Raw genomic sequence first — 72,089 nt, 5'->3', positions numbered from 1 at the left:
TGTGTGTGTGTGTGTGTGTGTGTGTGTGTGTGTGTGTGTGTGTGTGTGTGTGTGTGTGTGTGCGTGCGTGCGTGCGTGCGTGCGTGCGTGCGTGCGTGCGTGTGGCCCAGGTCTACCTCTGAGCCATATACACAGTAGATATACCCTGCAGGGGGCTCCGGCACAACACCTCCCCCCCCATGGCAACGCCAACAGACTGGGTACGGCGGTGACGCACGGCGGCCCTCCCCGGCACCTTCCACGGAATATTCATGCATTATTCCATTAATAATGTGACACATTATAAAAGCTCTTAGTCCAGACACAGACCCCCGTCGGCATTATAATGTGAGCCATGGCGGCAGAGCATGTCAACAAACACATGAAACGCAGGGTTGAGTTAAGGGCATCTTATGATATAATTCCAAAATGACTATCATGCCGGAAATTGAATACTTTTATACTTATATATATATAATGTAGCATGACATTTAAGTATAAAAGTACAAATTCAATTTCCGGCAAAATATTCTGTTTGGTATGTGCATGCTATTGTAAATGTATGCATTCGATTTGACACTATTGTGAGTGCAACTATTCCTGGATGGTGCCAGACAGTTGTCAGGCAACACCCTGCTCTTCGAGTTGAACTCTGGACCTACTGGCCCCTAATCTCATTTCCTATTTACTTCTGTTCCACATCAGTAAAAAGTGAAGGATTGTGTTTTTGGTGGCAGGGGAAGGAGCGGAGAGATCAGAAGCACTAAATCATAGTTTCCACCGAACCTGGGGCCGGACCTGAATGCTATCTTGCTCGCTGACGTCAGGCTCCAGGTTTCCGATGGCACTTGTAAATAACAGCTTTTCTTTAAGAAAAGAAGCACACAGTTGACACAAGGCACAGGGGGTTTGTTGTTGTTGATGTATGTCATATTTTATACTGTGAGTGGAATACAGAGGAGGCAAACTGAGACGATCTGTTTGTGTTGTCCCTTTGTAGCTCAGTCGGTAAAGCGGCATGGCCTTGCACTCTTTGGGGATTAGTGGTTCGATACCCGCTCGTGTCTCCCATGTTAAGAGAAAAGTATGCACTTCAGTCGTATGCATTTATTTATTTACAAAACTTCAGAGAGAAAACACCAAATAGCAAATATTATTATCTTACTTCTCGCTTGCTGCCTACTTATCAAGGTGGTAGTTAGTAAGTTAGTCACTCAGTGAAGGTCATACAATTAGTTTTGTTAGTCAGACTTCCTCTACCAAGCAGTGGCAAACTACAGTCTGGGGAGTGGGAGATTGTTTTGTGCCATTTCTCTATTGATATTGAAGCACTCTGTGAATCACGCAGATTGATTCAAAGATCTTTGTGACGGGGAAACAGCCGTCCCTACCCTGTGAGACCGTCAGCTGTGACGGCTCTCAGAGGGGCTGTTTTTCCGGGGGGACATGTGATGATGGAGGGCTGACCTTTGTAAGTGGCTTATTGTAAACGACGCCTTGTTACGTACGCGCAGAGGAGCTCATCAGTCACAAGATGCAGCGGCGGAGGTTTAGTCACAGAAGGGCTCTTGTGTTGGCCTCTATTGTGCTGTTTATTTGAAGCACTGTGAAAGAGGATTACATACAGGATATTCAAATGCTGTAATCCCATCTGCTAAAGGCGGGTAAAGCTATGAAGGAACTTTCATTCAATTAATCCAACTGGATGAAAAAACGTTAATTACACCTTTGCACAAATTGCCACGAGAAGAGTGCAGAGTGTCTTCTGTGATCCTTGCAGACGCCGGGCATCACACGGCAGACAGACATGAAACACACTCAGGATGCACAGCCTTCACAGGCCTGCGGTGTGCTCCTCGTGGGAAACAGCGAGAACCGCAAAGCCCTACATGCAAGCCTCAATGCTAATCCCAGTCGCTTGTGATCCGCCGACGCCATCCCTCGGTCAAATCCCCTCTCCTCCGTCAGATCTCCAGCGCCCCGTCGCGGTAATGCTGCCGAGACAGGGGGGTGCCAGAACCTTCCTGTCGTTCTCCCCGTCGCAGACAGGAAGCCACTGCTCTTTGGCTTTGCTGCTTGGGATGAATAAAGCCGGCGACGTTAGTGACGTCGAGGAGCACGCTGATCAAATAGTTCATGGAGGGACCCGACTGCTCATCTCTAACCCGAGGGAGGTGACAAAGCTCGGGTTTCAAAGAACTCACCTCGTGTATGCCGCAAGAATCGATTTTAATCTAAGGGAGTTCAAAGAAAGTGAGTTCAAGTGAGCTGTGGTCCATTTACACAGGGGTGAGTGATATGTGGGCTTGGAGCCAAAACACATACAAGTAGGCAATCAGATATCCTTAATCGTTATTCAACATTAAGTGTATTGTACATTATATTATAGACACAAGGCACCGACCTGTGTTGGTTTGAAGTTGCTCCTAATTGCAGTCTGTCTAGATTACTATACCGAACACAACATTCAATACTCAACTATATGAAGGCCAACAGTCAGTTTACAGGCTCCCTTACAAAACAGAATCTCATCAGGAAGGAAAGCCAGGTTCCACGTGCATGTCTCAAGTGAAGCGAGAAATGCTTGTGTGCTAGACCAGTGTGTTTGTGTGTGCGTGGCAAAAGCTGCAAGTCACCATTCAGAGGAGTGTCTGCTCCCTCTAGGGGAGCCGATGAGAGAAGTCTTCAGAGGAGAGTAAATTAAAACCGGAAGCTTCTTCCGAGCTTGTCTCATTTGCAGGGAGAGAGGGAGATAGGGAGGGAGGGAGAGAGGGAGGGCGGGAAGGAGAGGGAGAGAGGGAGAGAGCGAAAACAAATCACCATCTTTATTCGATTACTGCAGTGTTTCCGCTCTACCTGCGACGGGGATAAAAGGTTCTCTTCTCCATCTAGTTAGTGTCCTGCGTTAGTCCTAGTACCTGGTATCGCATCTAGTAATTAAGTTACATGCATTCCACTCATTAGAGGGGTGGATTTCATCACGTGCTGCAGCCAAGTAAACGCATCTATAGATTTGCACACAACTGCAAGAGGCATGCACCATGACAGCCGGCACCTGGCCCTGCAATCATGCAAGGTTCCTACAACACTGTCAGGCTCTCGGGGGTTTGTGATGTGATGAAAGAATACGTTCGCATCCTGCTGCAGTCATGAATGGAGGGTTGGCTGAGGTTGAGGTCTGCAAGGAGAAAGAGGATTGTCTAAACCTACCAAGGCACTTCCTGTGGCCATGAAAGCCTTCACTGAATTACAATTGAAGAAAATATGTAATTTTCCTAGGTGTCGGGCTGTTCAGCCCGACGTCTAAGTGGTGGGGGTGAGCCGGTACTTTAGTGATTACTGTAGGTGTTAATTTCCAGTGGTTTTCATCTCATTGACGTCAGCAAATGTGAAATGTGAAATATATAAATAAATAAATAGCCCTGATGCATCTCAGACCCTTTTCATTCCATTTCTCAGATCCAGATAAGCTATGCGCACCCACACTCACACACATAAACATGCAAAAGAAATGACAGCGAGAGGGGATGATTGCTTTTATTCAAACTTGTTGGCAATTGAATGACAGCACTTTTAACAGTGGGTTATATCACACGTCAGTGACCATCAAGGAGGAAACAGGCTAGACTGGTGAAGAGGATAAGAGAGACAGACAGACAGACAGACAGACAGACAGACAGACAGACAGACAGACAGACAGACAGACAGACAGACAGACAGACAGACAGACAGACAGACAGACAGACAGACAGACAGACAGACAGACAGACAGACAGACAGACAGACAGACAGACAGACAGACAGACAGACAGACAGACAGACAGACAGACAGGCAGAGAGACAGAGAGACAGAGAGACAGACAGAGAGAGAGAGAGAGATGCAGCTGTGTGTGATGGAGGAACACAATACAACTAGCATAAGCATGGATGGAGAGAAGAGAACAGCATCACAAAGAGCAGGCCATCAGGAGATGTGTTTGTGTGTACGATTCATTCACTCTCATGGGATGAAATTATCCCATGGGATAAAATTCAATCCAGCAGCGATTGCTGATTAATACCATTGACCGCTTACTAGCACCTGCATTATGTAACATGTTTGACTGCACCTTTGATCAAAATCACTGAAAACGATGCATGAAAACGCTCATCCCTATGCTAAGGGAAAAGAAGAAGCCACTCGCAGTCCTTCTGCTGAGTTTTTAGACATTCTCTTTTTGCTATGTCCTAAGACACTCTCCTTCTTCTCTCTTCTCTTTTTGCTGTGTACTAAGACACTCTCCTTCTCTTTCTCCTCTCTTTTTGCTGTGTACTAAGACACTCTCCTTCTCTTTCTCCTCTCTTTTTGCTGTGTACTAAGACATTCTTGCTTATTCTCTCCTCTTTTTCTTAATATTTTCAGAATTTGCCGATCACCAAATCAATGCCAACAAAGGTTTTGCTTCAGCCTGCTGTGCATCTATTGCAAGCCATTTGTGTTAGGACTGAGATGCTTCACAGCACCACATCAGTCCCTCTCCATCATCTGTGCTCTTAAAACAAAAAACAGCTGATGATATTATTAGATGCAAGAAATTGTTGCTTGATCATTGCACAATCATTCATTGCATAATGTCAACTGACAAAACAAACCACAAACCACCAAAAACACCCTGTTTGGAGAGGCAAAGGCCTGCCTCGCACACTACAGCAACCGGCGTCTCACGAGGAACCCTGATTATTCACTACAACAAAAGTCTTCCTCTCCTGCCTGCAGGAGCCAGAGGAGAACATTAGCAGAGGGTGTGATGCAGTCGTTTTACTGTAGTGACGATTGCGGTCTTAAATGATCCGCGACACTCCGTGTTCCTCCCAGGGGTTGAATGTACCGTGTGTCACAATGATCATCTTTAACGGCTTTAATCGAGTTCTGACTCAACCGCGGTCCCAGCCTAGGCTGCAGCCATACGCACACCCAACAGTGGGAGCCAATAGGAAGCCGGCAAAGCATCCCTCTGCTCTGCTCCCCCCTCCCACTGAACGGAACAATTAACACTAATTACGTTATTGTTGTTGTTTTAATATGGTCGAACTGACAAGGCTCCCCCACCCTCCCCCCCTCTCTGTCACACTCCCCACTGAAGACAAACATTCAAGTTCTGCAGACTGATTCTGACTCATCCCACTCAATATTTGGAGAACATTTTTTGATTAGAAAGAGAGATGCGAGAGAGAGAGAGAGAGATAGTGGGTAGTAGAGTCTTAATATGTATTTCTTTTGGCGTGAGTCACCTGGTATATGAAAGGGAAGTCGAAAAGAATGCTGGCGACAGAAGCAAGTAAAGGATCTAGTGTAGTTTAAACATGGGCCTGGGCGATATGAAAAATCCATATCATTATTTTCATACAAACAAACAATGGCACGATATGACAATATAGGAATTTTATACTCATGGCCAAACATCTTGAACTTTAAGTGGAAATCTCAAAGATATCCGTTTCATTCTCTTTGGCGGCAATTGCAGACATAAAAACTGTATGCCGCTACACACACGGGTTGAAGAGAGAGACTGTTGCAGTGGCTCAGCCACTCCCTCTCTGGCGGAACCAGCACTGCTGGGTGATGGAAAACGCATTGCTTACGCATTGTGACTTGGATCAGTTGGTCATTAATGTCGCCACCAAGTTAATCAATACTGTAAATGCAAGGGCTTTCATCAATGGGCCATAGTCTCAATCATCATTGCGTTGCCTCATTCGCCGATCAATTGTCCCTGAACTGACCATTATTTCAATAAAATCGTTGACGATACTCCAGATTGCCGCTTTAACCATTCAAAAGGAGACTAAAGGAGAGGTGATATGAATCACTGAATCAATTCCCCACCCGCGTCATGACTGCATCGCGTTTACATATCCGCTTCTTGTCTGCGTTGCTCCCCGTCCTTATGTCACCATGAAAGACCACCGGAAGTTCCCCCTCCCACCCCTCCCCTGCGTCTCTGATCAGACCTGTGATCAGTGGTCACCATAGAAGCCCCTTTGGTTTTCAGCTTCCCATTGAGCGGCTGCCTGAGTCATCCCTTCTCTGTACCTGCGAAATGAAATCTTTGGACTGCAGCCCGCACAGCTCTGCAGGTGTGAACACAAACTAGCGATTCCTGCTTTTGCTGTTGTTGTTGTCAACCATTCCCCCCCCCCAACCCCCCCCCCCCCCCCAACATTCACTGTGTTGGGCGTGGCGGTGAAAGCTGAAAAAGGGTCAGGGGTCAATCAGACACAAACAATGGACTTTGAGATCAGCACGGTGAATAATACGATTAAATGTCTGGTAGCCCCGGTGGACGAGAAACACTTGAGAGCGATACAGAACCTTGATGCTCTGCACTGTCAGGTCAAGGAAAACACAGCCTGCACAGATCCCCTGCTCCATCCATTGTGCAGCATAGAACTTATCTGGTTTCTTCGAACGCTGCCAACCCCTACAGACTGCAGGAGCCTCATAAACACTCATACCAAAGACTATCTGCAGGCATGTTCACGTTACGCAAATGTGCACACACACACACACACACACACACACACACACACACACACACACACACACACACACACACACACACACACACACACACACACACACACACACACACACACACAAACAGTCCTGCAGGCATGTGGTGACCCCCACACACACACACACAGACATTGGAACACACAAAAACACAAATACGAGCTCACACACACAAAACAAACACAAACACAGACATAAACACACACACATATACAGAACGTTGTATCCGTCCTTCACATTCAGAATAATGATTGTCACATGAGAGCTCACTGTTAATTGCCTTCTATTGTATTAGCAGAGTTGGCCTGCGTTTAGACGCAGAGAGCTCCTCGCTTCATCAACACGCCGCAGGAACACTATGCTGTGAGACATGTTGTCAGGGTAACGGCTAGCCAGACCCCATAGGAGGGGTGGAGGAGAGGAGGGGGGGGTCACTGCTCACGTTGCCGTAGTAATGCCATTGATGTACTTGATGTACTATTCAGTAATGCTGCTTAACATATTACATGTAGAATGAATGGAGTTTCTAGATCTCCATGACCAGTGATAAGGCCTTGACCTGCAAATATCACATGTTTGCTCAGAGATTTTTGATTGAAAGCCATTGTGCTATAGTAGACGATGGTTAGTAGCACTATTCATATTTGCATTGGGAAATGTGTCTTGCTAAGATGAATGCAGAAGCCAGCTTCGCTACACATTGTGTATGCTTCACTGCACAGTGTGTATGCTTCACTCCACAGTGTGTATGCTTCACTGCACTTGTCACTTCACACACTTTTGTTCAAACTACGATGCATACATTTCAATGTAAAATGCATCATTTTCTTTATAATGTCTGGCCCTAGCAGCTACCTAATCTTGGTTGTGTAATACCATGCTCTAAGAATTGAGATAGAAAACACTTGTTTAGAGTTCACATTGAATCGACACATCAACCAGTGGCTGTTATACATAACATGTACACAACCCCGGCTGACAAGTGTTTAATTCTTTCAATGACAAGTTGATTGGCTTGCAAGTAAATAGACCACAACATTGTTCCTAGTCCTTGTAATTAGAAGGAACGTTATCAATACAGAGCGATTAAACCAGACCTTCGTTTGTGCATGGGAGCGTGTCTTTGTCTGTTTGAGTCATACAATATGGCGGTACATTACAGGAATACAAACCAAAAACTTTCTTTTTCTGTACATTCACTGCCTTGCTGAAGAATTTATGATTCAAATTGCGTAAAAGTGTGACCACTAGCTGGACTGGACGCTAACTGAACATTACTTTTTAATGCATTGTTATATCCTGTCTGCATCTGGTTTCTTTATGATTGTGTAATGTATTGTGCTGTGTGTGTTGTCTCCTCTACTTTGTATTTTATCTATTTATTTGCTGTCTCTTCTGTTTGCACATTTTATGTTTATTTTATTAGGGACTACGGATGCAAATTAGCAGCCCTGCATAAAGCGCTGCTCCCTTCTCCTGCGCGTGAGTGTGTGGCACGTCTCTCGACTCTTAACACGTGTCACCGCTCTCAGGTCACATCATAACGAGCGGGACCTTTCCTTCCATCGCCTTATGAAGCGTTTCCGTTGCCGTCGGCCAGCCACTCCACTGAAGATGCAGTGCGGTGACCGAGTCACATCCTCACACCAAGGCTCGTCTCCAAAGTGCAACAGGTGTGTGATTAGCCAGCAGCCAAAAAGAGGAAATGGGCTCGGCTGCTGCTTAATTTCTGGTTAGGCCGGTTAGGGTGAGAAGTCGGGGTCTCCGCGGTGCGACCTCCGTCAAGGCATGTGAGCCGAGCATCCGCCTCACTGCAGAGTGTGGAATACCAATCGCACTATTAATGCTCACCGTGCAGACGGAAGTCGGCTGCCCTTAAGGGGAGCGCGGAGGGCGGGGGGAAGAGGGAGAGAGCAAATTGAATGGCCCGGCCTTGGTGCAGGCCGTCTCTCTCTCCCTCTCTCCCTCTCTCCCTCTCTCCCTCCCCCCCTCTCTCTCCCTCTCCCTCTCCCTCTCCCTCTCTCTCTCTCCCTCTCTCCCTCTCTCCCTCTCTCCCTCTCTCCCTCTCTCCCTCCCCCCCTCTCTCTCCCTCTCCCTCTCCCTCTCCCTCTCTCTCTCTCTCTCTCTCTCTCTCTCTCTCTCTCTCTCTCTCTCTCTCTCTCTCTCTCTCTCTCTCTCTCTCTCTCTCCTCATCTCCCCTCTCTCTCTCCCCTCTCTCTCTCTCCCCCTCTCTCTCTCCCCCCCTCTCTATCTCTCTCTCTGATCAAGAGATCATGGAAGAAATATAAAGAGAGAGACCCAGAACAGGGGAGAAAGTCAAAGAGAGAAATCAAACCGCAGGCTCTTCCAATGGACAATGTTGAATCCAATACGTTTCCCTCCCTTTCTCCACTCTATTAGCACCGTGATAGGCGATGCCTGACTCCATCCTCTCTACTATTTAGCCTGGTTAAATGTATCAAAAAAAACGTTGCAAACTGGAGGAAGATGGAGGAATGTCAGATATATGTTGCAGAGAGGAAATTCAACCGAATGCACAGAATGCATGCTATCATGTTTTGATTTTCAAAAAGCAGACAATCAGTGACAAGCATCTGTTACATCTTTTTCAAAAGCCCTACATTTTATCAGCGATAACTTCCCTGCTGAGCAGCTGGAGTCACTGTTACCGACGTGTGATTCATCTTTCATACGCATTCATTGGCTTTCATCTCATCTAATAGACAATTAAGAAATGCTGCGAGACAGAGCATGCAATATCCTCCTCTTTATTGGATTCTCGACGGCATGGAGGCACTTCTTTTCGGTAATGGATGCACTGCAGCGACTTCCATCTGAAACACATGCCTGCACTCCCAGTCTACCTCCGGTGCTGTAAGGTGGTGTGTCACTGCATTCTGATGACCCTGTAGCTATGGAAACGCTCTCCTCCGCCTCCCGGGGCCTTCCTTCCCTGTGCGACTGTGTGCAGCACCACTTCAGCAAAAGTGCTGTTCTCAACTTGACTTTCGCAGCATGGCGGATTGCATACATTACAAAAGCCGTCAGTGGGCAAGCAGAGAAAAAAAGGTTGGGCTCAAGCTTCTTTATGGCCTTTGGAGAATTTTCTTTAATGGAAACTCAGATTTCATTCATTGGGTGATCTCACCTGAAGCCTATAATTCCCGCAGTGCCCCTCATTCGGCGCCCTGGAAACAAAGGACTAAGCAGGAGCAATGCAAAGGAGAGTTCGACCACCAGCTGTGAAAAACATGAACATCACCATCATCCCTTGGCCTGAAGCTCTCTCTCTTTCCCTCAGAGAGGGCAGTAATGATTATAATGCTATTCAACTCATGCTCATTTGCAGGTGAAAGACCTGCAAATATATGTGTCTTGCACAGGCTTAAGTCAATATTCCTCGAAAGCAACAAATCAGTGCATAACAGACTTTTTTGCAGCAGGATGTGCATGTTTTGTGGGGAAACTTGGTGGGACCTAGACTGCTAGATGACAACCAACTATATTAAAAACAATACACTCTAATAAAGCTAGAAAAATAGCCTTTTATCCAATAACAATCAGAAGTGAGGCGGAGAAGAATCAAAGAAAAACAATGAATATTGGAGGAAGTACAACCAATCTGCACAAACAGGTTCCTAAAAACAGAGAATAGCTATGGGAATCTGAAGCATTATTTCCTTATTATTTTGTAAGTTGAAAGTGGAGTAGGAGTTGGTTGATCACAGAAAATCTTTATGAAGTACTGAAAGTGAAAAAGAAGTGTGCAACTAATAGATACATTAATGATACATATTGAAAAATAATAAAATAAAGATCTGAATTAGATGAACGCTTTGTAAAAACAAACAGTTCAAGGCAAATCTCCTGGACTGTTCCCGAGGCAATGAATGTATTTTCTGACGGAGCTGGGGAGGGGGGCTGGGGTGGAGGGGGATACAAATTTGCAAGGAACATGTTCTTCGCAATAGCAGGTCATGCATCTGGATATTTTCGTCCCTCATCCGGACATTCTCACCCTGAGATCCATTTTGGTGGAGGAACCTAACAAGGTTATGGTGCCCCATGAATATTGGTACATCTAAATGTAGCATTGACTCATCACGGTTGCCTCAATCTAGCTGCGTTTGGTAAAAAGGACAAAATGTCACATGGAGCAATATCCCTGAGCGTGACCATTGCCGAGCCACAAGGTGACGGAGTTCTGATTGAATATACCCTCGATATCGTGCGACGGAAGCCAGACCAAGGTTACACTGAAAGTCGGATGCAGCTGTTTCATTTTACCTCCCTTCGGTTATATATAGAGTTACTACGTTGCACCCCCAAATAGACGCTATTGTCGTGACATTGGCACCACAAATGTACGTTCATTAGCACCATCTGTTTCGGAATGGGCTACCGAGTAGCCCCACCATCGCAGCCGTGCTCTGCATTTAAAGACAAGGCTCAAATTTGTCTCTGCATGACAATTATCTACTACAATTAGCCCTAAGGCTGGGAGCTCGGTTACCAGCCACTCTGGTCTTTTCTTAAAGCCGATTATGACACTGCACACATTCTTCCGCCTCACAAGGACGCCCCTTGATGTAGGACGAACACCCCGTCGGTGTCATGGGAGGGCTATTTGGGGTCTTTTTGCTGCACCAATTGGAGCCTTCCAAAAACAACCTTTTATTCATGACCTTGCCACACGCAGCAGCTGGTGACACAAACACACACACACACACAACTACACGTACATCCGATGAGTTCGGTGAGCCATTCACTGTGTGCACTGTGGAACATGGGACACAGGGCCGCAGAGCCTGAGCGGCCCCAAAGACCACGGCACGATCTCCTGGAGACGATGAGGCTACATGTGGTTATCTAAAGCTCTTTGGTTTATTAACATACCCCTTGCACTCTACGACCACTGCTTCACTCGTTCCACAGCCAACCGGATGCCTTTGAGAAAAGAACGCAAAAGGAGTTGACCTTGTGTTTATATTGTAACATCCTCGGCATGAATGAGGTTCCTGGCCAGACGGGAGGGGGGAGAGCAATGTCATTGGAAGATAGAAAGGGTTGAGTCACGCCTTATTGTCCCGCAGCTTCCTTTTCAATTCGCAAACCAGGACTGTGTGCACACCACACTAGTACAGAAAAGATCTCCAGGGTGAGGGCTCAAGCAGAGCGATGATGCTCAACGGTGGGGCGCATCACACTTGCGATCCACTTGCGTCATCGGGATACAGGAGGTGAGTCACTCCCGGACACCTGATGCGGTTACAGGTGAAACATTGTGCTCGGAACACCTGAAGGTATTCCCCTTTAGTAGAATAGAATATTGCAAATAAACTGAATGTCTCCTTTGAGAGACTGAGAGCCCAGGAATTCAGCCTTGCAGAGCTGTTGTGAAAAGTTTCTCCCTTCGTAGTTTCTTTTTTGTGAATGAAAAATCGGTTTTAGCAGAAAACCTGCAAAACTTTCGTGACGTCATCATCCCTCTCTCTCACTCTCCCCTCCCTCCGTCTCGAAGGAAATCCGTTTATGGAGCTCAGGCGGACAGGAAGCTTGTTACCATGGGGACGCAGTGTTTCCCCTCCATGCATCCAGCAGTGGCGCAGCACTGCCGCCGGATCACTGGTGCCACTTCATCAGACATAACAAAAAACGAAAAGTGTATGATAATATTTGAGGGGGAATTTGCTCTTGTATGGCAGTGTGCACTAAAGGTAGGAAGCACAAAGAGAAAAGGTAACGCAAGGGATATAATGATAGACAGTAGCCTACATATTCGAATGAGTAGGACAGAAGCAACAGTGTTATAAATTGCTATAAATTGCAGACTGAATACTGTCTTGTGTGAACATAAATGCTTACAAAAACGGAACTTGCACATAAACACATTGCAAGTCACACACACACACACACACACACACCTCAGCACCACTGCCAGAAAGTCTAAGAGGTAACACTGGGGTGTCGTTGTTTTTAAAGGAGTTGAATAGGGCACGGATCAATTTGTTGCAGGAATACTTCAGTGAATCAATCTACACATGATGTTATAATAATCCATGCGTGCCAGACTCAATGCATGTATGATGCAATGCAACATACAGACTACAATGAACAAATTGACCACTTTAACTCTTGCATGCAAGTTAAGTTACATAGGGGTGTGGTTGTAAAAATGTAGCTTTTAAGAACAAATGAACACACTTTTTATATTCACGGCAAAGAAGACATTATGCGTGCAGCAATCACATATATGAAAATGTTTCATTCTTATTCAATCATTTACATTTAAATCCTCCTTATTTATGTTGAGTAGGTTAGTTCTTTAGTTAGGAATGAGCTTTTCTGAATGCATGCTGCCACCTAGTGCATGCTACATGCTACTTCAGGTTGTTGCAAGGACCAAACCTTGACAAACTTGACTCTGGATTAAAAATGATGTGTACCTTTAACATGTCTAGTTTGAGGTCTGAAATAAAGGGAAGGGTCATATATCCTTTATTATAAATATATACTGTATATACTCCCTAACTTTAATTTATTCAGCCACACTGATGTCTCACACATCAAATGTATTCTGAATTGGCTTATGTCCAAGATGTTGATTGCGTGTGTGATGATGATACATTTGTGACTATTATTTATGCGTTCACATCATTAAAAAATGGCCAAAATAAATAAATATGTTTCAAAATAATATGTCTTAATGAGATATTTTCTCATCCAAATGTACATTATTTGATGCCACGTCAAAGAAAATAATTGAACTATCAGAGACACAGCTTATTTGAGATGTCTTTGACTCATATTTTCCGCGGTTGTACACCCAGAACCCAGAAAACAAATACAGAAAGCCAAGCTGCCGAGACCTTTGTCTCCATCATTCAAAGACGAAAATAGCAAATGAACATCAACAAAGTCCAGATTTTCCACGTAGCAAAAGGAAAGCTTAAAAAGGTTTTTACTCTGACATCAATCACTGTTTATTGGGCCCCCTTTTATTTATGTCCCACTTCTGTTAGTGTGCCCTAGCTTAGGGCACACTAACAAATAGACACTAGCTTGTCTATTTGTCCTCGCAGGCCTGATACATCTAAACATACAACCTTGCTCTGAGGCAATTTGATGCTTTGACACAAATACCCAGAAGATGATGGTTGCTTCCAGTCAAAATAACCAATTAGCCCTGAAAGGCGGTTTTGCTGTTCTGAAAAATAGAGACAGGGAAATGTTGTGAGCAACAGAATGTTGACTTTGTCTCCCAGTACTCATGCCTATAAAGGCTAATTGTCCAATTTCAACCCCTTTTGTGTTCAAGCTGTGAACTGGAGCTAAATAAGCTACTTCCGTCACCGCATGATGCCGGTGAGTTTCTCGCCGGATGCAGTTCCGTGCCGTGACGTTCACACTCAGGAGTTCTGTGAAAAGCAGCCATCAACACCAATGCATGATGTGTGATAGCCTAGGTAAATTCTGTTTTCAGATATTTTTTCCTTCCTTTCATTAAGTGCCCCATTACCACTGGGCCTAAGTCAAACGGAACACTGAAAGACCACTGAGGACCAACCATCTGTGTGTGTGTGTGTGTGTGTGTGTGTGTGTGTGTGTGTGTGTGTGTGTGTGTGTGTGTGTGTGTGTGTGTGTGTGTGTGTGTGTGTGTGTGTGTGTGTGTGTGTGTGTGTGTGGGGGGTACTAATGACAATACCTCATTAGTATCAGCCAACCTATGCATCTCTCTTCAGTTTGCCTCAATGGTACGTTAACAGTTCTGATCTAAGCAATGTTCTTTGTCTGCACATCGACCCTCACATCAGACACATGTTGGTACTCACATGCGGGGCTGCCATGACTTCAGCAACAGTCACAGACTGCGGCACTTCAGTGCATCGACATGTTCAAGGGATTTCCTTCTCATCTCGCCTCCTTGTCTACGTTGCACACAAATACAAACAAGCAGATCGGGCTGTGATGAAACCACAGCCATCAACGACTCTTGAGACTAGTCGTTGACTAATCTCAGGAATAAGACTTAAGATGAACGTGTGAAGTCTGATGGCAGATGACCTTAAAGATGGGTGAACAGGGCATTTCCCCTTCTTTCACCTCATATTTTTTTCGACCAATCATATTGCTTGAGGTGAGGCATGAAAATGTAAGCATGTAATTGACAAAGACGGACTCGGCCAGCAGTAGTAAACTGCAAAAAAGTGTATAAAAATCCTCTTATGAAGGCATTATATCAACTAATCCACTTCACGGAGAGTATCTCTGTAATAAAACAGGAAACAACCCGTTACCTGCCCGTCACCCCCCAGAAGTTCTGCTTTAACATAGTAGGACGGCTGGATCCAGATAAGTTTTAAAAACCGATGTTTGAATTATGGCCATATATCCTGATCATTAAGAAAATGAAAATACGAACACAGAAACAAAAGAAAATGCAAGAAAATGCCTCTCTTGCAAAACAAGCCTTTTAGTCATCAGATAGCAACGTTTCACAGGCCTTCTGAATAGACATTTAGATCATATCTGTCTGCCAAACCAGAATGGAGGAAGTCGATGAAGCCACAGCCATCGTCGGAAATACTAACGTGTGAAGAATGCAGCAAGCTAATATAACAGATCCGCACAGTGGGAGAAGGAAATTAACAACATGTGGTTAACGCTAATGCAGTGTGGTTAGAGGTGGGACATGGAGACCCATATCAGTTTGAAAGCTAGCGTTTTCTGTCAAAAGTCCCCAGGGAGGCAGCGATTGGGGGGGAAAAAGAGAGGCCGTGAGAGAGAGATGAGAGAGAGAGAGATAGTGAGAAGAGAGAGAGAGAGAGAGAGAGAGAGAGAGAGAGAGAGAGAGAGAGAGAGAGATTGGTCAGATACAATATATCATGTTCTGCAACAACTACCAAAGTGTTTATTTGGCCTGAAAGAAGGAAAAGAGCAGACTTGGCTGCAGGCTTATAGAAAACATTTCAGTTGAATGATACTGAAATAATAATATTAGAATCACAGGCCTTTATGAGACCTTCCAAACTTTTTCAAGGATTTTTAACGCCAGAAAGATATTTAAGTATTGTCCAACACTGATTAAAGAAATATGGCTGCACGATGCCTTATAATAATAATAAAAAAAGGCCATCGTAGAAGAAAGCGTACCCAGCTCTGAATTGACAAACCATACTGCCACCAAATGGGATAGCCGCTAAATGTTATTCTATGAATTAAATTTCATCTATGGAAAACGTTGAAAGCCACTGCTTAAAATAAAACTCCTGAAGATGGAGATCTCGTTCCAGCAAAGGATTTGTTTGAAACACTGCATAAATATGCAGTGTTAAAAACAAAACAAGGTAAAAATCCGATAGCCAGGCTAACATTAAATGGCCAACAAACCGGTAATCTAAGCTTAGTAATAAAAGCATTAAATAATAATTTACGAATATATAAAATGTATATCGAAAAAATACAAAAAAATGTTGATAACGTGGAGCCTGTCTGAACGTACTCGACGATCAGCTGTTCGACGCTTGCGTGACGTCATTTCCGGACTCGATTGCCCCATCTCTTTCTACTTATAGCTTACAAGACGACGGGCAAACATGGACAAGACGACGAGTCAATGTCAAAATACTGTCTGACAACGCGTCCGCCCCCTTTCCCCAACCAAATATAACCGTTGTTCTGGGTTGAGGTAAGCGGATGTGCATGTTATGGACCGTAACCGTTTGTTATCGATTTACCTCGGGTTAGCCGAGTTGGCTAACAACTTTTGCTGTAGCAGTTATAAGCTGTCAAGGTAGGATGCTTACTTCATGCCTGCTGATCTAGAGGTGTTATGTCTGGCTTAAGCGAGGATGTCTCCTTAAAACGCCTCACGTTTTCTGGTTGCAGACGTTTGCATATTAATGCATATTCTACAGGTCAACGGTATCTCTCTGTATGCACACTTCCATGCATAGTTGTAGTCTAGCGAACCTAAACGTGAATACCTTAAGTGACCCTAGACGCAGCCTTATCTTAATAATTTAGTAATTTAGTTGTTGTCTTGTTCCTCTATCCACCAGGCCTATCATCGCGGTCTCCACTCACTGGTGACATATTTTTGGGGGGCTCCATTGGGATAGATCCGCCTGGGACGGTGGGACACGGATTTATTTTTGGTCGTCTTCGCACAAGAGGGAAACAGTAATGGACACCTAAGATTCATATTTAATCTGAAGACGAATGGTTTTGCCAAATGGATCCAGGTGTTGCAGACATCCCGGTGATTCTTGTCATCAAGGCACCGAACCAGAAGTACACCGACCAGAGAATTAATTGTTTCGAGAACTGGACAGTGGAGAAGCTGAAAGCCCACCTCACTGATGTTTATCCCAGTAAACCTGTGAGTATTCAATGTCCGATCATTTTTTTGTTTACATGAGACCATAGGACCTTTAACCCATTATTGCCAGAGTATAGTCATTTTATGTTGCTCTGTTAAGAAGTGGAAAGGACTGTATCTGTATGTTTTACAGATTAGCGTATTACAACATATTTACAGATTCTCGTTTACATTTCAAGAAATGTGGTCATATATCTATGGTTGATTTTAATATTCTTCTGGGGAAGTAGGAGTGTAGGAGTGTCCCTTAACCACTGCATTACCTTTACGAACCTTCAATCGTTAATAATCGATAATTAAACATTGGTGACATGGAAGCACAGACAAGCTTTAAGGAATTACAGTATGTCCTTCCATCATACATGGTAGCTTTTATGATCAAACTCTTATTTTATTTAAATGCTAGGCCAGAATTTGCAGGTTAGCCTAAACAAATATTTTGGAATGCATCAGTTAATTGATGCAGCCAAGAAATGATTGGCTTCCTCCATTGCCCTGGCCTATGAAAAGCCAGGTGCTTTAGGATAGCATTAAGCGTTCTCTACAGCGAACCCTGATTCGTTTTTTTGTTACCAAATTGGGACTGTTATGACTGCTTTTCTGAATAGGAAGGAAAGGTGCTTGATATGTAAAGCGTCCCAGTCATCCTTTTGTAGCACGGCTGCCGCTCTGCCGTGTTTCTTCTCTAAATTGTATTTATCTAAAGCAATTGCGACCCGTCCCAGCAAGGCTCACATGTTGCATCATAAGCTTTTTTGATCAAACATCCTTTTATTTCTATGACCGGTCACTTCATTCCGAAAACTCTCTATGTAAAGTCATGTTCATCATAACCCAACCATCCCCCATTCACAACACCCCTTTATGCAGGAAAAACTACAAATAAATAAAAGCTAAAACAATTTGGGAAAGGAAATGCATGTCGTCAAGGGATACGCAGAAGTAAAGCCATGATATAAGCCAAACTTCTTTCTAGAAAAGCTACAATTACGATAAGCGCCTGCTTAAGTTAGTAATAGACATTTGAAGACATTAATGTGCAAGTTTCATCTGAATTGCTGATTTTTCCATTTTTCTTTATTGTATCGTTCTGTGATATTTTATTAGAGCTCAAAAGACCAAAGGCTGGTGTATTCTGGGAAGCTCCTTTTGGATCACCTTACCTTGAAAGATGTCCTGAGAACGGTAGGTCCTGGCTCTATGGTACCTCTTGTATTTTCCCTGTTTCCTTGTAGAAGGAGAATTATAAGGATAGAACGTTTCATGTTTTCCCACTCAAACAGCTACTTTATTGCTTAGTGTTGAAATTATATTATGTGTTCGAAAAACTAAAGGATAGTTGAGACATTAAAACATTTTTTTTAATAAATGCCTGACGGGGAATAAAAGTATAAGCATTGGAATTGCAGGCATTCCACTTTGATTTCCAGACTAGAAGAAGTGCTGTGATTACAACTTTGTTATTTGATGTCACAATCATCGAGTGTCAATCAATCTCCTCCACCCCCCCCCCCCCCCTTTGTTTGCATCATGCGTTATGCAATACGTGGCCCTCCTCTGCTAACGACGCGGGGTCTGTGTCTCACAGCAGGACGAGTACCACATGCTCCATCTGGTGTGTGCGTCCCGCACCCCCCCGCCCTCCCCGAAGGCCCACGGCAGCAGTAATAAGGCCCCGCCGGGCCCCCCCGCCGGCCCCACGGTGCGCTTGCCACTAACTGCTCACCGGTTGCCCTTCATTTCATCATCATCATCATCATCATCATCATCATCATCATCATCATCATCATCAGCCTTCTCATTAGCACCACCACAGCAGGGCTGGGAGGCCATTTAAGCCTATCTTCATGGTCCATTATTATTTAGATTGATCATTTAATCCATCCACTGTTATAAATAGCAAATGCCATCACAGCAAGCATCATCACATGCAAGAAAAACTCAACTAATTTATTTTATTATGATCCGTGGACCGAAATATTGCCATTTAACTACAAAATAATTAGCAATTATTTGTTGTTTATACTTGATGCATCAATGAAACGATAAATCTATTATCGAAATGAGATTCTACCCTATTTATTGTCGATCGATAACCAACTGTTCCATCGATTCATCTTTGCAGCCTAACGCCACAGCACCCCATACTCTTTACTTTCTGTAACCGTTCACATTTTGGTGTGCCCGATTATTGTATTGTGTAAAAAAAAACCTCATGGCTGAAACCCGACACCCGACCCCCTCCCTCCCTTTTTTCCCCAACAGAGTTTTGCTAACCCGTCCACGTCTCAGAGCGGCCAATCGCAGAGCAGCGATGGGGTCCAGCATCGAACGCATGGCCCTTACTACCCCATGCATCCAGCCTTCATGCATGGGTAAACCTTCTTTAAAACACTAAGCCCACGAGTCACTCATGATCCATTATGGGATTGAAGGATTGTTTGTTTCTGTGCTTCTTTGTCTAAACTTAAACTCTGTTTGGCAGTTTACCATGGAACCAGTATTCGCCACAGCCAGTTCCTCCAACCAACCCAACAGAAAGTCCCACGTACAACACCATGACCCTTATGTGGTGGCAGCAGCAATACTTCCGTCAGTACTACATGCACTAGTAAGTACATTCTGTCTTTAAATCAGAATCATACTCATCAGCACTGAGCAGGGCTCAAGACTAACATTTTATAATACTGGTGGCACTTGTGCCACTAACTATTTTGAGTTGGTCGCACCCCTTTTTTCACCACTCCTTTCTCGCGTACCGGACATCCTGTGTACATTCATTTTCAAAGAATCAGTAACTTTAAATACAATGTAAAATGTTTCTACCGCCCACGCCTTGACATCTCTTTCCTCACGTACCGTTAGTACTCTTCCTCCCATAATAAAAGCAACAAAAAAAAAAGCTATGCATACCAATGATAACAGGCTGATCATATCCGGTTAAGATATATTTCTTATCTTTTCTGCTCCCTCATCTTCAGTGCATTTCTTTGCATGCTCTTGAATAGTGCTAGTGCTGAGGTGACATTTCATTGAAACTTTGCAAAATGTACAAACCACCTTATTCGTTTTATGATCATTTGATCAGTGTCTTCATTGGGTCGTGTTTCCAATGAAAGCACTCTCACCGCCGCCGCCGTACAGCCACACTATAAATTCCAGCCCTGCTCAATACCTTGGCTCATCGTTCTTTACCACTCAATATATTGAACACAAAACAAGACCTAAAATCGAAGCTGCCCAACTTGGCGCTCGTGTGGTGTGCAACCAGCCGCTTTACATCAACGCTCTGCTGTAACCGAGTCGGACTCGGACAAAGAGTAGATCTGAAGCCACTTACTTGCTACGAATAGCACTTCTGCGATATTGCAGTTTTGCTTTGTTATTCCAATAAAATGTGTTTGAATCAATTAGAATATATTTTTTATCCGAAGAACCCTATAACATCCACATAATAAATGGTTGCACATGCAACCTTTTTGGTGGCAGTCTTGAACCCTGTTGAGTGGGGGGGGCTTTTATCTTCTTAATCCATGACGAGCCAGACCTACCCAATCGTTATTCATCTGGGCAGGCAGCCCGTGACCTCATGTCTGTCTGGCCCGTCGAACTTGAAGTATGTTCCTGAACTTCCCTGGGCGAGTCCAACCTCCCCTATCTAGGGGGTTTACCGCGAGGTACTCACCGTAGGTCCACAGCCACCACAGCTCTCTCCATGACACGCCGCACCGCCACCTCGTCTCCAGGTGACCAGCCTGTGCTTCGGATCCCGTCGTGCTGCAACCCAAAAGTTCTCTCATGGTAGTCTTCAACAAAACCGTGCGTCCTCTGTATTAATCCTATCAACTCGAGTCTCGCCTGCAGAGAGCCACCGCCAGAAACCCTCAACTGCAGCCTCACTTCCAGAGACTCCCCTGCAGCCTCACTTCCTGAGACTCCCCTGCAGCCTCACCTGTTGCTATTTACCGCTAATGAGTACCTCAACAGCGCCCCCCTCTGTGTGATCTCAGTACTGACCCTAACCATAAGCACCCTAAAGCTAACCCTATTCCTGATATTGTAACAATGACCTTTTAAATTGACCTCCACTCCCTCTTTGCCCTCCCAGTCAGGCGTGGAGCGCTTCAGCGCAGCAGCACTGGCGGAACCAGCCTGCCGGCGCCGCGTGGCCAATGGACGCCTCCCAGCCCCCTCGGGAGTATCGCCACGGCAACAACGTCAACAACAACAACGTGGAGGGGGCCCAGGCGGCCGCGCGTCCGGCTGACGCCCCCAACAACAACAATGAGGAGGAGGAGAACCGCGACTGGCTGGACTGGGTGTACACCATGTCGCGCACCGCCATCCTGATCAGCATCGTGTACTTCTACTCCTCCTTCAGCCGCTTCGTCCTGGTGATGGGCGCCATCCTGGTCCTCAACCTGTGAGTCTGTTCCCCTCCGCCCCCGCTCCAGTGTGTCAGATCACCCTTTGCTGTGTTTTCCTGGGTACCTTTAGTCTTCCTAAACTGTTCCAATGCTTGAAAGGTAGGCCGCTAGGCAATTTCTTGTTTTTGAAGGTATCCAACTGAAAAAGACTATCTGGCTAGCTTTAGCAATGGGTCTGCCTAGCCTTGTATAAGACTCCTGTCATGCTCAGTGAGTACATGGCGGGCAGAGTGCAGGCAGGTAGGTGGATGGACAGGTAAACCAGGCTAATATATATATATATTTAAATTATCCTAAGCATATACAACTCCCAAACCTGTTTTAATCCTAAGCATATACAACTCCCAAACCCGTTTTAATTTGGTTATTAAATCTATGTTTAACATTACATACTTGATTGGACTCCTTGCGCTGTGTCTTTCTTCAAGCCGACTGATGTGTTGCTCCTCCCCGTCCAGGCACCAGGCCGGCTGGTTCCCATTCAACCTGGAGAACGATGCCCAGGCAGGGGAGGACGGGGCCCTGCCGGAGGACAACGCAGACCCCCAGGTAACCCCCCTCTACCACACAACCCCTTGAGCCATACAGAGCACCACACTCTTTAAGACACTGGGGCTTGCATCTGCCAGGGAGGGGAATGCATCCTCACGTATGTGTATATATACCAGGTAAATATTTGCAGGAATACAAGCAAACTAGTTTGTTGGCTTAAATGGTCCCCTATCTTTCTGTGTGCTGGCACTAGATGGTGGATTGGGACGTGGCTTGTAAGGGCTTATCAACATGACCATCGGTGGTTAGAAAAGGGGACTTTAAATATTTGACTTTGATTTTAAATGTAACTTGCGCCTCGCTTTTGGCCTTTATGAGGTGCCTATCCTAACCCAGACAACCATGTCCCCCCTGTTTAGGAGGGAGCGATGGATGACACGCTGGACGACGACGACGACGACCCTGATGAAGATAATGGGGCTGGTGCTGATGATAATGGTGTCGGCGCTGATGATAATACTGGGGTTGGCGGTGATGAGGATAATGATGGTGGAGCTGGTGCAGAAGGAGAAGGAGCGGAGGACACGGATGTTGCCCCCCAGGCCAACTTCCTATCCACCACCTGGTCGTTCATCGTAACATTCTTCATGTCGCTCATCCCCGAGGGCCCGCAGAATGCTGTGAACTGAGGCCCAGGCGGGCCCCTCACCACGGGCGTCTCAACACAGCCAAATGGGACAGGCGAACCTCATCCAGTATTTTCCACTGAACTGTGGCCAAGTCCCTTATTCAAACCACCCTGAAACTCAAGACGAAGTTCAACGCATATGATTCACATGACTGCTACAGTAAAGCTACAACACCTATTCAAGTGTCGGAAAAAATATTCTCTTTTATTTTATTTTTTTTACTTCTAGGAGTGTGAGTTGCCTGTTGGTGTGGTAAAGTGATTGTGTAGTTATATTAATTTCATGTAATAACAGGAACGTCGGCTTTGTGATATTGTCTCTTGGCCATTGAATTTTTCTGTCACACAAAATGTAGATATTGTCTTTGTATGGTATACGATATTTGTAGTTTTATTATAATTATCAGCATTGTCCACATCGTAAACAGACTCTAGACAGTCTGTCCAAAAGAGGCACAGTCCCAAGTTATACTATTCGACTATGCAATTACAGAATTGTGTTATAAAATGCTACCATCCCTGATTTCAGGGATGGATTAAGATGTGCTTTAGTTTTGATGAATAGTTTTCCCCTGTACTTATCTTTTATGAAATGTAGGCCTTTGTATTTTATTCTTAATAGAATGCAGTGGCATTTAATATATTATAATTGTAAGTAGAAAGTAATGACTCCAATATAATGCTACTCGGCATAGCTTGTTGACTACACGTTCAACCAAATGTTCTGAAAGATAAGGTATTTTTGAAAATGAATATCCTCGACACAATGGCGGTGTAATCTTCTGTAACAACATTTGAGGCCTAATTAATTGAATTAAGATGATTACCCATTTGAGGTTAAGCATCACCCAAATGTTCACTGGGTTGATAATCACTGCATCTGTCACCCCTTTCACTCATCTCAATAAATTAATCGAGGCCCTCACGTTACAACGGCTTTATTTGATTGCGTTGACAGGATTGCAGAGTGCCCTTCAGACATCAACGTCGTGACACGCCATCTACACACAAGGTCATGTCTAACTCTCCCTGACAATCATGCACAGTGTAGCAAATCAGACCCTTGACTGACGGGCAGTGGGCTTATGTGAGCACCTTTTGCCTGTAAAGTTTATTTTGAAGTTCTGTCGCTCATATTTTAGAACGTCGTTGTCGGCAGAGCTCCTGTTAAAGTCTGAACCGGAAGTCACCTGACTTGATCATCGTGATGGCACCTAACATTGCCCGCCGCGAAAATGGTAGTAATGTTTGTCATTGTTTTCTATTAAATCATGAAATTTTTTCATTGGGGAGACGTTTAAATCTGCCACAGCGTTTCTAATCCGAGACATTAGGATTTTCCATAACTAGAAATCCCTCGACATCACAAAATGTCACAGACCAAAGTAATATTGAATTAAACAATTTTATCAGGTCCAACTGTTTACTATAGTCTTTGGCAAAGAAAACTTGTGCGCAGTCTTCTATTCAACCAGGTTCACAATCATTAAACAGAATCCACATATTTAAAGAGTTTTGTTTTTATTGCCTTCTATTACAAAAAAATAATGTTTGTTTAGTCATAATTACAGTAGAAGTACACGTTGATCTGGTGTGTCAATGGTATTTCCATACAGTAATTGTTTTAACCAGAATGTGTTGAATGTCAAGTGCCTAAGAGATTCTAAGCCACTTCATTCAGTTCATTTGAGGAGTAGGTTTTGAAAGTTGGTTGAAATGTAGATTCTGTAGAGACCTTGTGTGTGTCACAGTCAATTGTAATAACCAACATTAGAGAGAGAAAATATATTTCTGTATATATCTAGTCTTTTTCCATCAAGGTAATCACTGCCAGGTGATTGTTTAACAATGGTTGAATCTACCAACTGTGTTTGTGTGTCGGGTAGTTGTTGAATATCGTTCACATGGAAACACTTAAATTCTAGTGAACGCCGTCAGCGACTGCTTTCCGTTTTAGCAAGATCATTATTAATTTTAGAAAAGGGCACAATTGTTTTTTTGACATTCACAAAAGTTCAAACACCAGTACCTATACAATTGATTTCGAAAGCATTTAGTTTGTGAACAAAACCACAACGGCTATGACACAATAGTACACTGTATTCTCTTTTTTCAGATATATTATTAAAACAGGAGACGAGACCAGCAGCAAATCAGGGCCGCTGTGTGCCCCCGGCTCAGACTTAGTTTACATCAAACACCTGGCGTGAGCGTTGACATATAAGCCACAGTACAGTTCAATGAAGGAAAATGGCCCTGGCTGTTCTTTGGCAGTATGTGGGCCACCGTGTACCAATGAGTTTTTTTAACACTTGAAATGTCGAGACTTGCACATGAAAAGCTTTCACAAAAGGCACATAAGCGTTTTGCCCATACAGGTAAGAAGAGTACAGACACTAATAGACACAAGATCAATACCCACTGCTGGCTGTTGGATAATGATCCATACATTTTATGGGATTGAAAACTTATTGCTAAAACAGGACTGCGCTGAGCCAAACGAGAACTACTTTCTCTCATACAGCAAAGGTTTTATCTTTCAAGATTACTGTGGAAAGTATTTTTTGTGCATTCAATTACAGTTGTAATACTGGTTTTACCAAGGTATCTTTACAACATGTATTACACAAAGAGTATCGACATGGAAAACACAGTTCAGGTGACCTACTTCTCAATATACTCTCCTGCGCCTCAACATTGTAGGAACTATATCCATGAAAATGATTGCGTTTCCAGTCCTGCAAAAAGTATACTGACAAAATAAGAGACATTGGAGCAACAGCTCAGCGTACATTTTCGACAGATACACTTGTACACAACAAACTATCGGTTGACAAAACTAAAACCTACTGGCATATGCATCTAAAGTGCTTGCTGTACAGTACAATTAAGAGATATGGCCTCTGAAATGTTTTTCATATGTTACAAGTTATGCATCGTTGGACCAACTAGCGAGCAGCAATACCAACACTGAGGTCAGAAAAGACCTTCAACATAAAGGAGTAGTTTGAATACTCTGGAAATATCTAGGGTAAGAGTCCTGGTATCAATGGACCTTGTTCCTCTGACTCATCAGACACCGGACAGGGCTTACTAACGACACAGAGAGAGGCTGCGGGAGAGTGTTGGCACTGCCGGAACCCTGAAATGCTTTTGACTCAAAATACGTTTTGAAGTTGGTTTATCGATTGACTTATTGGTGTGAACATACAAGATACAACTCAACAAAGAAAACAACATCATTACCATCATGACAGTTGGGAACAATTTTAGATCAGAAGCGAAACCAGTGCAGTTTAAATGAGACGGCTATATACTAACGGAGAATAAAAATTGAAATTAAAATAATAAACATCTACTAAGAACTTAAAATGGCCACCGTCCTTTGGTGTGTGTGTGTGTGTGTGTGTGTGTGTGTGTGTGTGTGTGTGTGTGTGTGTGTGTGTGTGTGGTTGTGTGTGTGTGTGTGTGTGTGTGTGTGTGTGTGTGTGTGTGTGTGTGTGTGTGTGTGTGTTACAATGTAAATCAATCTGTATGTCTCAGTTTTTTTTGTATTACTTTGCATTTAAAACACACCAAATCTTTGGGCAAATTCATAGGCAGTAGCCGCAGAGGTACATTTCTGTTCCCCGGTCAATGTGCACTCTTTACTTCATACACAGTCAACCAGGCGTGCACGTGAGAGCACCCCACTCTTCCCTCACCTGACAAGATAAGCCCTGACCTGGGCGCATGTGTGTGTGGAGAGGAGGGTCTCACATGGCTAGGAAGGGGGGGGGGGGGGGGGGGGGGGGGGGGGGGGGGGGGGGGGGGGGGGGGGGGGGGGGGGGGGGGGGGGGGGGGGGGGGGGGGGGGGGGGGGGGGGGGGGGGGGGGGAGAGAAGTTTGAGGAGTGGCAGTATTGGGGTGAGGTGGGGGAAGAGGTTTGAGGAGTGGCAGTATTGGGGTGAGGGGGTGGAGGGGGGGGAGGGAGAGTGTCATGCTCCCCTTCGTCACAAGAAGGTCTCGGACGACGAGGTTTCCCCGGGCGAACGAGGTTCGTCTGGGTTGACTTCCACTCTAACGCACGCCACCTTCTCCTGGCTGAAAGAGAGAGAGAGTGAGTCAGAGAGAAAGAGAGAGTGCCAGAGGGAGACAGACCAAGAGACAGTGGAATGTGGATGCAGGTCACTCCAGGCATTGTATTTGAAGAACTCTCCTACTCTCTGGGATGCCTTTTATAGAGTGATGCAGTAACACACACAAGAGTTGCAGGCCATGGGCAAGACTATAAAAAAAGACACCAGGCTTTTTTTATTGCATCAGTTAAAACCAAATCGATTTGTTTTCTGTGGTTGATTATAATTGATTAGTAATACAATGACAGATTAATTATTTGAAAGAAGATTAGAAATAAAGCAAATGACGGTTTGTTACTCATGCAGATTCCAAATACCAGCTGGCTAAATTGCAATCATGGGAACCCAAGTTGAATACTGTGCCAATCAGGGCGGCAACGGTGAGGGTTGTCATAGCTACCTGTCGCTACGATGCACATGTTGGGTACTTGAGTATGCGCCCACGTTCACCGCTTTCCACGCACCGCTTTTGTCCATTTCATCAGAGATATTAACAACCGAGGGGTCGCAATCAGAGCTACATGCCCGAATGCAAGACACACACACACACAAAGACACACACACACAAAAACACAAACATACAGAAGGGACAACAAACGGCAGATCGGTGAGAGGGGTTAGTACAGGACGGTTAACACAAGCAGACTCAGACGTGCGCGTAAACCAGTGGATTAACCAGTCAAGGGAGAAAACTCAAGACAGGACAGGGTAGGTTGTCTTTGTCAACGTCACCCGACACTAATCCACAACACACAAACACTGTCACTCTGTTCCCTGCTGTCACTTTGAATGAGTCATGAAACTACTGTTGGTTAGTCATGGTAAGATTCATTAGGAGAATACAAATGTAAAAAACACCCCTTTGTTTTTTTATTTCTACTCCGGCACGATAAAAATGTGACACACTTTTATCAACGACCATTTTCCCCGTCGAGTAGCAAACTGCCATAACACAACACAAAGCACCGTGGGGTGCGTGTGTGTGTGTGTGTGGGGGGGTGCTTTTCCACCAAAATGGTCGAGGGTTGTGGCCATGCGCACACTGTCACTGACAAACTGTTACAGAGCTTTACTATGTTTGTTTAACTAGTGGGTAACGTGGGTCAGATGGTTTGCATCAGACACCCACCCCTGGAGCATCTTCTTCCGTGGTGTGGGTCACTAGTCCTATTCTGTACGATCTGTTCAGGACAAACACAACAGAAAGCTGACCGCTGGTCCAAGCCACCACTGACACACTCCGTGACCAGACATCATGCATTGACATGAGCTATAGGAATTGTGGTTTCATCACCTGGTACCAATTTAGGCCAATACTTAATCAGAATTTTGTCTTTCCCCAGAGAGAGTGCGGCCCCTGTAGTGTCATTTCTAATGTTTGGTTATTCTTTGAGTGCACCGTTTTGGTACTGCATACAATCTACTGTAAAATTAACAAGGAAGTGCCGTCCAGGACCTCAGCCTTTGGTTTACAGATAAACGTTATGGAACCGTCGATTTTGCATTACGGGCGCAGTTTTGCCGAATCGATACCATTTTGGCTTATTGTGGGCAGGAATTGGTGTCCTCCTTGGCGTAGTCTATGTTGCCAAAACTCATGAATAATTCATCCTTAACAACTTGGCCCACTGACAATAGATAGGATAGAGATGAACTAGCCACTTAGATACTAACCGAAGGCAGAAAACATATTTGCTTTGCATTACAAGACTGAAATCACATTTGACTTAGAATGAGGGCTGGTCTTTGCAACCAACCCCCACGTTAGTCACTTCCGCCACGGCTTCACAAAGAGGCGGTCATGGCTGCCGCTTGCTTACGACACTGTGTTAAACTGATCTTGGATTCAATATTTGAATGATTTTGAAGTTAATTCAAAAGATTCCCCATTACAGTATTCTTAAAAAAAATACATGTAAGTACATCAGATGCAGGTACAACAAGATGTTTAACAACTCAATGCGCATGCAATTTAGCCTATTTGTTTCTGTGCAGTGCACTTCCACCATGTAGGGTCTTCACAATGTACAATAGCGTTGCTGTCACACCATCGTCTTCAGCCTATCAGAGGCTTGGGATACCACTCACCTTCCCGACAGTGTCTTCACAGGAACACTGAGGTGATTAGCGTCTCCGTAACATATCTTCAACCCCGCGTCCACATCTTCCTGCAGCCTGGCCTCAGCCTCCTGTCAGACAATAACAATACATCCAATCAATCACGGGCCGCTGGGGGGTGTGCAGGCCCTCATGTGGAAAACATTGGCTCACAATGGACCCGTCTACAATAGAACGTGGAGAGCTATTGACTTTCTCTTCTAGAGGACACTGTCTGTCTGTCTGTTAAAAGAAGAAGTACTTTATTATTGATAGATTTTTTACTATGATTACTATGGTACTATGAATAATATATATAACATTAGTGGAAACCTTTAGTCTGTCTCGCTGTAAATTATGCTTTCCTTCTCTTGACACAAAGCTCAAACCATGTCCCCATCCTCCTCACAAATGCTTTTGCCAGAAACAATAGTAAAATACATTGTGTATGAAGAAGCACATCGTCATAGTGGAGCCATTACCCGTTTCTGCCGCTCCCGCTTCTTCTTGTCGTCCTCCTTCTTCTTCTTGCTCTCGGGTATCAGGTCATCCAGCCAGCTCAACTCTCTCTTGGTGAAGAAGAAGTCCAGAAGCTTCCGGATGAAGACCAGCGCCAACACCTGGGGGCAGAACAAGCCAGCACCCAAGTCAAGAAAAGAAATTACCCGAAAAAACGAAGCTAGTTTGTAGTGATATTCACTTTAAAATGAAAAAAAAAAAAAAAAAACGCTTTTCTGGACAGTGTTGCGTTCAGCAGTGCATACATTCAAGCATTTTTCAATGTTCACAGAGTCTAAACATTAACAGAATCACAATACATATCGGCCCTACTGGGAGGTCCGTGGGCGTGAGCGGCGCCAGAGAGGTGCTACTACACCCCACACTGGGGCGTCCATTACCATCATGGGGAAGACCACGGCGGCGGACGAGGCCTTGATGACCCACAGCAGCACCAGGCAGGTGAGCTGCACCAGGGTGAACACGTGCACCTTCCAGAGGGGCACGTAGCGCAGGTAGATCAGGTCGGGCTGGTGCTTGGCGGGCATGCCGAACAGCTTGATGCGGTCGAAGAACTGTGGCCACACAAAGGAAGGGAGCGGCTCGTAAAATGTCTCTCGTTCCATGGGAACAGTGTTGGTGTGTGTGTGTGTGGGTGCGTGGTGCCGATGTGCGAGTGCACGGTGCTGTTCGAAAAGCCAGCTTCAGTTTCATCATGCATTTTTTATTTTATATGACACAGCACTATTTTCTCAGTACTTATACTGGATATTTCTCTAATATATATAATGTTACATAATTTATTCATTTACATTACATTTCATTTACATATTTTGCTTGGCTGATTGCAGTCCCCCTCGTAATCAAGTGGCATGGCTGCTTCGATGCACGGAGGGGAAACCCTTTATGTTACATTGTCCCACAATTTCAAATGATCAAAGGGGGAGCTTTGTAAAAGGGAAGCTTTTCATCGATATCAGCCGATGCACAATGAGTGTTTTGAAGAGAGGGAACAAAGAGATATCGCCGTGTGATCTTTTAGTCGAGCAACGGAGAGCGGTCTTACTTGGATGCCCTTCAGCGAAGAGACGCCCATGTAGAGGAACACTCCATACAGCACGGGCATGGGAATGAACTGAGGAGAAACAAAGCACACAAGAGTCAATGCAGTTTATAAAAACAGCACCAGCATCTCAGAACCTCCAGTCCATCAAACAATAGGTATTATCATATGGAGCCATGGAAATGCATTGGTTTTTATTTTCATCACGCAGTGCATTCATTCAACCTGTTTGTTTACAATAAAATACAAACGTATGTTTACCATGCAACAATTGCTGGACGCAACCATCTGTATACCTGACCATTAAACGTTGGGTTAATGCCCTGCAAAGCCCTCGAGATCATAACTACGTTGAACAAGCCACATTGATAAACACAACACAAATCCTAGATTAATTAATTGTAATTAGTTAGAAACCACAGCCATCATCTATTCATCTTTTAGAAGATCTGAGAAATGAGGGAAGAGGAGAGCAGAGAGGAAGTGCGGGGACTTTATTTTTATGGTGTTCAGTTCCAAAACCTTCCGCTTACTCTCACTTTACAACTCCCGAATCTCCCCCAAAGCCCCTTCAAGAGATGAGACCCATCCAGGCAGGCTCCCCTTAGAGCTCCACTAGACAACACGGCCCTCACCTTGAGCACCGAGGTCATGAAGACCGAGCAGCCCATGAGCATGAAGATCATGAAGCCGGTGACGCGCTGCTCCCGGATGCCCAGGAACTTGGGCTGCTCGCCGGGCGCGGAGCAGCCCGACTCCACCTTGAGGCTGTTGACGTGGGAGATGGAGAGCACGGTGGCCGCCACGAACCACGGCAGGCCCATGATGGAGCACACGCCCAGCATGATGGCCACGATCGTCAGGTCCAGGTGGTAGCCGCAGCCCTTCTGTAGGGGGGGGGGGGGGGGGGGGTGCACAGGGGGATGGGGGGTGGTGAGCAGTGGAGCCTCTGGAGTATGCACTTCTGTTTTGTTTTCGTTATGGATGAAGAAGATGGACAGGAATTGACTAAATGATTGGCACAATCTATTTTGAAAACGTGTGACCAATTTATGATCCGTTCTGATATTTTTTTTGTGGTTGGTAATTTTAGGGAAATAAACATTGAAAATGTGTCATCCTGAATTAATGAAGTATAATAAAAAAAAAAGTTATAATTGTGTTAACAATTAAAATTGGCATTTTTGCATAAGCTGTCAAACTTTGGCAGCTACATATAATTTTGTCAGGGTACAATAAAGTCCCTGCTGCGGTGCGGGGGCTGTGTGTTAAATGAAGCCAGGAGTGTACTACCAACTCTGATTTCTTGTTGTCCCTGCTTGTCATAAAAATATCAATCAACCATCACAAACACAGCAAGTCTTCCGTTGAACCGCCTCATCTTGAAATAAACAGAGTGGGACGTCTATTGGGTACGGATACAAAATATTGACAGATCCCAGACACTGGTAGGCCGCTGGGTACTGGGGGGGGGGGGCTGTGGCAAAAGTAAGACCCAAGTCAATGGGGTGCATTGTTTCTACCTGCAAAACGTCTGTCACACACCCTATATCGATTTGGTTTCGTAAGTATATCAGATCAGATAATAACACAGTATTGTCCCACTAGCACCCTTCCTGTTCCCGGCAGGGTCAGGGGTCAGAGGTCAGAGGTCCGAGGAGGCGTGCTCACCTTGAGCTTGTGCTCCTTGCGGTTGATGATGACGGCGGTGATCTGCTGGTCCATGAAGATGAGGATGGTGCAGAGCAGGGCGGGCAGCACGGCCACCAGCAGCGTCCACCACGGGTTGTCGCCCAGCGGGTCCATCAGCCAGCCGCGGTTCTTGGAGGTGGGCTGCCGGGGAGCAGACCATCACGGTAATTAGTTAATGTGTGGCCTTTTGAAAAGGTGCCTGGACACGGCCCCAGCAAACACCAAGACCCAGCTATAGAACGCTGGCCGGGGTTGGCTGACGGGGACCCGTTTTATTTTCCAATTAATTAATATCTAGTCTCGTTATTATTTCATGTTGAATATGAGCGGGCATTTTTTTGTGGTACATCAAGGGAGACATTCATGGAGATCTGGATCGAAGTGAGGGAATGTTTGTACTAAAAGTGTACCGACATGCTGGAAAACACTAATGAGCTCTCCTGAGCGAGGCTGATCCGTTATGTGTTGCGATGCCTACCTCAAAGCGGTCAGGAACGTTGAGTTTAGGAGAGGGGATGCCCATCAGATAGTCCACCAACACCATGACCATGATGGTGATGAACACAGCAAAGTCACTGATGGTGGAGCGCACCTACATAAAACAATCACAACCGACGAAATAAGAAGGTCAATATTTTATTGCCACATTTCACGACGATTTTTGTGAACCCCAGAGCTTTACTTAAACCTTAAAGATAGTGAGCAGAGTTATACCTCTACAAAGACCTTATGTTCGCTAGCCTGGTGCGTGCAAGCTTGGCTGTATAACATGTGTAGCCATTGTTTAGCGTAGCAAGCTAAAGCATTTGGAGTAGTTTAGAAATATGATGCAGCAACCACAACAAGGGTTTTTCTTCATCTTTAAAAACAACCTCTTTACAACCAATCAGCATTCGCTTCATCAACAACAACTTACCATGGTGGGGAAATATCTCTCCGTCTTGAACTGCTTGAGGAAGGAGGAGAGGAAGAAGGTGGTGAAGAAGAGGATGATGGACCAGAAGAGCACGTCGGGGATGAAGGGTCCGTGGTGACCGCAGGCCTCGCCCGTGAACTCCCCGTGGAGCAGGTTACACATCTGGGATAAAGAGGACACCGTGTTACCCTCACACACTATTCATTCATGGATATTAACGCCCTGAAGCAGTGTATTTTCACTACCTTTTGTTCACTGGTTTGTTTTTTCAGATTTACGCTGATATTTAAGTAGCTTAGAGACTGCTATTGCTAGATCATAGGAGACATACTAACATGTTTAAAAATTAAATGTTGGATTCACTGGCACTTCCAGAACGCCTGCTCTGAAGATGAGTTAGATGAGTTTTCCTATTGTGTTGATCATTGCGAGACCTATTGAAGAGCCTGAAGGTCGCTACAACTGTATTCGGGACATTTGACCTCTTTGTAACACCTATGATCTTTATGACCCTCTATTTTTAATGGCCATAGTCCTCATCATCCACCTTTCTCCATTGTGTCCTTGCAGTCCTTCTCCCTGCTATTATTTGGTTATAACCTGACACATCATGTGTTTCTAAAAGATATGATTACAAGGAGAGGACATTTTCTCTTGACCTCAATGGAGGTCAAATTAAATTTGTAAAATAATCTGCGATGTATCCATTTGTGAATTATTATATCGCTCTCTTAAAGCAGTTAGTGTATGGTTTTTATTTTATCACTTGGTAGTTCCTTGATGTTTTATGTTTTTAGCTTTTAACTATCTTTTCATAATTATCCTGCGTTTTTGTCGTGCCATTTGCGTGTACCCAGAGCCTCATTAAAAAAAAGTCTTAGAGGAACTATCTCTGTATAAATAAAAGGTTGATGAAAGGAATAAATTCAAACATCTTAACTTGTTTGTAGTCATCTGTGTACCTATCTTTTCCAGTCTCTGTGCACCCATTTTTATGTAATCCATCAGTTTTTCATGAACTAGTCTCATAAATCATACTTTAGATCAATATCTCACACAAATTAGTTTTCTTTGGTGGCATGTTTTCTGTAATGAAACAAGTCTTAACTCTCCTTGATCAGAAATTAGACATTAACTGACTCTTCCAGGGCATCCGGGAACCCAGATAAGATAAAGTAAGCTATAGTAGTGATGACCCTAAGAAATGGTGTTTGAGCACTAAGCGATTATGGTGAGGATAGTCAGCAGCACACAGACGAAGAATTTGGGGGTCACTTTTGTGTCTTGGCCTCACCGAGACGTTGAGCTTGTCCCAGGGGACATTGTCTGGGGTGTAACCCGTCTGGTTCCATATCTCCACCGTGCTGGCCGAAGCGTTGACCGGTTGGCTGCACTGACACCTGAAGCCATGGGGAGGATCACGCATACGTTCATTTCATCTTCAATGTAGCTTTCAATCTTAATCCATAATTTGCCTGCATCTTTGCGGTAGGTTAACACTTTTGCTAATTTGCTCCCAATTGCCTTCTATTATATTATATTGGTTGTATTTCTGGTTAGCAGTGCAAAAGAGAACATAGAGCCTTTCCATACGTATGATTAAAAGTTGCTTGTTATGAGAATGCTGTTGCTATAAAACGTTAGTTTTGGTGTTGAATTGCTGTTAGTTTTGGTGTTGAATTTATGCAGGATTTATCTTCAAAAAGGTGAGAAAATATTGTGAATTGTGAATTGTTATGGAATTGAAAATCCTTCATCAACAAAAAAAATAGGAATAGAAAGCAGTGAGTGGGACTTGGCATTTGCATTTACCAACAAAACAATGCTGGCGGTGACTCAGTGCGTGACTCACGAGTACAGGGTGAGGTTGTCCAGGGTGTTGTGCGTGTTGACCGGGAAGTGCTCCCCCAGGTGGAAGAGCTTCTCCAGGGCCTCGTAGATGAAGATGATGCAGATGAGCGCCGCAAAGGCCTCCTCCGTGAAGCGGGTGATGTAGCACACCAGCGAGCTGGCGTCCGTGGCCACCAGCACCAGGCAGAGGAAGGCCGTCCACAGCCCGATGCTGGTCCGCAGCGAGAGGTAGGACAGGCCGTAGTCCCTGGAGGGCAGAGGGAGGGAGAGAGATGGATGGAACGGGGCTTGAGTGTATTATGAACAATCAATATTGACCCAACAGCTTAAGGCTCCCAGAGAAAAATATACAGAGAATCAGCACTTGATCAATATGCATACAGGACGCATTTTGAAAAGGTAAAATGTTGCCCTTCATTCTGCCAAGGTGTTTTGTAGATTTATTTGCACATGACATGTGCCTTTTTTATAAACAAACACAAACCTTACATACACACGCAAATTATTTTTATAAAAATACGTAATTCTCAGGGATATATTTACAGAGACTTAATTATGCACATTTAAATGTGTGGCAGCTTGAGGCAACCACTGAGTAGCAGCAGCAGGACTTGAATTGTCCTTCCACACATCTACCACTAGATGGCCTCGTAGCACCGGAGGAGACTGGAGGAGGAGGACTCACGTGCAGAACTTGAAGAGGATCTTCTCAAAGACCAACACGGGACCTGTGCTGCCCAGGATGGTGAGCGGCTGGCCAGCAAACAGAGAGTAGGCCACCCCGGTCAGGGAGGCCCCGAACAGAGACTCTATAGCACTCTGCAGGAGGGAGAGAGACACAGGGGAGAGGAGGGGGAATGAGAGAGAGAGAGGACCAATGAGGACAGTGAAGGAATGGACCTCGCGCGTACCCATTCAAACCAGCTTTCAAACCTATTGGATTGAAATTACTAGAAATATATGCTCTGAACTCTGCTGATGCAGTTCAATTTGTCGTTTTAACTGTAAACATCTATCGGCCAGGCAATCGTTTTAACCTGAAGTTACCAAAACGATCTGCCATCAGCAGGTGGCAGGTGTTTATTCTGGGCACCCACACACACACACAGACCAGAAACTGTACACTCACGATGTTGCCTTTGGTGGCCTCCCCTAGTAGACCCCCGAAGGTGATGACAGGAGACATGCAGGCGCAGTAGAGGAAGAGGACGGAGGCCAGGCACTGCAGGCTCAGGGCGTCCCGCAGGTCACTCCAGTAGAACGGCAGTTTTCTCTTGATGTCCCACACAAGCCCCCCGAATATCCTGAGGACAGACACACAGGAGAAATGAAGGTCTGGTGGATACCCCATGGGTCTGTATTGATCTGGGTTCTCTGTGTTGCTATGGTCATGCAGAGCAATATGATGGTCAATGTGGAAACATTCATTGGCATTTGGAGTCAATTAGGTTGTGTCTTTAGACATGACACAAGTCACTGAATCCATGGGGCCTACGGGTGTGTTTCACATCTACCATCAACACAAGCTCCACAACGTTGTGCGTAATAGTCCTTTATCACACGCAACTCACTAGCTGCCGCTTAAAAAAAAAAGGACAAAACATTGTTGGCCACTCATTTTATGGGGGGACTCTGCCGATCCAGGCAACAGGGTGATTACACTACCAAGGAATCTTTGATTTTGGTCATTTTAATTGATCATCTGACACCTAAAAATAGGTTCATTGTGTAGCGTCTTAGCCTAGCTATCTTTGTTGTATACGGGGGATGGGTTAACCTAGCAATTATATGTGTTTTGGGAATTGTTTCTGTAAACATCCTTACTGATTTATTGCCTATATATTTACAGATATATTGTCGTTTCTCTTTCTTCTGACAAATGTACTTATTCTATCTCACTTCGGATAAAAGTGTCTGCTAAATTCCATAAATGTCTACGTAAATGTCATCATCATTGACCAAAGTAATAACAGGGGAGAGAAGGGTGATGTCCTATCCACACACATCCATTAGGGTTCACTGTTCTCAATATGCCTCAACTAAAGAACACCAACGGGTACATTTGGTTAAAACCACTCATGTGAGGGAAAGAGGGCGGCATGGCCAACTGAAACCACAGTGCGCTGTAGGAGTTGACGTTGGCTCCGATATGTACGTGAGAGCAGCCAGGGAGATCTGTGCTGCGGTAGTGCAGCGTAGATACCCCCAGGGGAGGAGAGACCTGCCCAGGCCTGCCCACAAGGGGCCCCCTTCACACCCAACGTATCCACCCTCCGGACAACACTGAGGCTCCTGCTGCAGCTCGATGGGAAATGGTACTAGCTGTGTGTGTGTGTGTGTGTGTGTGTGTGTGTGTGTGTGTGTGTGTGTGTGTGTGTGTGTGTGTGTGTGTGTGTGTGTGTGTGTGTGTGTGTGTGTGTGTGTGTGTGTGTGTGTGGAACCCAACCACTTCCTGCTCAGGTTGTATAAAGACGAGTGCTAATCTATCTTATAAATACACACACAGTGGGTTTATGTTTTAAATATAGCTGTGCCGTTCCACCTTCACCTTTCTCTCTCTCTCACCACAACCCTCAGCTCCTCCCATCAATTCGTTTTTTTACCCGGTAACCAGCTCCCCTCCACACACTCATTTCTCCGACATTTCCTACTCTTTCCCCCCCCCCTCCCTTTCGTAACGTCTGTGTGCCTTTTATAGAAGTCTGCTTGAGTCTGTAAATAATGCAACATACACACACACTTTATGCGTATGCTCAAGTGTGACATTTCTGGGTTTCAAATGACTTTCTACGGCTGTAAAAGCCCCGTCTTGGGCTGAATGTCAGCAGGGCTAGCCGAGGAAACAATAGTGGGTAATTAACTCTGGCAAGGTCTCAAACCTACAATCAGTCTGAGATACCACGGGTATTAACAGCAACACAACAACACGGGTGTCCCATCGGGATTGCTTTGTATTTATGGGTGTAAGGAAACAAGTGAATCCATGAGGTAATTGTAGACAAACATATGCAATTAAAAGACTTATGTCGTGGACGACTGTTAAGCGCACTTTAACCCAGGTGCAGCAACACCTCATAGGCAGCAGCCCATTGGCTTACAATAAAAAGAGCCGTCAGAACACTTATGTTTGGATAGCTCTGCTAGGAGTACGGAAATGCCTCTCAGAGGAGGATTTAAATATCTCTGCAGCAGCAACTGCTATCGCTGTGCTTTTAACCCTATGCCTTTTTTATAGATGCACTTTCAACTCTGTGTGGGGGGGGATGAGTGAGCCCTCCCTGCTCTGCTTATTTAAGGTTTGAAAGGTGTTGTCCTGCTGACTGACCTGTGATTAACATGAGACGCATACACAATGACAATTTAATGGAGTGTTCACTATTCACAAACCAATAAAGAAAAACAAATGTCTCTTTAATAGTTTTGCAGTTTTGTTAATTAACACTAATTAATTCTATAGTTATAACATTATTCCTTTCTCGCGGATGGCCGCGATAGAATAATTTACGTCCAGGGATTAATAAAGTCAATTTCTGCCTTTTGTCTAGGACCGGAGATATACCATCTTAAAAATACCATGACACACAGAGAGACTCCGCCAGCGGTCGGGGTCGATGAACTCAAATAAAAACCATGAAATGAGAAAAGGCTTCTAACCTCGGTCACTCATATCCCTTGTTAGCTCATTTCCACAGACATTATTCTCCTATTCCAATAAAGTACACCCGAAGGAAATCCACATTCCACTACAGATGAGCAAAGGATGACGTCAACGTGTGGGCCTGTGAAGGCGCAAGGTTTCAGCCACAACATCCTCATCATAGCTCCCTCGTAAAAAGCCTGCAACGGCTCAACACGCACAGCTGGACAACATGTTTTGTTCCTTGTGCGTGATCCAATCCAACACCGAGGGATCCAATCGTTTAGCTCAGCTGTTGTTCGTCAAATGACAGAAATACGTTCATATTACTCAATTTAAAGTCTTGCATTTAACAAAAATGGATGCAAAGATCCCAAAAGAGAAGATGTATATTTCAGAGGCAGCATCGTGGTCAGAATTGGGAGCCCATCCTGATCTCGCATGGAGTTCACGTTCTGTTTCTCGCTGCAGTCTGGCGTCAAGATTGTTGAAAGAAAAAAATAACAGGACTTTAAAGCGCTCAGGGATAAGATAAGAGATGTTTATGAAGAAACAAGGGCCCCCGCAGTCTACAGAATTGAAAAAACAATAGGGGCACCAAACAATAGGAAAGGGTAGCAATAGCAATCAATGGCACATTCATGGAATATCCAGACAACACTGAATAACGATGTTCGACTGAGAAGAGGAACAGCTATTTGCATGGATGGCTTTGCGCAGTAGATGTTTTCGCCAGATTCGAAAAGAGCAAGGAGAGCCAGAGTGTCACTTGGATACTCAATCTGATTGGCTGGATTATTTTTATTTTTTTCAATCAATTGCCGCCCAGCCGAGGCCAGACTGATTATGATTGTGAAACTCAAAGTTGAATATCTGGATGGTCTCACAAAGCAAAACAAAAAATTCAATATTGGGAGGCACAATTTCCCATAATTTGCCGCCAGATGGTAGCCAGTTCAAAGGCCTAAGTAAAGCCCAATCCCATTTCTACCCCTTACCCCTTCCCCTTACCTCTCCCCCTTGTTTTGAAGGGGTAAAGGGAAGGGGGAAGGGGTAGAAATGGGATTGGCCCTTCATCTGTTCACAGCTCACCTGCCGGTCCTCTGCAGTTCTGGTCCCGAGTGCTCTTCCTCCTCCTTCTCCATGTCCCCCGGGGACGGGGACGCCAGTCCGTTGGGCTGGGACGGCTGCTTCCTCTTCATCTACAGGTCAGAGGTCATCAGACTTCAACTCGCAGACAAACATGAACCTAGTCTTCTTGGCGATGTAACCGGCTGTATGGCTCCTTACTATACACACAAAGTATTTATAACGACCTAGCGACGGGATCACTAGTAAACACATTCAAAACAACTTTCCCAGGGCAACCAGGACATTGAAAATAGTCCAGATATAAATAAACTTCTAATAGCTGTTGGCATGAATACGTGCAATCATATTTTTAAGTAAGCAAGTCAATTTAATGTGTAGGTTAAAAGCTTTTGCAATTATTGTTGCACATTATATACACATTTATGGATTGATTGTTCAAATAATTATATTTTGATATGCATTCATATCATAATTTTTTGGATTATTTAGTTAGTTTCATTCAGTTTGATTCCCCTGAAAACCAAGCTTTTGTGGAAAATTATTTTGAAAGAGAGAGGGACAGAGAGAGAAAAAGAGAGACAGAGGGACAGAGGCAGAGGCAGAGGCAGAGACAGAGACAGAGACAGACACTGGTAGGGACCGAGACAGACGGAGAGAGAGACAGAGTGAGACAGAAAGTGAGTGAGAGGGCCTGACCTGAGAGGGGACGTTCTTGGGGGGCTCGATGCGTATAGTGGGGTCCCACTCCCCAGGAGGCAGGACTGTGACCTGGTCCAGGAACTCATCGATACCAGAGAGGAGATCTGTTCGGTCCTTGGCCTTATAGGCTACGTCATGGAAAATCTACAGAGCAGTCGTCAACATTAGCAGAGATCAGTGAGAGTAAACGCAAGAACACATATTTGTAGTGTGAGAGAATGTACTGTGTCGATATATAAATATCCATGATTGTAGTTAACCAGTAAAGTGCCAAAAAGCTAATCCAGTTACCATCCTAGCACACAATCTTGGTCTTAAAACGTAAGATCAAGCAAATTCGATAAGAGCTTTCATTTATATTAAACAGGGATCTCCTAGTTCAAATACTACGATAATATACATGTGAATATGCATTTACATTACTCATCACTGTTCTCACCTCATCCGTCATGAGAGTGGCCATAGACCTGCCAATCTCATGGTACTGGGGGCCTTTTCCATGAGGTCCCAGAAGCAAGAACAGAAACCTGCAATGACACACAGGTCGTCATGCCAACAAGTAACCCCACCATACTGATGAATGGAACGCGTTTTTTTTCCCCTACCACCTAATCCGAATATTGATCTCATGCCGGCTAGAATCTATGTGTACTGCTAAATGTATGTATGTAGACAATATGGCAGCTGGATGTGTGCTTCAATTCTGCAGTGGTACCCAAATAATTGGTAAAACATGAGTGGTATTTCATTAAAAAAACATATGTAATTAAATAAGAGTCTCAAGTTCCTAAGGAGCTGGTTAATCTCAACACAGGCATGTGACTGTGTACACACAAATAAAGGCGGGGTTATGCAAGATTGTTTTAGGAATAGCACAATTAAAGTGAGGATCTACATAGAGCACATTATTTGAGATGGTAGAACAGCACTACCGAATGGGATATTGAATTAGGCATTTTTATACGCCAAACAATGCTTAATGTATTAAGCCACAAAACCAAATCAAATAATCAATTGACTCCGCTAAGGATTCATTGATCGGACTGGTTATTTGTATTGTTTGGCCAAGTTGTCTAAAAGATTCCCAACAGCAGATGTGTCATACACATTTTGGTTCACAATCAGAGTGTGATTCAAAAAAGCCGAAGAGTAAAGCTCACAGAGCACCAGGCCTTTTCAGGCACTTTGTATAGGATTCACACGTGAATATTTCCGTCTGAACATGGTCCTGCTTCTGTCCCGACCCGGTGGTTTGCTCTGGGCTCAGGGGGGGGCTAACCTGGTGGGCACCGGCACCTCGGTGAGGCCCGTGATGAGGACGGCGGGTGAGAGGCGCACAAAGGCGATGATGGGCTTCTCCAGGAAGTCCACCTCGCCCACCAGCACGTTGGAGGCCTCCGCGCCGGGAGGGATCTTCTTCATGAAGTTCATGTCCACCTGGAGCGCAGCCAGAGAGAGTTCAGACAGCATCGCCGATGAAGCGGTGGAGAGAAGGCGTGCAAAAAGTCACAGACGGGGAACGAGGCGGCTTTCAGCGGGGGACACGGACTAGGAATACGGCCATTATCTTACCTATAGAAATCGAAACATGTCCAAATGAATCGTTACTCTATTCGGAGAGTTATTTAGCATGTTTCTTTAGGAAGACATGTACATTTTTTAGGCATTGACCAGTGAAGTATAAAACTAGAAAACTGGTCTTTTATGCAGCAAAATGGGGAATGAAGGAAGGCCAGGAATTGAGGTGTCCAAGAATTCATGGTTTCCAAGAATTGAGGGGCACGGGGCTACTAACAAGGAAAGATAGCATCTACAAGGAGAACTACCCAGTACTGAGCAAGGGCAGCCAGGATGACTATCTTCGCTTATATGGACGAAAAGTGACATAATAATGCTTTATAAGTGCATCACTCATACCTGCTTTAGAGGTATCAGGCTCCATGCCAAGTTTCTCAATTCAAACTATATTTGATGGATGAGGGCATTGTGCAATGCAGTGATAGATGGGTTACCATCTTTTGTAGGCAAAAACAAAAACATCAAATCCCAAGTCACACGATGCTTAAATCATGCGAGCGTTTAAGTGCTCGCTCAGAGGACCAGAAAGGTTTCCTGGCTCCAGTCCATGATCAATGAGGAGCATGAGCGATGATGTGGCGCTCTCCAGCAGAATGGAGTTGGATGGGGATCAGAGGAGAACCTCTGTGCTCTGTACCGGGGGGGCCAAGGGGAGTTAGGTTACCTTGCTAAAGTCGAAACCGCTGCTTTCTCTACTGACCCCTGCTTTGGACGACCTCCTCTCTGCTGCTTTGGTGTCCAGGTTGGGGCAGGAGCTGGGCGACACAAGATGTCCTGGGGGAGATATGGGGCCGGGGGGGTGTGTGGGGGGGGGGTGGGGGGGGGAGGGGGGGGGGGGGGGGGGGGACAGAGGCGGGGGTTGTCAGTCATTGGTTTTGGGGAGAGGTCAGGCGCTTGGGAGGGGGGGGGGGGATTTAGGAAGGCGAAACGCACAATGATTATTTTGCTGAATTTCTAAATTGTGGTTCGTTTTATTGAATTAAGAAAACATAATGACCCTTATTGTTTTGAAAATAGGCTAGATGGACCTGGTTGTAAATATAGTGCCAATGTTTTTTGGGCCTTGTCTTGTAGTTTTGTTTTAATACTTGGTTACCCTTCAAAATGATGTAGAGGAGCTAGAGACATTGAATATGCGCGACCGTACGCCGTTCGGGGACTTGGGCAGTGACAGGTGCTGAAGCCCTTTCTCTGCATAATTGGCCACACACTTCAACACGGCCCACGAGACGCGAAGCAATACACACGACAGGAAACGCTAGCACTTAATAGTGGGAGATGAAATGAAAGGGTAATGTATGTAAATCCATAGCAGAAGCAAATGCCCTCCTTCTCTCTCTTGCTCACCACTATGTGCACGCGCTTCAAACACATACGAGCAACCCCGTCCACACTTCATGAGCTGCCCCCTCTTCACAGACACGACACGTTTCCAGCTCAATAATTCATCAACCAAAAAGGTTAAACCGAGCTCGTTTAAAACTGCTGATGCGCTTGTGAAACACTAGTTCATGGCGCTGTAATGATCCACCGAATCTGCGAGACACGGTGTCAGCATGGGGCCGGCTTGGTGATCCGTTCCCCTTGACTTCGTATCCCCGGGGGGCTGACCCGACTGGACGCGGCCCTGGTATCCACCACAGGTGGCCAGCATGGGCGCCATCTCTAGCATTCCCAACAAAGCCACTTGGAATACAGGGTGGGGCGGGATAAGGGGTGGTGGGGGTGTAAATTGGCTTAGGCCGCATCCGCCAACGCATGCCAGTCAAGAATGCGCCAGAATGTGTATCCATGCCAGCATGGCAATAGGGTTGCGTCATATTGCTGGCGTCTTTCATATGTGGATGTCACGAGTAATTAAGAATATGAAAATAATAATATATAACTTTAAACATTCTTTGTGGGGCAAACCCACATAGCTTTCTGAATGAAGGGCAAAATAAATCTATCATTGGAGTTAAAAAGACAGATGTCGGTTAAAGATAACCAACACCATTAGGAAAATAGTAACCCTTGCCCAGCTTTACAAAGATTAATATTTAGATATTTTCTGTTCCCAAGAATGATTTAACCATTTAGTTACTTCCCTAAAAACGAATCCACTCAGCTGTATTAGGCACGACCCAACCTGTTGGGTCAGTATACATACACAACGGTCACATCCCTAAGCAATATGCTGTGCCGTGTCAATACCCCCATCCAAAACGCTGTGCTGTAGTCCATGAATTCCCCAACCCTCTATGAATAACCCACGTCCTTAAACTATGTGCTCGTGGGTGTCCCTCACAGGCATGAGCGGAGATGAGGTGGTCTTCCTCGTGGGGAGTAGAATTACAGAGGTAGCGGTTGATCTATAATAAGCCCACCCCAACCTTTTAGTATCCCCTACAGCCCTGTTGTCACCTCTACACGGGACCCGTACCTCGCAGTTCAACCACCATGAGCGTAATCGCACATGGGGGGGGCACACAAAGTTGTGCGCAGGTAGCTCACACACACACACACACACACACACACACACACACACACACACACACACACACACACACACACACACACACACACACACACACACACACACACACACACACACACACACACACACACACACACACAAAGTCTCTCTCTGTAAGGACAAACAGTGACTGTCGGTTAGCCCACGAACGGTACGTGGAAACACAGCCACCCTGCTCTGGCCGGGGTTTATATTTAGGCAGGCTGCTGGCGCACGGTGATCTCGCCCGTGTCTTAATGAGGAAGCATCTTGGAGCCTTACGCTCCCACGTTGGAGGAGGAAACCAAATAGGGGTTTGCGTGTGCCGAGATTTGCAATGGAAAAAGCCGGACCGAGATATTGATTGGTGGAGTTAAAGCTTTGGCTCGAGATTTGGATGAAGAGAACCTGCGTCGAGTCCCCAATGGGAGTCTCCTGGCTGGAAGTTGTTTCACAAAAATGGAGGAGTATAGAGGGAGGAGAGGGGCTTGTTCTGGAGGTGTACACTTTTCTTAAGCCATTTGAGCTGAAAAGAGGGGTGGATGTGTGAGTGGGTGAGGGTGGCTTTCGTGCGAGAGCACACACACACACACACACACACACACACACACACACACACACACACACACACACACACACACACACACACACACACACACACACACACACACACACACACACACACACACACCGGGTGGTGATTGGGTCGGTATGGCAGGCTGAGCAGTGGCACACAGGACCAGACTATCTGGAGGACGGCCATGCAGTGCCAACGAGTTAAGTATGGATTGGGACAGGGCCAAGCAACACAAACACACAAAGGTAGGTGAGGGGGAATGGATAAATTCAAGAGGCAGAGAAGCAGAGCTTGTGAGTGCAGTCTTTAGGTTGGTGATGACAACATGGCTGGTGGGGGTGTGGGGTGGGGTGGGTTGGGGGCTGTGTGAGCGGGGGGGGGGGGGGAGAAGAGCCAGCATGCCCAGTGCTAGTTTTTCTCTGTTCAAGCAGTGACTCACACTGGCGGGCAACACAGATATTTGCCTTCTAAGGGCAGTGGTCTCCCCCCGTCCGTGGGGGTCTGCGGCGGCTCGTCCTCAGGGGGGGACACCACCACCTCGGGGATGCCCCGGCCGCCGTGGCCCTGGTGCTGCTGGGACTGGGAGACGCATCGGTCGGGAGGGGGCGTGTTATGGGGCGTGGTCATAGGAGAGGCGCCTGTGGCGGCTGCTGCGGCCGAGGACAGGGAGGAGGGCAGCAGGTGGTTGAGGAGAATGGCCACCCGCGACTCGCGCCTCTGGGACAGGCTGCCGATGGCGGCGCACGGGCCGGGCTTCTGGAGGGAGAGGCGAGAGGAGGACAGGCCCTCTCCTAACGGGAGACAACAGGGAGGAAGAGGAGAACGGACAAGGGGACAGGGGGGAAGGGGGTGGAGAGAGGAAGAGACGTGGAGAGAGAGGAAAAGAGGAGGTAGGAGAAGGGAGGAACAAGAGGAGGGATGGAGCAAAGGGGAGAACTCGATGAGGGAGGAGAACACAGAGGACAATGACTTCAGGAGGAGACGGCAGAGGGGGGGGGGGGGGGGGAGTGAAGCAACAGGAGGGGTGCAGTCAGAAGGTGTGCGGGGAGAGGACCGGGTCGAGTGCGGTCGGAGGGACGTGTAGGGGGAAGCATCCAGAAAAGACCCATGGGCCCTCTAGCGAGTTTCAAACCAATCAACCGATCACAGCACTCGACAGGTGGCTGGCATCAGTGCGTACTTCAAAGAGGCAGGCATGCAGTAGGTAGCGCAAAGGAAGGTGCACTGTATGCATACGTACAAACTATAAGAAAAGTTACTACTGTAGGCAAGATTAAACACATATTACATGATATAGAACAGACATAAACAATCTATACAAATGGCATTCAAATACTTCACATTTAAAAATAGGCTACGCTTTTGCTTTTAAAATGCAGGGGCATGGTCCAAGATAAGATCCTAATTGCCAAATCATTCCTAGAAGCACAGCCCAGCGAACAGTGAACATGAATGCACACCAGACAACCATACTACTTACTACAGTCAACAAAAATAAAATACAAAAACAAACACACTCAAACAAAGACACATACTTAGGTGATTCCAGTTGACAAAAACGCTAATCACTCTGAGCATTAACTCTTGCATAATCCCTGGGAACCGAAGCCATCGTTCAAGAAACCCTGAAGCCAGGCCAAGACGATCATGCCAGCATAGTGATTAACCCCCATATATCTCTGTCGCTACCGTGACCCCCCAACAAACGACTGTCCCCTGCATTCTACTCACTTTCAACCTTCCACTTTTTATGCTGGCATGGGCGGCGGGGGGGGGGGGGGGGGGGGGGTGAACATAGGGAATTTGAAAAGTGTCGCTTTGGCTCCGGAGAATTTCAAATCAATTCTGGTGAATAGGTAACGGGAGTGCAGTCGTGTGGTTTCTCACCGTTTCGGTCGAGCAAATGCGGGTCGGAGTGCTTCTTGCCGATGTCGGCGATGGAGCGCACCAGCGGGATGCGGTTGCTGAGCTTGCGTTCGTTCTGGTGGTGGTGCCTCTTGAGCATGGCCTCCCGCACCTTGAAGCGCAGCTCCTCCTTCAGCTGGCCCGATGCCACCATGCTGTCGATCAGCATGTCTGAGGAGACAGACACGAATTGGAAGGATTTACTGATGTTTGCACCAAAGGCATTTCTCAGATTATAATAAGCTAGAATTTCAATCGGCAACAGAGAAGAGCGTCACTCTGATTGACTGTGCCTATATTTAGAAATCAATTACTGCCCAGTGCCCTAATGCCTGACTGATATTCATTGCAAGTTTCAAGTGAATAGATGGATGGTCTCACAAGGCTTAAACCCTGATTAAAAAAGAAAACATGTTTATCCAAACAGCCTATTGAACATATGAATGTCAAGTCCCACCAACAGAGGACGGCATTGTGAATGTACTTTGTGCGTACCTGCGATGTCCTCTATGGTGTTGGCCCTCATGTCCAGCATGACGGTGCCGTTGAGGATGCAGCTCCGCAGCTCAAACAGACTGTGGAGGGACAGCGTGGCCACGTAGGGCTTGCTCCACCTCTCCCCACCGTCCTCCACATCCTCCTCAAACTTCAGCCACCTGCCCCACAGACACACACACGCAGAGGGATACACACACACACACACACACACACACACACACACACACACACACACACACACACACACACACACACACACACACACACACACACACACACACACACACACACACACACACACACACACACACACACACACAGTTGTCGTTGATCCCAGTCGGAACATGTAAAACTGTCACAGCTTTACTAACACTGCAGTATTATGACCAGATGGACCGGCCATCATGTCTATTTGCAGCCTTAGTGGATGCTTGTTTGTTGTTCTTCGTCTCGTTTCGAAGGCTCTGGGTTCTGTAGGACTGTGTTGTTCCCCCCTTGTACATACTAATGTTTGTTTGAATCTGTTAATTTCACCACGGGTAGTTCCGACCAAACAACCAGATTGGTGAACAAAACGTTTCGACAGTGATCAGAAAGACTTAACTATGCTCTAATTTTCAAAGCTTTATCGCTATGAATATTACTACCCCAGTGATTAGAACCAAAACACAGTTCTACGAGTTTAGTAGTGGCAAAATGTCAAAAAGAATGAGCTTGCAAAGCTTTCAGTGATCAGTACGGGAAATCCCTTGCTCTCTAGAAAGCATTAACTCCAGTTGGCTGGCTGACTACACACCAGGGACGAGGAAGCCCCTCCGTTGCTAGGTCAGTTGTAAATTAGGTACTTCCTACTTGCTGGAGCAGTAAACTCACGTTTGAGTTTCAAAGGAGCTTACACATGCGACTAAATGTATTCCGGGTACAAGTCAGACCCCATGTATTTCCAGGGAAAACAGATCAAAAGATATTTTGAGAGCACATTGCACCCACGATATGACAAAATATAGATTATATTTTGTATAATAGATTATATTTTGTACAAAAAGGAGAAAATATAGATTATATTTTGTACTTTTTCGTGGCCAACAGTTATGTAATCCAACTCCGAATCGTGCTTCACCATCATGAATGGCTGCCCCCTGGTGTAAGATTGCCTCAATAAGATATGTGGGAGGAGGAGGTGGGTGCTTTCTGACCTGGCCGTCTCCTTCCACTCCGTGTGGCTGCCGTGCCTGAAGGACAGCTCGTCCAGCTCGGTGAAAAGGTCGTGGGGCACGTGTTCTGCGTCGTCGTCCTCCGTGCCCAGGATGAACTGCACCCGCTGGGACGGGGTGTCTGCACGCACCAACGGGGGGGGGGGGGGGGAAGGGGAGTCATTCAAGGAAATAGTGTGTGCGTGCGTTCGTTTGGCGTGCGGTCAGCATCTCAACAACGACCTCTGAAGTCATGGAGGACGAAACGTTAATGCAACGTTTGCCTTTCAACCCATATGACAACCTGTTGTAGGCTGGTACCACTTAGTTGTCCAACTCTGTTATTAAAAAGGTTAGGGCCAGGCTAATAACCAATCAAAAGACCCTGGCCTTTCCCTTTAACATTTGTGCCGTTGATTAACAGTGACACATTAGTCTGTCGGCTCCTCTCGCTCTCTTATCGTGTCTGAAATGTCAACGGCCTCAGCCAGTGTTGGGGCTGTTTGGCTGTGCCCTTTATTGCCCCTCAGAGCTTCATGTAAAATCCCCTCAACGCCTCTCACACACTCCGTCCCTGCCCTCCTTGCTTACCCATTATTAATGTGAATAGAAACCATGGCAATGGGGCAAAATTAACGCCAAAATTAAGGACTCAGGAAAAGCCAATTGGCATTGTAGTTATAGATAGACATGGAGGACACGTAATCACTGAAACAACAGAAGTATTGTCCTCTGAAATTGACAATACTGGCGTGTTCCTTCACATATTGGATCTAGGAACTGTGCGTGCGTGCGTGTGTGTGTGTATAAATCAAGTGTTATAAAGATGGAGTCACATACATAAACAGTGACGGAGAGTCAAGACTAAGGGCTACTTCGGGGAGGGGGGGGTTTGCTGTGCGTGTGTTGATATAGGTAGCCCATGGTTACCAACCGTAAGACGGCGACTCCCTGCCGTCCTCTTTCCCCTCCTCTGCGTCCCTGTCCCGTTTCTTGCGGTGGTGTCGATGTCCGCGGTGGCGGTGCCTGCCTCTCCTCTCTCGACCCAGGGGGACGTGGACGCCGACGTACACCGCCCTGTGACCTGGTCGAGTGTGGGGGAACTTATTTAATAAAGAACACACACTGGGGTTGCCTTTGTGGAGGTTGTATGGTGATACAGGGGGAACACGTTCACAAGCAGATCAGACGAGTCTCCGAACTAAAGATTCGGCGGAGAGTGAGACAGTTGGTCAGGTAAATACTAAAGACACCGGTGGCAATTGGTCACTTTATGTCCATTGTCTTTTTTCTTGTTACCAGTCCATAGTTTAAAACAAGATATCTCTAAGTTAAGAAGTATTTTAACGTTCAGCCTGCAAAAGTACTAGTAGTAGCCTACTCATTTACAGTTATCTCGGACACTACGATACGCGAACACGTCATTAATAAACACCCATGTCCCGTCGCTTAGCACTTTCCTTGACAGTGGTCAATTTCGGTGTGCATAAAAGTACAGACGGAGCTCAGTGGACCAATTGCAAACTACTGAAGCTGCTCCAAGTTAAACCCCAATCTATTCGGAATAAGTGTATACATGTCGATTAAAACGGACTAGACCACCTCTTCTATTCGGCATAGAATTCTATGCCGAACAGATAATTGTATTCCGAATGAGGCGTATATATGATCATTTTCTATTCCGCATAGAAATCTATGCGGATCAGATGTGTCCATGTAAACGCGGCTGGTGTATGGTTCCATCTTATGGCCAACCTTGAACACAAGCGTTTGACCCACCCACTAAAAATGTGTGGAAGGGGGGGGGGACTTTAACGCAATACATTCTAAAGGATTAACTACGACATTCATTTTAACACATGTTAATATTTCCATTACACAAAACAACAAAGTCATTGTTGTGTTGAGGAAGCCTGATCCCCATTAGCCTAAACTGCAATACCCCCTAATGACCAACTGCTGGAAGGAAGGTCGACCAGAACTACTTTTGGAAAAGCAGTCACTTTTTTCACCTTGATGATCCACGTCTAACGTGTATTGCCTGCTACATTCTAATTTCAAACCTACATATATGCCCAATATCCATTTCTTATAATGCTTCCCTTGGTGTTCACTTAATTAGGCTGGAGGTAACTTGAGCTGCGTGTTGTTGCCAATAGGGCAGTTACAACCTGGAGCGGGTCAGCAAAGACGTTGTGGTACACATCCCTCAGACTACATCCAATTAGGTCTGTGCGTTTAAACAATTCCTTATCGAGGTACTTGACCCCAGTCAGTGTAGGACACGGCAACAGCGGTAACTACAACATGTCGGAAAGGAAACTCCCAACTGTTTACAGGGAAGAGACCCGTTCGTTGGAAGTCACATAACCAAAACTGTGTTGGGTGCGAGAGCCGGTTTCCAGGGAAACGGTCACAAATCTCCCACTGGTGCGGGGAGCCAGGAACCGGGCCTACCCGACGTGGATGAGGAAGGCAGGTTGGGGTACTCCCTCAAGCACCTTTAGCACCACACCTCCTCCGTCAGAGACGACCATCGTCTACCACCATCACGGCTGGGTCTGAACACAGACGGATAATGTGTGCTGCCTGTGTAACTATCATTGGTATGATAGAAGGTGATCCACGTCCACCGTCAGCGGTGGTGGTAAACAGCCCATTGGAGCACTGGGGGATGCAAATGCTCTCCTCTCATACTTCTTTCTCTGCCAATAGACGTTTCCTCTTTGCTTTCCATGGATGAGTCATATTCTAGGCGACTGTGAGAGAGGCCCCAGGAGGAGCAGAAAATAAAATGCATGAGCATGACCCGCGGGAGAGGATGAAAACACACAAGGTGAGAGTATGGGGGCGGACACACACACACACACACACACACACACACACACACACACACACACACACACACACACACACACACACACACACACACACACACACACACACACACACACACACACACACACACACACACACACACACACACACGTGGGGGTGCAGTCTTTCAAAGAGGGAGCGAGAGGGAGAGAGACACATACCGAGAGAGACAGAGAGAGAGAGACAGGCTTGAATTAACACCACTCGTCTGTCTGTCCCCCCAGGCGGTGGATGTGAGATCACAGGGGATTGATTGGTCCACACCGGCTGGAAACAATCCAGCCGCTTTCTGATCCGCCTCCCAGCAATTCAACCGCCTTCAGAGGAACCCGGTCGATTTAACCATCAACACTCACACACGAAGAAGCACGAGAGCACAAAATCCATTTAACACCTTTTCAATATTGGTGTTAAAACCGCCAGCGTTGTCCAGCCTTGTCCAATCATACCAGTTACTATCTATTCGACCTATCTTTATACAGGTTAAGTCTCATTGAGGCACTTATTATTTTCCAAGAGAGCTGTCCTGACTACTGTCCAGTATCTCTTCCTTAACCCTGAGGGTGCTGCTAGATATTGACGGGAATGGGCTGGAGGCAAGCTTGGCCATGTAGCCTTGTGACAGCAGACCGTCATAACACGGACGCCTGAAGCGTGACACCAATGCCTGCTTAGACACCCACACAAGGTGAGCAAACGCCCACTGCTGATTTATTTCTGTACTTGTAGAACTCCAGCAGCAGCAACAACCCCCGCTACAGGTTATTAGGATGCTAGGCAAACACGCGCCCCTTAATGGGCCAAACTATGTTGCCTTGTCATGCAACGTCACCTGGAACATGCAAAACACACTATACATTTGGGAAGGGTGATGTTCATTTAGTCCTAGTGGCGTTAATCTCGGCTCCAGCGGTCCTACTATGTCTAAGGAGACTTAAGATCAACTTTAGAATAGTGGTAATAGATCGTAATCTAATGTCTGCTTTGTGAGACTTGAGTGAACTTACTTTCCAGCTCTTCAGTCTCATAGTTGGTGTTGGTGGTGGAGCTGGTCTTCCCAAGGTCCACGATAGCCTCCTCGTCTAGACCCTGTCAAGACAATGGTAGAAGGTTAGTTGGGGGAGGAGGGCGGCGACAAAGAGGCCAAAGGTGGACGAGTAACCCAAGAATGCGGAGGTCAAAAGGGACAAAACGCACTAAGTTAACAATGGCTGTGAGATCTAGTGGAGCCATAGAAAAGGACGCATTGTAAAGAAGAAACTCGATATGCTACTACGTTTACTATTGACAAGCGACTGATCACATGCTGCTCCGCTTCCTGTTTCGCTTCCCAGTTCATCATCCCTAACAGCTTGGCCACATCCCTAGGTGCCATATGGCACTAGGATCTCTGGGCCAATGCCTCTGAGCGGTGGCCATGAAACTCCACAGGTACTACAAAACAAGAGCACCATCGTGACTGCAGAATAATTATACAAGAGGAAAGTAGAGTGCACTTCAATATGAGGTTGATCTTCCTTAAGAGTTCAGCCCTCACAATGACCTCCTCCGAAGGTTATGTTATAATGTTCTGTCCACTCCAACTGGCTGTGTGACTTTGTGGTGCCAACTAGCGTGGCTTGGCTGGCATGGTTGCGTGTGTGGGATTTTGAGAGTGTTGAAAGTAAGATTCTTATAAACAAAGATGGACTGGATGACCACCATTTAGCATTTGTAGAATGCATCAGTTTTAGGATGGGATTTTATGGATAACATTATTGAAACCACTATCGATCAGAATTGACTAAATGTAATATGTCCAAGTTGCAACTTTAATCAGTTATCTTCTCAGAGAATACCATTTTTTGTGCATCCCTTTCAAACTAAATCTACACTATCATTTGAAAACATGAATTCATGTACTTTAGGACAAGTTAAAAGATAAGGCTTTACTGGACATCTAATCTTTCTTAAGAACTGCATCTCTTGAAAACAATTGGGTGTTTTTATAACGGCCAACTGTCTTTCTACTTGCCACAAATGAAAGAAGTGGATTGAGGGTATATATTTATAGGCTATTTGTTATTATGGGACACGGGGAACTTTTCATACCAATGTCAACGTCCTGCTAGGAACAGTTAATAAAAAAAGGATCATAAATGACCTCGCCGGAAATTAAGAGCTTGATAACTTTACCATGGCAACATACCCAAGAACCAATTATAGGGGAGCTTAAGTCTGTCATAATCAAAAGGAATCCTGGAGATATGAAAGGCATTTTTGTGCGTTTGTATCACAATTATCCCTGAAATGCAGAAAAAGAGATTCAATGTTGTCAGCCCTGCAACCTCCCCTACACCCATTTCCCCCGTCGTCACTCCATGACCTCATAGTGACACAACAACACTACCCAAGGAGATGGTGTCTACAATTACTGTCACCCTTTGACCAGAATCAAATACGATGGGGAACTCCCCTAGAGTCCACGAATGACAGACCAGTTAGAACTAATGAGGATGGCGCACGGCCGAGCATGGGAAAAGACCGAATTCTTTGCAGTTTTGAAGCCAACTTATTGATACTTTTTTTTTTACCTGGTACCATCGTTTTGTTTGAACGATGTGTCTGAAATGAGCCACACATCCTGGCGTTATACCATCAGTGTCTGAGAAGCCTAGCCCTTTCTCGGAGGCGGCCATAAGTATTATCCCCCCGTCACCAATAGAATGTGACTTGAGGTTGAGGCAGAGAAGACATAGACAACCGTTTTCTCTAAATGCCAGTCTTATTTTAGAACAATGAAGATCCTTGGTTCAAGATCCTATAAGACTTATTACCATGTTCAAAACAAACAAAATACAATTTTGGGTTCACATTTACATTTACATTTAGGGTATTTAGCAGACGCTTTTATCCAAAGCGACTTACAATAAGTACATTTGTCATAAGAAGTGCATCAATATATCGCTGTCGGTACAGAAAGGATGTTCATAGAAACAAGTGCAAGCACAACAATCGCTAGGCTAACCAATTCCCCGTGTTACAGCCATGATAGCAGCTACTGCAGTTGCTACACAGTTAAGTACTATAATACAATACAATACAATACAGTGTACAATGGTGGCCAGAAGGGGGAGGCTGGCTATGCAGTGTCGAGTTGGACTCTGAACAGGTGAGTCTTGAGCCTTTTTCGGAAGATAGTGAGCGACTCTGTGGTCCTGAGAGCGGCAGGGAGCTCGTTCCACCACTGAGGTCCCAAAAGCGAGAAAAGTTGTGGGGGTTCACTACCCCTATAATGATAGATTTTTCTCTACGGAGGCAAATGGGTTATTCCTTACACTCAACATTAACTGGCAGAGAACATAGACCCAAATACATTACCCATAGACAAGGGCAAAGCGAGATAGATGATCAGCATTTTTGATTTAATAAGGTTAGCCATTAATCTCCTTAAAATTACTTGAGTGATTAGTACATTGTTATGTTGTTTGTTGTACTGTGGCCAGTCTGAAAGGGTTAAAGGCAGTGAAGTGTTGTGCATGTATAACAGAGGAGTTTAGGTTTTGTTCGATCACAAAGGCCAAACTCTCTTGCAGAATATATTAGACAGAAAGCCGGTAGGGATGTTTGAATACCTTGAAGCTAATGTGGGCATTAGGTCCGCCCGGCTCACTGGCAGAATGGATGGGATTAGTGGTCCACGTTTGTTGATGGCTGATTGGCCAAGAGCAGGGGGCTGGACTGCAATACAAACTGCAGTTGTACCACAGCTTAGAATCTAGCTTGAAGGGTATGAGACCACAGTTCATGTGCAAAGCCTGGCTTTGTTTCATGGCTGCTGATAATAAGTAAGAATTGTGTTATGCGTTTATGTTTCAGACAATGAGAGAGAATGCACACATGAAACCAATACACTGTAGTAAGATTTGTTTCAAAATGTTCAAATCTTCATGTTAATTATTCGGTGACCCAGGCTGATGCTTTATAATTCAACCAACATCCAATTTTATATTTATAATTCAGATTGCTCCAGCCAATTGCAAAACAGCATTGCGTAGCAAAGCAGATCAAGGGCAAAGCAATGGATGACAGAGATGTGTTATAATTTGTTGTACTCGTCATTGCAAAATAAAGCAGATGCATACAGGATAACAGGCTGACATCAGGCGACACTTTGCTTCCACTGCATCCACGAGGCATGTAAACCACCTTCTCTGAGCAGACTCACTGCCGGTGCATTGTGATTGGGATCACATACTCAACCCCCTTCGTCTGAGCCCTCCCACCACAAAGACGTGCACGCACACACTGCATCGGTCCCCCAAGAGACTCTATCCAGAAGGAGCGGGAAGCTTGCTGCGGTGTACAAATATAGCAGACACAAACACAGTCCCCACAGCCTCCTAAAGCCTTTAGGAGAGCCAAAATAGGAGCCTTTACAATGATGTTATAAACATTATCACATTTTTGTATTGGTCTTCATAACATGCCGCCCAGCGGTTAATGTATTCATTAGAAGACAGGTTGGAGAGACAATAGGTTGTCGAAATCATACTGAAAAAACGCATTCAATATTGAACCACTGAACGCTAATAAATAATCGATATCCTCAATGTTAATATCGATATAATAAGTTCCATAGCATAATATCAATTCAATCAAATTGTATCGTAAGAAACAGCAGTGTTTAGAGGACACTGTTTCTCTGAATGACAGATATCCACACGTATAACGATAATAATGATAGCTCCACTGCTTTAGTCACACCCTTTCAACAATGTTGTGCTAGGGGCAATCATGTGCTTGTGCGGACATGTATTCAAATGTAAATCATTGCATTCATGTTAAATAAGAACTTATAGTGCGTGTGCGGGCGTGCGCGTCTGTCTGTTTCTGAAGCGTCTCCCATACATTTGCATGACACTAGTGTGTCTTATTTTTATGGATCCCTCATTGGGAACGGTTCGTTCCCCTCTAAAGACACTTCTATTTATTAACTCAAATTATCTGTTTGAGACCCTAGGCCAATACCCAAAAGAAAGCATTTAGCCAATTTAAACCAAACTGTGTATCACAATATGACAACATACCACCACAATGCAACTTGGGCCGCCTGTGGTACTTTCCTCCAACTCTCCAGCAATCACATGGGCATATATCTCCAACCAATGTTGTTATTGCGATTCGTGAGCAGCTTAAGATACCACGGGGTCACATTGCAAATTGTAACCATGCCCGTATTATTACGACTGCTTTAAGTGATATAACCCTTCCGTTTCATCAGTTGTGTACACAAGTTTTTTGTCACCTCTACTGGAAACATTCGCCAGGCCCTCGATGCAACCTGTCAAAGAGCTTTGTACCAAAATAACCCTGCGAGCTGCCCACCCATGGCCACCGCCGGTTGACCATTGTGCCATTGAGAACACAGCTGTGGCCGGGCTAAAAGGATCTCTGCGCCAGAGTGGGGGGCTGGGGGAATAAGGAGTGTCCATGAGGCAGCCAACCAAGCGAGGGTCGCAGGCCCACACAAGATGACATCACCGGTCATTGCTGGTAGTAATGTTGTTGACCTGGCATGACGAATGGTGTTGATCCGGGTCTACAGTAGGGAGGGAGTGTACGGAAATCTATATACACATGATATCTGTTCAAATCTTGTACGATTCTGCATGGCATCCCAAAATACTTGTACTGAGGTTTTGCAGCGCTATAATATTGTATTGCCATTTCTCGATAGTTACACACAACATCAATCAACATTTTGTGATAAGATGATCATTTTTAAACAAAGACGCTGAGATTTAAGAAGAAAATTAGATTTTGTGGTTCTAAAAATGTGTTGAGATTTGTTATTAACAGCCCAACTAGCCTGCTTCCAATTTGACACCTTAACAACGCTTAATGTCAAACGTCTTTCAGGTGGCATTTTCGAATGGTCTCGGGAAGAGTGAAACATTGTGGCACTGGTGATAAAGCTAATCTTTTAATTTGAACTAGTAATGCCCATGGCGGGGTAATGCCTCCGTTAGTTATTTGATGACGAAGGGTATCATGGTGATAACACCATACAAATAATATTCTACATTTATTTTAAAGATGGTTGCACTCAATGACGTCATTATGGCATTGGTGATGTATCCGTGTCCCATACATTTTACCTTCCACACAATCTAGAGGGAGGGGGGGGGGGGGCTATACCATACCCTTAGAGGTCTGAGTCTAGAGAGACAAAAGTTGATAAGATAAATTTAGATGTATATTATTATACTTTTTGACATTGACAAGATATTCGGTAGGTGTGTAGTGGATACATCCACTGAGATTATTCTCAGTGGTGATATTTGAGACACACTGGGTCACACGTTTGGTGAATTACTTTTAGACCACACTAGCCCGTCCTGCCGGCCCAGCGAGCAAGGCGAGGAATGTGGTGAGTGCAGGGTGCGTTTGATTCCCACTAGCACTGCCAGGGAACATGACGACCGCCCAAGTGTGAGGACAGCAGAGACGGAAGCACTCGACGGAATTAGGACTTCCTCTCCCTGTGGTGGACTGTAGTGGTCCCCCATTTGGACCTTGTACAGTCCAAACCCCTAGGTCTCCTGACATTTACATGGTTAAATGAGCCATGAGCAGCAGGTTGGAAATGAGAAAGAAACCAACATCACAATTCAACATTGCCCTGTTTTTGTTGCCGACCTTGTACAACTCTAGACAAATGAAAAATGTTGTTAAAAATGACAACTGCCTTGAATATTCAACAGTGGTCCATTGGAGTAGGCACTGACCGCCCTAATAGTTAAACATTTAGGACCTTAAAATATTAAATAAGCAGATGGATGGATGGAGGAAGGCTAGGCTCTAAGTCTAACACTGGCATACATGGTAGGCGTACCCATCACCTTACTCTGCCATACCCATCAGGGACCTCTTCAGCCTGTTGACAGCCTTACAAAAGGAAAACAAGTGAAAGTCATTGATGCTTCACAGTCACAGTGCCAAGGAGTCACCCTCCAACAATTTGAAGGTGATATTCAGAGTTTCCAAGCTGCACTAGCGCTTAGATTGTTTCAGCAAATGGTTGAATTTTGAAAGTGGTGACACGTCCATTTCATCTTAAACATTTACAGACTACACACGTCAACAAAAAGACATTGCAGATGATTTACCGATAATGGTCTTCTGATCCAGAATGCGCTGATTGAGTGCTGACGTACAGCGCCGATCAGCACTAGACAAAGCCAAAGGCTGCTTCCTTGACAAGCGGTGCACTACTTTGTGCATTCAACCAAGAGAATGCCAAGCTCAATAATTAATAGGTCTCCCGGTGTGGATAGACACACTGCCCTCGAGAATGCAACTACACAGTTTGCCTATTTCCTAGTTGTGTCCATTCTATATTGTGCATTGAGCCGGTAAGCCAAGGGCTCCTCTGGAGAGTGAATACAATCTGGTCCATCCGTCTCCCAAAAGAAACATTGGGCAAAGTATTGAGCAGAGCTTCTAGCTGCTGGGCTTCATTGAACAACAGTATCATGTCAGTAATGCTCTGTGTCATGTTGCATTCGGAGGAGTTTAAGTAATTAAATGCCCAATTTGGTGGATTTTTCCCATTAAACCCAAGGGATTTAGCTTTCCCAAGAATCTGTAAATAAACAGAAGGCTAAACCATAGATGTAATCCTCATAAGACATGACATCGAATCACTGCACTGCGAAGAAAAACACAAATACAATTGATCCCTTTAATAGATCCTGGGCCAAAACTAAGTGGACCAAGCACATTTACAGATTTAAAACTAACATTTAATTACTTATTACACATTTTGTTTTCGGTCAAGAGCAGGATCTTCTTCATATACATTACTGGTTGCCAATAGTCCTATTCACACCCAAATAAATAGAAAAAAAAACCAATCCTTTCCATCTCTGTGTGAAAATATTAAGAGATATTTCTCCCCAGCTGCAATCTTTGTTCAGATCACGTCATAGCAGTCTTCATCAGAAGCTTGTAAGTATTAAGTGTAACTTGAACAGACATTGGTGCCATATCTCTCAACTGAGTTGTAAAATTATTTATTTAGTAATGAATTAATAATTTGAAGGATTTATAGTGGCAGTAAAGAAAGCACAGATTTCCCTTTCCACTGACAATTATTTACTTCCATTGATTGTCATTAGCCTAATCATCCATGTCCATAACTGCGATTAGGGAATAAATCAACAAGTTTGACAGCACTATAGCATGGAATATTTCTGCCAATAAGATCTAAAGTAGAGTCTCTCTAGAATATTGTTTATTAATACTACCTGAACTTCTTGATGTATTTGACACATGACTAAAATTAATAGGTAGATATAGCCTAGTAAAAAAAAGGAATTGATCTTTGCATGGTGAGGTATATTTCAGTCCCTCAACATGCATGCCAAACAAAAGAAAGTGATTTGATGGTAAAGAATAAGGCACACAGCTGAGCAGCTCTCTTTTAGTCTTGGGAACCGGTCATTTCTCTCAATACACCTGCTTTTTAGGCATCCCCCGCTCCCTTGCAATCTTCCTTCTTCCATTTCTCCTTCCCTAGCACTGAGAACCGCCATATCCGTGTCTTGGTCGAGGTGCCCCTAGTCGGACCTCCTCTGGTGGTTCTAAGATAAAAAGACAGGCGGCTCCGTTTCGAGAGGCATATGGCGTTGGTGTATTGTGGTGGGTTGTTATGGTCTGCTCCGTCACAACTCCCACCTCTACCTCTCTCTTCTCTCCCCATCTACCAGTGTCCTCTAAATGAGCCATCACCGCAGCAAAGTCTTGACGAGGACCCAATTTTACACACTTAGACACACACACACACACACACACACACTTGTTTGAATACATGTCCACAAACATAAACACAGCATGGCAGTAGGATAAAAACAGGATATACACACCGTGAGCACGTGCTCCCCTTCTCTCTGTCCCTCCATTTGGGTTAAATCATGAGCGAGACTACGGCAACTGCAGTAGGAGCCAGTACCCTTCTCTCTCTCTCTGTTCCTTTCTTCTATTTAAAGGATGCGTGAGCACAAGTTGAAATGAATGTGTGCACTTGTATGTGTGTGAGCCAAGAGATACTACAGCACCAGTCTGCTCCCTCTTGCTCTGCTCATCTGTTTATACTCAGAAATAGAGCGAGAAAGGGGGGGTGGGAGGGAAAAGGGAGGGAGGGAGAGAGAGAAAGAGAGAGAGAGAGGGAGAGAGAGCCTTGCTACACTCCACCCTGACAGGCATCCGCTCGCTTTTCAGCCAATCCGAAGACTGCAGCCATGAATGTTTTATTCACGCCGCCAAGGAGCACAAACACAAGACCCACAGAGGACGCACACACTCGAACACAGGACACATTAACCGCTCAGCCATCAAGGTATTCAGGTCACATATAGCCCTCCCACACCAACACACCCACCGTCACAAATAGAAATAGTGGGGAATAGGCCCGAGTGCAGTGCTTTGGGCAGGGGGAGTGGTGGGTTAGGGTGGGGGATGAATTCACTATCGCACAGGCTCAAGGTCACCGATGGCTTTCATCACCTTCTAATTCACCGGAGGGCTCTGACTACCCTCTGTGCTCATATATGAGCAGGGGAAGGTAATCTGTTTGCGCAGAGGAGCACACAATACCCCAAAAATCCGCCTCCTCCAACTGAACAAAGGAGAGATACATATTTGCTTGCTTCTGCACAAGGCATGACAATGTGTTTGGGAATCACTTTTCGGGTCCATCTATGAGTTCAAGACTATATGGATGCACAAACTTAACCCTGTAAGCAATGCTACTTAGAATTTGCCCGCTACTAGGTATTTAAAGATCTTAGAAACCCAGCAATAAATGACTGCCTTGACTAGCATGAGGATTCATATTCTAAAAAGATGTGAATGAGTGGGGTGCCATCTAATGGCTGAAACTACATTCAGCAAAAACGACTAGAAACCTGACGAGTAGGAAGTTAAGCAAGGAAGCTTGTTAAACTTCTGTTAAAACTAAAATTGTCTGAACCACTGCCATGTTGTATAAAACGATATGCAAATCTAAATGAAGGCTACACCATTAAAACTACTGATGATTCTGCATTCTGCGCCCTCCGATGATCAATGGATATAATGTGTTTAGGGCCGTAACTTAATAAAAAAGGGCAAAGGACATAAACAGAGTAAGCGTTTCTGGGGTCATTCCAATGATAAGCAAAGGTAGTAGCAGCAGGACAATGCACTACTAGGTACTAAGCTCTTTGCTGGTTCCTAAGATCCCAGCTCCACAGGATCTGCGTGACTGTACTGGATCAGAAGTTGTGGTTTGGACTGTTGTCCAGAGTGAAGGAAGACAACTCCAGAGACTTTCATGTCAAAAGAGTCTAAGCCTATTTATCAGAGATAATTGGATTACTCGGGTAAAGACGGTTTAGGCTTTTATTTAAACAACGCAGGTGGGAGTCAAATGGAGCCCAAGATAGCAAGATTATTAGCCTTTCCAAAGGATATGCGCTTGTGGGATTGTGAGAATGCGCCACAAAGAATTACAGTAATCCTCAAATAATCTTGAGTTGACATTAGGATCCTAAGAAAAACATTTAAAGCAAACAGATACAGCATAAGTTCCATCAAATCATAATTTTGTTGTCTCTAAAGCCCAGTTCAGACCAAAGATTCACCTTGCAACGGCTTGCAACAAGACTGTTTTAGAACGTTGCAGGGGCGGTGTGAACGGGTCGTTGCAAGGAGTTGTAAGGAGTCGCAAGGAGTCGCCAGAGATTGAACATGTCAAATCGCAAGGTCCAGTTTTAGAACGCGGCGATTTAACTATTTCTCCTCAGCCAATCACAGCACAGAACAACTTGTATGTCACGGCCTTACTCCGTCCCGGTACCGTACTGTCCACTCCAGCATAAAAATATCCGATTGAAATATCCGATATCCGGAGAATGACAAAACACAGTAACTCTAGCCTACTCTCAAGCAAAAAATAAATAAAACTAATTGCAAACCTAACTAATCGCAAACCTAACAAATCTAATCCAATCTACGCAAATGATGCTGTTGCGGCTCTCAGCTTTGCCAGAGCGTTCACAGTTGCTAGGGAAACCGCCTAGCGTCGCAGCCCGTTGCAGCCAGGGTGAACAGCCCAGTTTTAGAACGTCGCAGCCCGTCTCGTCGCAAGGAGTCGCAAGGAGTTGCGAGTTGCAAGCCGTTGCAGGTGAATCTTTGGTCTGAACTGGGCTTTAGATGCCATAGTTTGCAAAGTGTGTTCGTATAACATGTCAACATAATATATTGATTAGGTTAGTAAGCAAGGTGATTGAACAAGACCATTTAAGATAGTTAAATAATAATCATTTTACATGCATAACATATGGGCATTAGAATAAAAATGGTATGCAGATCAGCAGGTAAAAAGATCATGGAAATGTTGAATCTGGACACACACATCATATAACTTCACAAAGCCAATCATCCAGTCAACATGCAAGGCTTATGGCCCTGGCCGCGGTTCAAAAGGTTAGCCCTTTAATTGGATAAACATTACTAATCCAGTGTTACGCAATACCAATACTCAGAAAACAGGGAAAGCTCTGAAGCAAAAGGGAACCCACACTTTTGCCCTCTCTGTCCAACCAGTGACACTAATATAACAGCTAAGGATTTGCTGCCCTAACCTCTAGGTGTAATTGGCCAAGAAAGATGTATAATGGCCATACAATGAAAACAACTAGCCTATTAGGGTTATTATCAGTGATGTTACATAGGGGCATAACAGTGAGGCATTATCTAATTCTAAAACTGGTGTTTATACGTAGAAGATTTGTCTTTGAGAATATGAATCAGGTTTGCTATCGCATTAACCCCATTTAAAAACACATCTGATGCATGTATGAGATGAACATACAACTATTTATACAAAGAGGCCAAAGAGGCAAGGAAACTGAAGCAAAAAAATAGAATATTACTAACCTATTTTACTACCGCACATGTCACACTAAGGTGTCGTAATATACAAAACCGATCTGAGCATACAACTGCTGATTAGAGTAGCTGTATGAAAATATTTGACACTCCCCAACCCACCACTAGAACACTATTTGACATCAAGTACGAATAAAGGCCATTGTATTGCTGTTATATATATATGAAAGAAAAAAACTTTGGATTTTCTTGACGTCTTGTTTACTTGGTGGTGTATTTGCTCCTTTTCTTTGGCAATGCATTGCCTCCAAAGAGAATGAGCTTATGGATCTCTGTTCAGCACAGAGCAGTTTTGCTGGCCCTTAGCCTACTTGGTGAAAGTACACTTCATTCCACAGAGGGTGGTTTGCATTACAAGAATATTAACAAATAGACTCCCATTGTGTACAACACATTAAGCCAGATGTCTGTATGATGAATTGTACATTGTTTAAAAGGTAAACATCTAGATTCCAACCTTGAGTTGGCTGGGTAACCTTGGTTCAACAGACAGGGTGTCTTGATCATTTCCACCATTTTTGGATGATGGCACTAGGTAAATGGCAAAAAAACTATTCGAAGCCGAAGGGGCCTTGTCGGCCATGGACAATTCAAATCCTCTGGTGAGAAGACCTTAACGTAATTATGCCCTGAGACCCTCCCTTTTGGAAATACACACATACAGGAGACCAGCATGGTATTGTACAGCCACCTGTGTAACTCGTACGCAGGCCTACATTTTGTTCCAGGCCCAGGAAAACGCATCCAATTCCAAATCGTGTCCTGCTTGGATCCAACAAATCACTCACGTTTTACTGGCAGTAGTAGCCAATCACTAAGCATTTAATAGCCAAGCCATGAACCTTTAATAGGTTCAACAACTCTGCACACGCTGAACCGATTCTCTAGTTCAGGCGTTAGTGCTGTTTGACAGCGGGACACAAAAAGCTTTCTGGCACGGCGCTTCTTCTGGCTGGCAGGCATCTAAGGGTGAAATCCCATGGCAAAGGAAAACTACCAACTGTTGAGCCAAGTTGGTACCATTAGTAAACAGCGGTCAGGGTGTGAATGATGTAAGCTTAAGGGACAGACAAAAAAAAGGTGGTAATTGGGAGAAGAGTGGCAATTGAAATTGTGAATCACAGAGTTTGCTGTTCTTTTTTTAATTCTCAGTGTGGAGAGATGTGACTGGTGAAAACGTGCCAATACTAGTTTCTTGCATTTTTGCCTTAGCCAAGTGTTATTATCATGACATTTCTATAAAGAGATCTGGAAGCCTTAAAAATGTGCTATCAAAGATTTATAAATTTTATGTTATTGAAGCTTAATCTCAGACACTCTTTCCAGGTTGGCAGGGTGAGTTGGTTGGGGGGGAATGGCTCTTTATGGAATTTGCACAATATCCTAATGTTCAGGGTGTTCTGGGACTGGTATGTAGCAATGCTCTCCTTAAAAATAAGAAAAAAACAAAAACAAAGAGCATACCCTGATTAAATAGAGTTTGCATAAAATTGCCTTGAACTAATTTTACATTTGTAACAAAGCTGGTGTATTTATCTAATGTAAAATCAATATTAATCCGTTATGCAATGCAAATATAATGAATACTATGGCAAGGAAATGGCCGCCCCGCAGTTTTGCTGAAATGTGCTAAAGCATTGGAAGACGTGGTGAATACAATTGGCATAATGATTATGTGTAGAACATATTGACACTAGAAGTTTAAATAATACAGGGTGGTTTTTCCACCTACGAGGTCACCTATTAAAGAACGGAGGAGTTGAGCAATCAGATGCCAGACAAACAATGAACGAACACATGAAGTATATGACAATTGCCCGGGGCTAGAGAAAGGCTCTATGGAGCAGACATACAAGTTTGTCGTCAAACAACAATATGATGGACACAAAAAAAATATTTTGTTGATGAGGTATAATATGATCATTTCTTGGTTTAACCCGGAGGAGAGCCGAGTAGGACAGTCATTTGAACGTGGTGTGTTGCCCAAAAAATATTTTTTTGTTAAAATAAATAAAATGGCGGGCAAAAAAAATAAAACAAGGACAATAATACAGTTCCAACACATTTTAAAACTGCAAGATGATCCTTTCCAGCAAGAAAATGTCTTATTTCAAAAGATCAGGATTGTTAATGGACAGCTGAACAATAGTGCTTTCTTTGGGATAAAGGTTGGTCCATGAAAGTTGATTGGGCATCCACCAGGTGATTCTTCTATTGTCTCCTCTGAAGAGATTGAGAGCTGAAATGCTTACTTTGCAACTAGTATACAATACGAATGAACAGAAATATGGCATTTTACCTTGGTTCAGACGGAAGATGGTTTATTATGTTACACTCTTTGTTTAACCCCCTCCCCCTGCCCTTCGTAGTTCCCCATAAATCATCGGATCATAATGTGAAGTAAGAGGTGAACAAATAATGATTGTATACCTCGCAGTTGAAAACGTTTTCTGTTTACATCTGACACGGTCCCCAAGACGTTCAAATAAAGCTGTTGGTCTCTGTATTCTCTATCGTTGAACAAGCTTAACAGTCCAATGTGCAGCGAGTCCTCACTTGGAAATGTCACAAGTAGTTTCCGATGTTATTATAGTCATACAGCATTTGTAAACCATAGTTTAACTAAATACAACTGTTAACCCGAGACATAACGACCCACTAGCGCAGACTTTTCCTCAGTGACAAGAAATAAGAATAAATAAATAAAAAGGTCCTATAACGTTACCTTCATTTACGGGGAGAGAAAAACAGACCAACTCCGCATCCTTTATCACCATGAATACTGACATGCATGTTTAGGTTTAAGTTTAACGTGGGGGAAACATCCAGTGGTTTTCACGATGCAGTCGTTATCTAGACGGCTTTGGAGGCGATAACGTTATTGAACGTTACTGACTATGCGGTGGACTCGCGGCGGCTACTCCATTAGCTAGCAGGACCGAGACCTACAATGCTGTGTGCACAACAAGCACATTTTTCCTTTTAAAAAGGACGGAGCTGACACCCACTGTAGGTATACAGATACATAACTTTGCTTTTAGGACTAGAAAACATTGGCTTCGCCACGTGTTAAAAGTAAAGAGCCAGCTAACAATAGCAGTGGCCGGGTGCTCAGTCTGGGTCTCCAGCATCCCCCTGCTCAGCGGTTGTTGGGTAGGAAGATGCTAAACTACCGCATAAGAGTGTGTATACTATTTGTACGAAGTCCTGGGCTTGGACGGGTACTTACGCTTCTAAGCAGGGGCCGCATTTGCTCCGTGTGTTCTTCCATTTCACCTGTTGCCTTTTGCCTCTTTCTACCAGGTCATGAGTCGGGGACGGGGTACCGACTGTCTCTCCCTCGTCGAGAGTCCGTTTGTGGTTGTAAAGTTATCCGAGGGGACGTCCTACAATTGATTGACAGAGTCTTTCGACCAATACACTTGCCAAATGTTCTAACGAAGGCCAATTAAAGCGAAGGACCACTGAGTGGGCGGGGCAAAGTCTTTGTCAGTAAATCTCTCAAGCGGGCTTTTTTTTCTCGTAACTAACGTACAGTGTTGGGAATGTTTAACGCGCTATAGAGCTTTATTGTCCACTGATAAATTAAAACAATGGCACTAGAATAAAACACAGTTACACGCGCAAGATCAATTACTTAGCCAACAAGAAAGTCTCACTATTATCAAGAAGTGGCTGTAGTTTACCACAAAATTATCCATGCCGACTATGTAATGATCATTACATACCAGCAGATGGCGATATAGTCTTTATCCATTTTCCTAGATCATTTTTAGGCATCCCAAACTAGTTTGTTACATTGACTTAAATGATCTGGTTTCTCTAAAGCTTTTACTAGATGGTCGGGAAAGGGTTTCGAACAAATATACAACTTCGCTCATATTGCATTTTAGGAACGCATACATTTCAACCTATAGGCTCAGGTCTGTGTATGTTGACACGTTGTTCCAGTGTACTTGTGTGTTTCCTTAAATTCTACTGTCCTACGACTTCGAAATACTTGCATGTTGTTAATCAGTGATCCTGCTTTGGTGATTAGTTTTGATTTGCGTGTGTGTGTGTGTGTGTGTGTGTGTGTGTGTGTGTGTGTGTGTGTGTGTGTGTGTGTGTGTGTGTGTGTGCGTGTGCGTGTGCGTGTGCGTGTGTGTGAGGTATGTGTGTGTGAGGTATGTGTGTGTGTGTTTGTGTGTGTGATACTGTGTGGTGTCGTCCTGAGTGTACACGAGCAAATGGCCAGACAAGAGCAATATATATATCTCTCTATATATATAGAGAGATATATATATGTATATATATATATACATATATATATATAGGTGCAGAAGAATATACATAAATATACACAGACATACGTAACAGAGAGAACAGAGAGTAAAAGCGAGAGAGACATACATATGCTGCAAAATAGTTTTCTAAAGAGTTTTCTAAAATGAGTTAATAGCCATCTCTCTTTAAATAGCCCAACCCCCTCCTGGGCATAATCACGCGGCTGAGCTGAAATAGAACTTCTAGGTGGGAGATCAAACTGTCACCTCTTAATTGTACCCCGAGTCTTAAAGACGCAGAGATCCCATTAGCACACAGAGAAGCGTGGTGCAGAAGAATAGCGATCCTGCAGCAGGCATCCGCTACCGTAGGCTACAGCTGCTGGATGAGTCACAAGTTGCAAACAAGTGCAAGGAAGGAGTCACTTCAAAGTAAGAAAGGGAGAGCGTCGGTGCGTCAGCAGAGCCGCAACGTGTGCCTCCGGGGGCCCACCGTATGGATATTGACTAACACCTGGCTTTGTGACAAAGTCGAAGGGAACCCATTCTCTACCCTTCTTCTTGCGGTTATGTATTTTATTTTTTCTTTTGCTCTCCGAAAGGTGCCAGGGTAAAATCAACGGGAATGTGAAATTCCCAAATCTGTCGCAGCACTCCTCCAAAGTGCCAATGCATTGATTTTGACCACAGGTCATTTCCAGATGACCGCCCCCACAGCCATTTTCCACCCGCAAAACCCCCCTGCTTGAACCGCAACAAGGTCTGGTGGGGGTCTGGTGGTCCTGAGCCCCCTCGAACATCCCCAGAGACTCCCTTACTCGCTTTAGGGTGCGTGTCCGTGTGTGTGTGTGTTCATGATGAGACGGGTGTACTGTACCAAACTCTGCACAGGGGGAAATGGGGCGGTGGTGGATGAGGGAGGGGCAATGGGTTTAAGCATGTAGAGGTGAATCCCATTGCCCCAAACCCCCTCCTACCCCAGAGGGTCTTGAAATCAATGCAACTGTTAAGTGCAGCTTAGCCGCGGGATACTGTGTCTCGGCCTCGGACATTAGTAACGCACCGCAGAGTTATGCCGAGTTGTGTGTCTGTACGTGTGTGTGTGTGTGTGTGTGTGTGTGTGTGTGTGTGTGTGTGTGTGTGTGTGTGTGTGTGTGTGTGTGTGTGTGTGTGTGTGTGTGTGTGTGTGTGTCTGTGTGTGTGTGTGTCTGTGTGTGTGTGTGTGTGTGTGTGTGTGTGTGTGTGTGTGTGTGTGTGTGTGTGTGTGTGTGTGTGTGTGTGTGTGTGTGTGTGTAGGCTGAGGGGTTGGAGGGGGGGTTGTCTGTGGTCTGTCCCTCATGCCATGGGTCCCACATGGTCCCGGGGTCAAGGCTGACTCCAGAGAGGCCTGAGCTACACCTTGACACCTGGGCTAGATTTAGATCGTCCCTCTATCATCATCCCACACTTCCTGTTTTGGCTCCAGAAATATTTCCTCTATATTTTTCAACTGTCGAATAGCTGAAGCTGTTCCACATGGTCCCTAAAATCCCGTAGGGGCCCTATTCCACATTGCTCTGTTATCAGGGAACGGCAGGTTCTCCTAGCTCAAGTCCTAAAGCCTGGATCAAGCATTAAGGAGAGGCATTGAGACGGACCATTGGTTTACAACAGGTTCTCCCTCTGAGGCCCTGCTGAAGATGCAGGCCGTATCTGTGGCCTCTGTAACTACCCAAGGTTAATTAAGCTCCTGGCTTAGCTTGGGAAAACAATTGTTTATATTTGATTCAAACCACCTTTGAATACCTTTGATGATAACAGGCGCAATGATGCATCATAGCAGGGAATCCTCTCATCAGTGATGCAATGCATATCACACTTCACATTAAATACTTACAAAATGATATTTTAAAAAAACCAATGATCTAGTATGTAAATGGGAAAGGATTACAAAACTGTCAATTATTACGTTTTGTTCAACTATTGAACAAGTTCACATCTCTGTTAGTACCCTCGTGAAACCAGCCACCACACAACATAACAACGACAACAATACGTGGGGCTGCCGTGTTTTCGATGGCCTTTGAGTGTGTAAATGCGTGCAGGCTTTATGAGGCTCTGCACAATTCTCTTACCGACTGTCGATCTGAGTTAGAGACACCCAAACCAAAGCGTGACTTCCGTTCCAGCCTATTCTTGACAACCGAGCTACAGAGCAACAGAATGGCGCTTTGCCCGCCGCCCGTTTTAAACACACGGATCGGTTGACATTCATCTACGCGTCAAAAGGGGAAGTACAGTGTGAAGAGAAAACATAGGAACCATAATGTAGCCACTAACTCACCCGAGCCTGTCATTTTGTTCTTTTTTAATATATTTTTTATGAAGGGGGGGTGGGGGGGATGGTTTAAAATCTTGACCCAGAAAGAAAAGATGTCTGCCTGTGGCTGTATTTGCCAGTGAGAGCGGTGATAGTGTGTGACTGAAGGTGAGGAAGTAGCCCCGGGCCTCCCATCTGCGTTTGAATGTCAGCCCTCCTTGGCTGCAGCGTCTCCACTGCCTCCTCCTTAACCTTTCTTAGCTTCTTCGCTCGGTCATCAACACAGAGCTTAAGGGAAGGGCAGGGAGACAAGTACGTTCACACACGCACACACGCATACACACACACGCACACACACGCACACTGTCACACACGCCCCTCTCACACACACACACTCACACGCACACGCACACGCACACGCACACGCACACACACACACACACACATGCAAACCCCCACATGCACTCGCACATGACATACTCACACACACACACACACACACACACACACACATGCAAACCCCCACATGCACTCGCACATGACATACTCACACACAAAACACACAAACACACGCTTGCATGCAAGGAAACACACATACACAACACACATGCACATTGACTCAAAATGGAAAATATAATCAGTATTGTGTGAAAAAACAAAGAAAAATAGATACAGGGGGAAAGGTACAGATGTTACAGAATTGAATTGCATAATTAAGTGTGCTTAACGTTTTTGTAAACTTGACATCAAGCTGTATTCTAACCCCCGCCCCCCCCCCCCCCCCACCCCACCCTCCCACCATCTCAAGGCCCTTCAGTGGAAGCCTCTAGGTTCTAGACTTCCCTAGCATACTGCTTGTAAATCCACCACTGAGACTGTATCCAGAGAGGAGAATGTTAACACAGACAGCAGCACCCGGGTCAATTGTTCACTTTGAGGCAACAAGCCTCGACCTTACATATGCATGATGCGTCCTATCAAGTCGACATGGCTCTGGGTTTGTACCGCAGCATGCTGGGGAGGTGTCTATTGATTGCTGCACCTCTTGCATGAACGGTTAGAGGAACGGCCTGTCTCCATATCGACCTGTTGCTGCAGTTGGAAGATGTTGCAGCCTCCCAGGAACGGGCCTCTCGTTGCGAGGACAAGCGATCCATAGTGCACATGATCGCCATGCAGGGCCTTGCCTACCGTCTCAGATCTGCGTATGCTGCGGTGAGGCCTCCATCTCAACAAAAGAAGAGACCATTTGTCTCATAGTCCCCCCCCCCCCCAAACACACACAAGCCTCTGTGGTATGAAAGCGTGGGTTCATATAAATCTATCTCCAGCTTGGCGCTGTGTGTACATTGCTGTGTAACATCGTGATCTGTCGATATTTCCCCTGTCCCGTCCCCTAGAGATGTAGTCCTCTACAAAGGAGTTACTGGTTCAACACCCCCCCCCCCCCCCGCCCACAGCGCGACGACAGAAGGGTATGGAGGTCTACGACCGTTATTATGGCGGGTGATGCACAAACATTGCTGCCCCGCTCTGATACCAGAGCAGCCGGGAGTGTATGGGATCAGGAATGGTACTCCTGACTTGATGGAGCAGGTAGGGGGTGTAGGGGGTAGGGGTTATTTGTATGGCCTTCATGGCATACCTGGTATTCATGGGGCGATCCTGGTGTGGTGACTCTGGTGAGTGCATCAGTGATGTGGTCGGGGCATGGTTGTCCCAGTAGTGTGAAAAAAATGGTTTGGGCTCGGATTGTGCGAAAGAATAATGTAGAAGTTAATACTTTTATTGATCGGGATAAATGTAAATGTGTTTATTTCTATTGCATGAATAATAATTATGCATCGTATTCATTCATATTGATCTAAGTTATGAGCCTGGTATCAACTGTGGCTTGGTAATATCGCAACAAACATTTTAAGGAAATGCATGTATAGAAGTTTTGTACGTGTCACATGTTTATTGAATAATAGGTTTCCTTTTAAAGTGCAAAACCTCACACAGTTCACATAGCCCTTATAAGAACGCGTCAGAGTAACACATTTCAAATTTGAAATTTTCAGTATCAACAGTATTTTGATGGGAGGTTTCTTTGAGCTCTACTGACTAGTGTACTGATTTAAATGGCTTCAAGCTTCAATCCATTGTATCTGTCAATACTAAACATGCGTATTAGCCTGTATTTATTGTGTATGGCTGTTTTACAGGGGGTTGTAAATGTGGGATGCTACCAATCAAGTCCCTC

The 72,089-nt window shown here is 45.0% G+C and overlaps 3 protein-coding genes across 8 annotated transcripts in view; 1 reads left to right on the top strand and 2 right to left on the bottom strand.

Annotated features, from left to right (window-relative positions):
* The first annotated feature begins 16,225 nt into the window (after positions 1–16,225).
* Positions 16,226–25,502, top strand: LOC130376315 (homocysteine-responsive endoplasmic reticulum-resident ubiquitin-like domain member 2 protein). Of its 2 annotated transcripts, none has more exons than XM_056583554.1 (9): positions 16,226–16,325; positions 16,594–16,913; positions 18,021–18,098; positions 18,505–18,615; positions 19,179–19,288; positions 19,399–19,524; positions 21,022–21,336; positions 21,799–21,889; positions 22,252–25,502. In XM_056583554.1, exons 2-9 carry the CDS (start codon positions 16,767–16,769, stop codon positions 22,519–22,521), a joined length of 1,248 nt encoding a protein of 415 aa, XP_056439529.1. In that variant the 5' UTR covers positions 16,226–16,325; positions 16,594–16,766; the 3' UTR covers positions 22,522–25,502. The 2 variants fall into 2 exon arrangements, with proteins under 2 accessions (XP_056439529.1, XP_056439528.1); XM_056583553.1 differs by having other exon boundaries at positions 18,502–18,615.
* Positions 25,503–26,460: 958 nt separating this feature from the next.
* Positions 26,461–66,653, bottom strand: LOC130376313 (sodium bicarbonate cotransporter 3-like). 4 transcript variants are annotated; one of them, XM_056583547.1, is made up of 26 exons: positions 60,214–60,429; positions 52,312–52,393; positions 49,362–49,511; positions 48,431–48,569; positions 47,232–47,392; positions 46,719–46,907; positions 45,296–45,622; positions 42,461–42,534; positions 41,462–41,619; positions 40,622–40,709; positions 40,180–40,326; positions 39,484–39,593; positions 35,884–36,058; positions 35,440–35,573; positions 34,756–35,001; positions 34,198–34,303; positions 32,904–33,065; positions 32,466–32,579; positions 31,967–32,128; positions 30,931–31,182; positions 30,299–30,367; positions 29,634–29,807; positions 29,217–29,354; positions 28,726–28,826; positions 27,038–27,154; positions 26,461–26,602 (listed from the first exon to the last, which is right to left on the bottom strand). In XM_056583547.1, the coding sequence occupies exons 1-26, from the start codon at positions 60,247–60,249 to the stop codon at positions 26,512–26,514; spliced, it is 3,702 nt and encodes a 1,233-aa protein (XP_056439522.1). In that variant the 5' UTR covers positions 60,250–60,429; the 3' UTR covers positions 26,461–26,511. The 4 variants fall into 4 exon arrangements, with proteins under 4 accessions (XP_056439522.1, XP_056439523.1, XP_056439525.1 ...); XM_056583549.1 differs by lacking the exons at positions 27,038–27,154; positions 60,214–60,429 and adding exons at positions 27,767–27,818; positions 66,510–66,653 and having other exon boundaries at positions 26,498–26,602; XM_056583548.1 differs by lacking the exons at positions 27,038–27,154; positions 60,214–60,429 and adding an exon at positions 66,510–66,653 and having other exon boundaries at positions 26,462–26,602.
* Positions 66,654–71,629: 4,976 nt separating this feature from the next.
* The window catches only part of eomesa (eomesodermin homolog a), a 5,793-nt gene continuing 5,333 nt past the window's right edge, over positions 71,630–72,089 (bottom strand). For both annotated transcript variants that reach the window (XM_056583551.1, XM_056583552.1), the window contains exon 7: positions 71,630–72,089. This exon is cut by the window's right edge. The gene's annotated coding sequence lies outside the window, so the exon portion shown is untranslated.

Source organism: Gadus chalcogrammus, chromosome 22, assembly GCF_026213295.1.
Source record: "Gadus chalcogrammus isolate NIFS_2021 chromosome 22, NIFS_Gcha_1.0, whole genome shotgun sequence".
Lineage (NCBI taxonomy): Eukaryota > Metazoa > Chordata > Actinopteri > Gadiformes > Gadidae > Gadus > Gadus chalcogrammus.
This window is presented reverse-complemented; position numbering and strand designations above follow the sequence as displayed.

Bases quoted from the DNA above. Each gene is read 5' to 3' on its own strand.
- LOC130376313 (XM_056583547.1), bottom strand. From the start codon at position 60,249: ATGGAGGGACAGAGAGAAGGGGAGCACGTGCTCACG. The intron at 52,394-60,213 runs GTGTGTATATCC...TTGTCTTGACAG, and splicing joins AAGGGGAGCACGTGCTCACG to GGTCTAGACGAGGAGGCTAT. The intron at 45,623-46,718 runs GTGAGAAACCAC...GTCTCCCGTTAG, and splicing joins GCATTTGCTCGACCGAAACG to GAGAGGGCCTGTCCTCCTCT.
- LOC130376315 (XM_056583553.1), top strand. From the start codon at position 16,767: ATGGATCCAGGTGTTGCAGACATCCCGGTGATTCTTGTCATCAAGGCA. The intron at 18,099-18,501 runs GTAGGTCCTGGC...TGTGTCTCACAG, and splicing joins TGAAAGATGTCCTGAGAACG to CAGGACGAGTACCACATGCT. The intron at 21,337-21,798 runs GTGAGTCTGTTC...CTCCCCGTCCAG, and splicing joins GCCATCCTGGTCCTCAACCT to GCACCAGGCCGGCTGGTTCC.